The sequence below is a fragment of the Scyliorhinus torazame genome, chromosome 26 (assembly GCF_047496885.1).
Source record: "Scyliorhinus torazame isolate Kashiwa2021f chromosome 26, sScyTor2.1, whole genome shotgun sequence".
In the NCBI taxonomy this organism is placed as follows: domain Eukaryota; kingdom Metazoa; phylum Chordata; class Chondrichthyes; order Carcharhiniformes; family Scyliorhinidae; genus Scyliorhinus; species Scyliorhinus torazame.
The window spans coordinates 37,321,994-37,394,082 of record NC_092732.1 but is presented as its reverse complement, the minus strand read 5'-3'; the positions used below and the strand labels follow the sequence as shown (position 1 = coordinate 37,394,082).

General features: G+C 53.2%; 2 protein-coding genes across 4 annotated transcripts in view; one reads left to right on the top strand and one right to left on the bottom strand.

The window, feature by feature from the left end:
* ash1l (ash1 (absent, small, or homeotic)-like (Drosophila)) overlaps positions 1 to 14,441 on the bottom strand; it is a 412,201-nt gene extending 397,760 nt beyond the window's left edge. The window contains 1 exon segment of the mRNA XM_072490632.1: positions 14,367 to 14,441. The gene's annotated coding sequence lies outside the window, so the exon portion shown is untranslated.
* Positions 14,442 to 15,356: 915 nt separating this feature from the next.
* Positions 15,357 to 71,376, top strand: dap3 (death associated protein 3). 3 transcript variants are annotated; one of them, XM_072490629.1, is made up of 13 exons: positions 15,358 to 15,551; positions 24,075 to 24,118; positions 32,933 to 33,052; positions 40,584 to 40,685; positions 43,724 to 43,832; positions 46,286 to 46,378; positions 47,305 to 47,435; positions 48,721 to 48,801; positions 53,197 to 53,355; positions 58,132 to 58,191; positions 65,510 to 65,599; positions 69,073 to 69,190; positions 70,888 to 71,376. In XM_072490629.1, exons 2-13 carry the CDS (start codon positions 24,077 to 24,079, stop codon positions 70,971 to 70,973), a joined length of 1,191 nt encoding a protein of 396 aa, XP_072346730.1. In that variant the 5' UTR covers positions 15,358 to 15,551; positions 24,075 to 24,076; the 3' UTR covers positions 70,974 to 71,376. The 3 variants fall into 3 exon arrangements, with proteins under 3 accessions (XP_072346732.1, XP_072346730.1, XP_072346731.1); XM_072490630.1 differs by having other exon boundaries at positions 15,363 to 15,508; XM_072490631.1 differs by lacking the exon at positions 58,132 to 58,191 and having other exon boundaries at positions 15,357 to 15,551.
* The last annotated feature ends 713 nt before the right edge of the window (positions 71,377 to 72,089 follow it).

Below are 72,089 nucleotides of genomic sequence, written 5' to 3'. Positions count from 1 at the left end.
CCACAATATTAGCAAACCAACATATGAATTACGAGGACTATGCCATTCAGCCCCTCGAGCCTGCTCCACAATTCAACAAGATCATGATCTGTATATGGCCACAACTCCACATTCTGCTATCCCTGATATCTTTTGATAGTCAAGAATTAGTCTGCCGTAAAAATATATATGAACTGCTTCCACCACTCCCCAGGGAAGAGAGTTCTAGAAGAAACAAATTAAGAATAATCTTTGGCTTACATTAACGCTGAAATGAAGTTACTGTGAAAAGCCCCTAGTCGCCACACTCCTGCGCCTGCTCGGTACACACAGGAAGAAATCAGAATGTTCAAATTACCTAACAGCACGTCTTTCGGGACTTGTGGGAGGAAACCGGAGCAGCCGGAGGAAACACACGCAGACACGGGGAGAAATGTGCAGACTCCGCAAAGACGGGAATCGAACCAGGGTCCCTGACGCTGTGAAGCAACAGTGCTCACCACTGTGCTACCGTGCCGTCCACATTTCTTCTCATCTCTCTCTTAAATTGGAGGCCCTTTATTTTTAAACTGGCCCCCCTAGTTCTGGTCTCACCAATAAGGAGAAGCATCCTTTCAGTATCCTCCTGTCAAATCTTTCAAGAATTTGACTTTTCAAAAAGATCACCTCTCAATCTTCCAAGCTCCAATGGATACTGGTCCTACCTTCCCTCATAGCACACTTGTTCATTTTAATATGACACCTAAACAATACAGTCAGACTGTACCGCAGTTTAATGCGACACCTTCACCACAATACAGGCAGACCACACCATAGTTTAATGCGACACCTTAACCACAATACCCACAGACCATACCTCAGCTTAACGCGACACCTTCACCACAATACAGGCATACCATACCGCAGTTTAATGCAGCACCTTCACAATACAGGCAGACCATACCGACACCTTAACCACAATACCCACAGACTGTACCTCAGTTTAATGTGGCTGCTGAACCACATTACAGGAAGACCTTACTGCAGTTTGATGTGACACCTTAACCACAATACCCACAGACTGTACCTTAGTTTAATGTGACACCTTAACCACAATACAGGCAGATCATACCTCAGTTTAACGTGACAGCTTAACCACAATACAGGCAGACCATACCGCAGTTTAACACACCTTAACCACAATAGAGGCAGACCATACCGCAGTTTAATGTGACAGCTGAACCACAATACAGGCAGACCATACCGCAGTTTGTGACACCTTAACCACAATACAGGCAGACGATACCTCCATTTTATGTGACACCTTAACCACAATACCCACAGACTGTACCTCCGTTTAACACCACACCTTAACCACAATACAGGCAGACCATACCGCAGTTTAATGTGACAGCTTAACCACAAAACAGGCAGACCATACCGCAGTTTAGCACGACTCCTTAACCACAATACAGGCAGACCTTACCGCAGTTTAGCACGACACCTTAACCACAATACAGGCAGACCATACTGCAGTTTAATGTGACACCTTAACCACAATACAGACAGACAATACCTCAGTTTAATGTGACACCTTAACCACAATGCAGGCAGATCATCCCTCAGTTTAATGCGACGCCTTAACCACACTACAGGCAGACCATACCTCAGTTTAATGCAACACCTTAACCACAATACAGGCAGACCATCCCTCAGTTTAATGCGACACCTTAACCACAATACAGGCAGACCATACCGCAGTTTAATGTGACACCTTAACCACAATACCCACAGTCTGTAACTCAGTTTAATGTGACACCTTAACCACAATACAGACAGACCATACCGCAGTTTAATGCAACACCTTCACAATACAGGCACACCATACCAACACCTTAACCACAATACCCACAGACTATACCTCAGTTTAATGTGGCAGCTGAACCACAATACAGGCAGACCATACCTCAGTTTAATGTGACACCTTAACCACAATATAGGCAGACCATACCTCAGTTTAATGCGACAGCTTAACCACAATACAGGCAGACCATACCTCAGTTTAACACTACACCTTAACCACAATACAGGAAGACCATGCTGCAGTTTAATGTGACACCTTAACCACAATACAGGCAGATCATACCTCAGTTTAATGTGACAGCTTAACCACAATACAGGCAGACCATACCTTAGTTTAATGTGACAGCATAACCACAATAGAGGCAGACCATACCTCAGTTTAACACGACACCTTAACCACAATACAGGAAGACCATACTGCAGTTTAATGTGACACCTTAACCACAATACCCACAGACCATACCTCAGTTTAATGCGACACCTTAACCACAATACAGGCAGACCATACCGCAGTTTAATGTGACACCTTCACCACAATACAGGCAGACACACCTCAGTTTAATGCGACACCTTAACCACTATACCCACAGACCATACCACAGTTTAATGTGACACCTAAACCACAATACAGGCAGACCATACCTCAGTTTAATGCGACAGCTTAACCACAATACAGGCATACCATACCGCAGTTTAATGCAACACCTTCACAATACAGGCAGACCATACCGACACCTTAACCACAATACCCACAGACTGTACCTCAGTTTAATGTGACACCTTAACAACAATATAGGCAGACCATAACTCAGTTTAATGCGACAGCTTAACCACAATACAGGCAGACCATACCTCAGTTTAACACTACACCTTAACCACAATACAGGCAGGCCATAGCGCAGTTTAATGTGACAGCTTAACCACAATACAGGCAGACCATACCACAGTTTAATGTGACAGCTTAACCACAATACAGGCAGACCATACCTCAGTTTAATGTGACAGCTTAACCACAATACAGGCAGACCATCCCTCTGTTTAATGCAACACCTTAACCACAATACAGGCAGACCATACCGCAGTTTAATGTGATAGCTTAACCACAATACAGGCAGACCATACCGCAGTTCAGCACAACACCTTAACCACAATACAGGCAGACCATAGCGCAGTTTAGCACGACACCTTAACCACAATACAGGCAGACCGTACCTCAGTTTAATGTGACACCTTAACCACAGTACAAGCAGACCATACCTCTGTTTAATGTGACAGCTTAACCACAATACAGGCAGACCATACCTCAGATTAATGTGACAGCTTAACCACAATACAGGCAGACCAAAGCGCAGATTAATGTGACAGCTTAACCACAATACCCACAGACTGTACCTTAGTTTAATGTGACACCTTAACCACAATACAGGCAGATCATACCTCAGTTTAATGTGACAGCTTAACCACAATACAGGTAGACCATACCTCAGTTTAATGTGACAGCGTAACCACAATACAGGCAGACCATACCTCAGTTTAACACTACACCTTAACCACAATACAGGCAGACCATACCACAGTTTAATGTGACACCTTAACCACAATACAGGCAGACCATACCTCAGTTTAATGCGACAGCTTAACCACAATACAGGCAGACTATACCTCAGTTTAACACTACACCTTAACCACAATACAGGCATACCATACCGCAGTTTAATGCAACACCTTCACAATACAGGCAGACCATACCGACACCTTAACCACAATACCCACAGACTGTACCTCAGTTTAATGTGACACCTTAACAACAATATAGGCAGACCATAACTCAGTTTAATGCGACAGCTTAACCACAATACAGGCAGACCATACCTCAGTTTAACACTACACCTTAACCACAATACAGGCAGGCCATAGCGCAGTTTAATGTGACAGCTTAACCACAATACAGGCTGACCATACCACAGTTTAATGTGACAGCTTAACCACAATACAGGCAGACCATACCTCAGTTTAATGTGACAGCTTAACCACAATACAGGCAGACCATCCCTCTGTTTAATGCAACACCTTAACCACAATACAGGCAGACCATACCGCAGTTTAATGTGATAGCTTAACCACAATACAGGCAGACCATACCGCAGTTCAGCACAACACCTTAACCACAATACAGGCAGACCATAGCGCAGTTTAGCACGACACCTTAACCACAATACAGGCAGACCGTACCTCAGTTTAATGTGACACCTTAACCACAGTACAAGCAGACCATACCTCTGTTTAATGTGACAGCTTAACCACAATACAGGCAGACCATACCTCAGATTAATGTGACAGCTTAACCACAATACAGGCAGACCAAAGCGCAGATTAATGTGACAGCTTAACCACAATACCCACAGACTGTACCTTAGTTTAATGTGACACCTTAACCACAATACAGGCAGATCATACCTCAGTTTAATGTGACAGCTTAACCACAATACAGGTAGACCATACCTCAGTTTAATGTGACAGCGTAACCACAATACAGGCAGACCATACCTCAGTTTAACACTACACCTTAACCACAATACAGGCAGACCATACCTCAGTTTAACACACCTTAACCACAATAGAGGCAGACCATACCACAGTTTAATGTGACACCTTAACCACAATACCCACAGACTGTACCTCAGTTTAACACCACACCTTAACCACAGTACAAGCAGACCATACATCTGTTTAATGTGACAGCTTAACCACAATACAGGCAGACCATACCTCAGTTTAATGTGACACCTTAACCACAATACAGACAGACAATACCTCAGTTTAATGTGACACCTTAAGCACAAGGCAGGCAGACCATACCTCAGTTCAATGTGACACCTTAACCACAATACAGGCAGACCATCCATCCGTTTAATGCGACACCTTAACCACAATACAGACAGACCATACCGCAGTTTAATGTGACAGCTTAACCACAATACAGGCAGACCATACCGCAGTTTAGCACAACACCTTAACCACAATACAGGCAGGCCGTACCTCAGTTTAATGTGACAGTTTAACCACAATACAGGCAGACCATACCTCAGTTTAATGTGACAGCTTAACCACAATACCCACAGACTGTACCTCAGTTTAACACTACACCTTAACCACAATACAGGAAGACCATACCTCAGTTTAATGTGACAGCTTAACCACAATACAGGCAGACCATACCGCAGTTTAACACTACATCTTAACCACAATACAGGCAGACCGTACCTCAGTTTAATGTGACACCTTAACCACAATACAGACAGACAATACCTCAGTTTGTGACACAGTAAGCACAAGGCAGGCAGACCATACCTCCGTTTAATGAGACACCTTAACCACAATGCAGGCAGACCATCCCTCAGCTTAATGCGACAGCTTAACCACAATACAGGCAGACCATAGCGCAGTTTAATGTGACAGCTTAACCACAATACAGGCAGACCATACAGCAGTTTAATGCGACACCTTCACCACAATGCAGGCAGACCATACCGCAGTTTAATGTGACAGCTTAACCACAATACAGGCAGACCATACCTCAGTCTAATGTGACAACTTAACCACAATACAGGCAGACCATACCACAGTTTAATGCAACACCTTCACCACAATGCAGGCAGACCATACCACAGTTTAACACTACACCTAAACCACAATCCAGGCGGACAATACCTCATTTTAACAAGACGTTTAGCACTGCTGCGTCATGGCGCTAAGGACCCAGGTTCGATCCGGGCCCTGGGTCACTGTCTGTGTTGAGGTTGCACATTCTCCCTGTGCCCGGGTGGGTTTTTACAACCCAAAGATGTACAGGGAAGGTGGATTGGTGACACCAAAAATTGCCGCTTAATTGGGATTTATTTTGACATAATATTTATCATCACACGCAGGCTTACATTCACACTGCAATTAAGTTACTGTGAAAAGACCCTAGTCGCCACATTCAGTTGCCTGTTCGTGTCCACAGAGGGAGAATTTAGAATGTTCAAATTACCTAACAACACATCTTTCAGGACATGTGGGAGGAAACCGGAGCACCTGGAGGAAACCCACACAGACACAGGGAGAACATGCAGACTCCACACAGTGACCCAAGTCGAGAATCGAACCTGGGACCCTGGCGCTATGAAGCAAAAGTGCTTCCCATTGTGCTACCGTGATGCCCACAAGTGAACCACAACATGACACCTTAACCACAATACAGGCAGACCATACCTCAGTTCAATGTGACACCTTAACCACAATACAGGCAGACCATACCGCAGTTTAATGTGACACCTTAACCACAATACCCACAGACTGTACCTTAGTTTAATGTGACACCTTAACCACAATACAGGCAGACCATACCGCAGTTTAATGTGACACCTTAACCACAATACCCACAGACTGTACCTTAGTTTAATGTGACACCTTAACCACAATACAGGCAGACCATACCTCAGTTTAATGTGACAGCTTAACCACAATACAGGCAGACCATACCGCAGTTTAATGTGACAGCTTAACCACAATACAGGCAGACCATACCGCAGTTTAATGTGACAGCTTAACCACAATACAGGCCGACCATACCTCCATTTTATGCGACACCTGAACCGCAATACAGGCAGACCATACCTCAGTTTACTGTGACACCTTAACCACAATACAGGCAGACCATACCTCAGTTTAATGTGACACCTTGACCACATTACAGGCAGACCATACCCCAGTTTAACACTACATCTTAACCACAATACAGGCAGACCATACCTCAGTTTAACACTACATCTTAACCTCAATACAGGCAGACCATACCTCAGTTTAACACTACACCTTAACCACAATACAGGCAGACCATACCGCAATTCAACCACAATACAGGCAGACCACACCGCAATTCAATGTGCCAGCTTAACCACAATACAGGCAGACCATACCGCAGTTCAGCACGACACCTTAACCACAATACAGGCAGGCCATACCTCAGTTTAATGTGACACCTTAACCACAATACAGGCAGACCATACCTCAGTTTAATGTGACACCTTGACCACAATACAGGCAGACCATACCTCAGTTTAACACTACATCTTAACCACAATACAGGCAGACCATACCGCAGTTTAATGCGACACCTTCACCACAATACAGGCAGACCATACCGCAGTTTAATGTGACACCTTAACCACAATACCCACAGACTGTACCTCAGTTTAACACTACACCTTAACCACAATACAGGCAGACAATACCTCCGTTTAATGCGACACCTTAACCACAATACAGGCAGACCATACCTCAGTTTAATGTGACACCTTAACCACAATACAGGCAGACCATACCGCAGTTCAGCACGACACCTTAACCACAATACAGGCAGACCATACCGCAGTTTAGCACGACACCTTAACCACAATACAGGCAGACCATACCGCAGTTTAGCACGACACCTTAACCACAATACAGGCAGACCATAGCGCAGTTTAATGTGACAGCTTAACCACAATACAGGCAGACCATACCACAGTTTAACACTACACCTAAACCACAATCCAGGCGGACAATACCTCATTTTAACAAGACGTTTAGCACTGCTGCTTCATGGCGCTAAGGACCCAGGTTCGATCCGGGCCCTGGGTCACTGTCTGTGTTGAGGTTGCACATTCTCCCTGTGTCCGGGTGGGTTTCACAACCCAAAGATGTACAGGGAAGGTGGATTGGTGACACCAAAAATTGCCGCTTAATTGGGATTTTTTTTGACATAATATTTATCATCACACGCAGGCTTACATTCACACTGCAATTAAGTTACTGTGAAAAGACCCTAGTCGCCACATTCCGTTGCCTGTTCGGGTCCACAGAGGGAGAATTTAGAATGTTCAAATTACCTAACAACACATCTTTCAGGACATGTGGGAGGAAACCGGAGCACCTGGAGGAAACCCACACAGACACAGGGAGAACATGCAGACTCCACACAGACAGTGACCCAAGTCGAGAATCGAACCTGGGACCCTGGCGCTATGAAGCAAAAGTGCTTCCCATTGTGCCACCGTGATGCCCACAAGTGAACCACAACATTAGGGGCAGCACGGTAGCCTTGTGGATAGCACAATTGCTTCACAGCTCCAGGGTCCCAGGTTCGATTCCGGCTTGGGTCACTGTCTGTGCGGAGTCTGTACATCCTCCTCGTGTGTGTGGGGGTTTCCTCCGGGTGCTCCGGTTTCCTCCCACAGTCCAAAGATGTGCAGGTTAGGTGGATTGGCCATGCTAAATTGCCCTTAGTGTCCAAAATTGCCCTTAGTGTTGGGTGGGGTTACTGGGTTATGGGGATAGGGTGGCGATGCTGACCTTGGGTAGGGTGCTCTTTCCAAGAGCCGGTGCAGACTCGATGGGCCGAATGGCCTCCTTCTGCACTGTAAATTCTATGATTCTATGATTAACATGACACCTTAACCACAATACAGGCAGACTATACCTCAGTCTAATGTAACACCTTAACCGCAGTACAGGCAGACAATACCTCAGTTTAATGTGACACCTGAACCACAATACAGGCAGATAATACCTCAGTTCAATGTGACACAACCACAATACAGACAGACAATGCCTCCGTTTAATGTAACACCTTAACCGCAGTACAGGCAGACAATACCTCAGTTTAATGTGACACCTGAACCACAATACAGGCAGACCATACCTCAGTTTAACACTACACCTTCACCACAATACAGGCAGACCATACCGCAGTTTAATGTGACACCTTAACCACAATACCCACAGACTGTACCTTAGTTTAATGTGACAGCTTAACCACAATACAGGCAGACAATACCTCAGTTTAATGTGACACCTGAACCACAATACAGGCAGACCATACCTCAGTTTAACACTACACCTTCACCACAATACAGGCAGACCATACCGCAGTTTAATGTGACACCTTAACCACAATACCCACAGACTGTACCTTAGTTTAATGTGACAGCTTAACCACAATACAGGCAGACAATACCTCACAGTTTAATGCAGCACCTGTACCACAATACAGGCAGACCATACCTTTGTCTCATGTCACATGCAACCACAAACAAGACAGATAACACCAGTTTCTTGCCCCACCTGAGCCACAGTACAGGGGAACATGACAGCTGAAAGATCATTCTTCTACGAGCACACCATTGCCTAGTCCCACAAGGATATTCCATTCCCGATCAAATGCTTGCCAACCGAGATTGTCTTCAAAGATGCAAAGGAACACAGTGCCATTTGTTGCATCACAACAGTTCAAGAATATATTACTGAATGTAAAGTATTTTGGGACATCCAGAAATGCTGTAAAACCGCAAGGTTTTATGTTCTGCTCACACACCCTAGCAACAGGAGATAGAATGTACGGGTTCTCAAAATGTACAGGCCAACATGCCAGACAAGAGGATTATCTGCCAGGTAATCACTTCGTCAGCCAACAGACCTTTGGCGTATGTGCCATTGGAGATTCATCAATTATTCAATGGCCAATACTTTTAAGAATGCTCCGCATTTCACCTTACACCTTTTCCTCAGGACCTTTTATTTTAATAGAATTAAGCTTGCCTTTACTTCAAAGGTCGGTGAAACTTTTGAATAGTTCTGCGAACAGGTAAAATGTGTTCTTTACAGCGAACGCGCAGCCAGGCGGGGTGGCTCTCTCTCACCTTCCTACACTATTTAACTTTAAAAAAGATCACGGGTCAACTATTTCACGGCCATCGGTGCCTGAGGTAATGCCACTGAAGAGTGTAAGTACTTGAAATTTGAACGGATAGCCTTCCCTGCGTTGAACAGTCAGGATATTAACCGTACTGTGTTACATTAACACTGCTCCACTAATATCTGGAAAATTAAACATGTCTCGGGTGAGTAAAACATCGCATTGAAACCGAGCTTTCAGGGATGGCTGCTGCACAGCAGATTAAAAATCACAATCCATGTATCATTTTATCTTCACTCGAACCTCAATTCTTCACTTCGAACATATTTCAGGCATGGTCATGGATAATATTAGCACACGAGACATTAGCGCTCCGCTTTCATGAAGTCTGGTTGACATTTGCCACCAGAGTTTTTTTGGGGACTGCGAACAGGTAGCTGGATACTGGCTTGGAAACCCCATTCATCAGTCGACTTAATACAAATCTACAAGAGCGGTTGACAATTCTGGTCGCTCCTTCTGGGAAAAATGAAAATCGCTTATTGCCACAAGTAGGCTTCAAATGACGTTACTGTGAAAAGCCCCTAGTCGCCACATTCCGGCGCCTGTTCGGGGAGGCTGGTACGGGAATTGAACCGTGCTGCTGGCCTGCCTTGGTCTGCTTTCAAAGCCAGCGATTTAGCACTGTGCTAAACCAGTCCCTTATCATAAGTATTATCACACACGTACATGGATGCAGCCCAAGCGAGTGGCACCTCCCCAATTATTAATTGTGGCTTTTCCAATAATGACCACTACAGCCACTAATGTACACGTGAAGCACACACAGCGACAGGGTTCACTCGATGTTAAATTAGGCATGTCCTGATAGCTCAAACGTGGCTTCCGCTCAGCTGGGACGCGGGGTCCCAGGACACACATTTTAAATTCTCACTACTTTCCCAAGTACTTTGATGCGAGATCTGCGCAGAATGATTTCACAAGAGTCTGTGCACCGTCAGAAGGGCAAGCAGCTGAAGGTTTTCACAATACTCCTGGCTAGTTTTGAAGGGGGGGCCTCGGGAGGTATTTTTGGGTTAATTGATTCACACTTCTGTGCATTTTGAGCTGCCTGAAGCCTCCGGAAAAGATAGGTTTCCAAAAAAAAAAAAAGGTCCCTCACTTCCTCGCACTTTTAGAAAATGGTCTGAAAAAGCACAACTTCCATTTCACCTCCCAGATTAGGAAAGCGCGCTGATCCAAAATGAAAAGGCTTCATCCCACCAACAGCTGGCTTTGTGAATTTTTTAAGTTATGCCTCGCCTTGGCTAACTTGCTGTCAAATCATTTTCGGCTTCAAAAGACAAAATAAGACCAGGCTTTTAGAGATTCAACTCGTCTTCCCTTTCTCGAGTTGGATTAGTATCTTCCAGAATTAAGTCCGTTACTCCTTCCTTTGACAGTGATGCACACCCGCATCAACCCCCAAATTACCGTATTCTGAGAAACAATTTGTCCACACGTTGGACAAGAACGTTAAAAGAAATGTCAAGCTGTTAATAATCCTTAATCACCGGCGGAATCAGCAAATTATAGACAAGTCTTTCAATTAAAAGCTCAAATCGACAAGAGGAAGAAAATGCTCGACCAAGTTGGTCGAAGAATCCACACTGAAAAAAAAGGTGTCATTCCCAAAAGATACGTGCAGACTAGAGAGAACACCACAAACTGGAGGGGGGACGGACCCCTATAGCAGAGGAGCAAGTGAAGGTTTAAAAAGCACAATAAAGGCTCGCCTTTTAACCTGCTCTTCATCCCCTTCCTCTCACACAAACTGATAAGTGTCAGGGAATAGTCAACGCAGGGCATTTTAAAACCCGAACCATGCTTTGAACACGTGCACTGGCAACAACCAAATATAATATCACCCCCCCCTCCCCCACAAACACAAAAAAGCAGCAATGACACCTTTAAACCTCGCTACTCATCGGTTGTAAACCGCATTTATTGTCTTTTCTTACCCCCACCCCCCAGCACAACCACCATCTCCAACAGTCCTGACAGGCTTTCCCCTCCACCACCCCCCACCGTCACATACCACAACCTGTCAAACAGACCTCACATCCACCCACACCCCTCCAACGCACTTCAGGACCCCCATACCCACTTTGCGACCGCCCCATACTCGCCAAACACATTTCATGACCCTTCACACTCCCCAAACCCATTTTACGATCCCTCCACACCCTCCCTAAACACACGGAACTCTAGCCCCCAAACACACTTCACGACCCTCCCCACCCCCCAAACACACTTCACAATCCCCTATACCATCCCAAACACACTTCACAATCCCCTATACCATCCCAAACACACTTCACAATCCCCTATACCATCCCAAACACACTTCACAATCCCCTATACCATCCCAAACACACTTCACAATCCCCGATACCATCCCAAACACACTTCACAATCCCCTATACCATCCCAAACACACTTCACAATCCCCTATACCATCCCAAACACACTTCACAATCCCCTATACCATCCCAATCACACTTCACAATCCCCTATACCATCCCAAACACACTTCACAATCCCCTATACCATCCCAAACACACTTCACAATCCCCTATACCATCCCAAACACACTTCACAATCCCCGATACCATCCCAAACACACTTCACAATCCCCGATACCTACCCAAACACACTTCACAATCCCCTATACCATCCCAAACACACTTCACAATCCCCTATACCATCCCAAACACACTTCACAATCCCCGATACCATCCCAAACACACTTCACAATCCCCGATACCATCCCAAACACACTTCACAATCCCCGATACCATCCCAAACACACTTCACAATCCCCGATACCATCCCAAACACACTTCACAATCCCCGATACCATCCCAAACACACTTCACAATCCCCTATACCATCCCAAACACACTTCACAATCCCCGATACCATCCCAAACACACTTCACAATCCCCTATACCATCCCAAACACACTTCACAATCCCCGATACCATCCCAAACACACTTCACAATCCCCTATACCATCCCAAACACACTTCACAATCCCCGATACCATCCCAAACACACTTCACAATCCCCTATACCATCCCAATCACACTTCACAATCCCCGATACCATCCCAAACACACTTCACAATCCCCGATACCATCCCAAACACACTTCACAATCCCCGATACCATCCCAAACACACTTCACAATCCCCGATACCATCCCAAACACACTTCACAATCCCCTATACCATCCCAAACACACTTCACAATCCCCTATACCATCCCAAACACACTTCACAATCCCCGATACCATCCCAAACACACTTCACAATCCCCTATACCATCCCAGACACACTTCACAATCCCCGATACCCTCCCAAACACACTTCACAATCCCCTATACCATCCCAAACACACTTCACAATCCCCTATACCATCCCAATCACACTTCACAATCCCCTATACCATCCCAATCACACTTCACAATCCCCCACACCCTCCTCAAACACACTTCACAATCCCCTATACCATCCCAAACACACTTCACAATCCCCCACACCCTCCTCAAACACACTTCACTACCCCCACACCCTCCTCAAACACACGTCACGACCCCCACACCCTCCTCAAACACACTTCACGACCCCCACACCCTCCCCATCAAATACACTTCAGGACCCCTTCACATCCCCAAAACAGTTAACCCTCCCCCACAGCCCCGCAAACACTAAACAACCATCCCCCCCCCAAAAAAAAATATGCTTGACGACCCCATCCTCACATACACTTCCTAAACAAACTTAACCCCCCCAAACACACAATCAACCCCCCACCCCCAAAACACCCTTAACAACCCCCTTACCCCCAAACACCTTTAACAACCCCCCCCTTCACCCCCAAACACCTTTAACAACCCCCCCCTTACCCCCAAACACCTTTAACAACCCCCCCCTTCACCCCCAAAGCACCTTTAATAACCCCCCCTGGTCCCCAAAACAACTTTTAACAACCCCCCTTGCCCCCAAAACACCTTTAACACCCCCTTCACCCCAAAACACCTTTAACAACCCCTTCACCCCAACACCTTTAACGCCCCCAAAACATCTTTAACAACCCCCCTCACCCCGAAACACCTTTAACACCCCCTTCACCCCAAAACACCTTTAACACCCCCTTCACCCCAAAACACCTTTAACACCCCCTTCACCCCAACATCTTTAACCCCTTCACCCCAACATCTTTAACCCCCCCTCCCCCAAAACACCTTTTAATAACCCCCCTCACCCCAAAACACCTTTAACAGCCCCTCACCGCCCAAAACACCTTTAACAGCCCCTCACCCCCGCAAAACATCATTAACAACCCCCCTCACCCCCAAAACACCTTTTAATAACCCCCCTCTCACCTACAAAACACCTTTAACAACCCCCCTGATCCCCAAAACACCTTTAACAACCCTGTCACCCCCCAAACACCTTTAACAATCCCCTCGCCACCATTAACCACCCCTCACTCCCCAAACACCTTTTAATAACCCCCTCCCCTCACTCCCCAAACACCTTTAACCCCCTCACCCCCTCCAAACACCTTTAACAACCACCCCTCACCCCCCCCCCCCAAAAACACCTTTTAATAACGCCCCCCCCCCACCCCCCAAAACACCTTTAACGACAACCCCTCCCACCCACCCCCTTCACAACAACCCTCCCACAAGAAAGAAGCAACCTCCCCCACCCCCCTTCCTCCTCCTGAGGGGGGGGGGGGGGGTGGGGGAGGAAAGAGTGGGGGGGGAGGTGGGCATTTACCGGAACGGCGAGCGTCCTGTCCCTCTCTGGCATTATCCGTTCCACAGTCGGCCATGGCACATGAGTGGTGGTTGGGGGGGGGGGGGGGGGGGGTGGGGGGGGGAGGGGAGGGGATGACACTGAGGTGGGGGGGGGGGGGGGAGGGAGAGGAGGGCCCGGGGATGGATGGGGGGGGGGGGGGGAAGCTGGACAAAAACAAGCGCCGCCTCACAAAGCCATGATTGGGGGGGGGGGGGGGGGGTATTTATTATTTTGTACGGTGTGTGTGTTGCGGGGGGGGGGGGGGGGGGGGGGGGGGGTTGTCGTCCTCCCCTCACGGATTTCGATGACACACACACACACAGCAACCCCCCCCACACACGGCAACCCCCACACTCACACCGCGGCCGATGACAAAGGGAGAGAGGGGGGGGGGGGGGGGCAAGCGGACGCTCGGTTTGTCGATGAGCGGGGTCGGCGAGCGGGAAGGGGTGATGTGTGCGTGCGCGCCGAGGGAGGGGGGGGGGGCGGGGGTTGGGGTTTTTTTGTTGTTGTTGTTGTGGTTTTAAACGGCAGCCGCCAGCGCTCGGCGCCCAAAGTGCGCCATTGGAGAGATAAACACAAAATGGCGGCCGGGCGGACAGGCAAGGGGGGGGGGAGGGGCAAGAGGACGGGGAGGTGGATAACCAACCCGCCTCCAAAATACCTCCCGCCCTGCCCGCCGCGCCCCTCTCCCCCTCGCCAACCCCACACGACCCCCCCAAACCGAAAACTGAAACCCCCTTCTTAATCCCCTGTTTTAAAAGCAGGCCCCCACCATGCACCGCGCGCGGGCCGACCGTCCAGCTTTAATTTTTTTTTAAATTATTAAACCGATTCCTTTTTTTTCCTCCCCCCCCCACCGGTCTCCCTCTGACTTTAGGTGAGGGCGGAGGGAGCGGGAAATTAAAAATGGGCTGGGGATTTTTATTCGCTCAAGGCCCCGCGGGGGGGGGGGGGGGCTGATTTCCCGCCGTGCTCTGCGCGTGCGGCCTCCTCCGCCGCCGCCCGCGTTTATTTGTGGCTGATTCACGAGACGCCGGACGCCCGATGCAAGCCCCCAGGGCCCGCAGGGGATAGATTGCAAGGGGGCGCATCGGAAGGCGGGATGCAACTTTATTGAGGTGCCCACCCCGGGCGGGCGCTTGACATTTGTTTGGAGCCGAGGTAAATCCTCCTCCTCCCGCCCCGCCCTCTCTGGTGTTGGCTTGGCGCCCGCGGCGGCGGGAGGTTGGTTTCTCCTCCCGGTTGTTGTCGATCGGAAATCCTCCCGTTCCCGCGGGGGAGGGAGCAGATCCGGGCGACGAGATGAGGCCCTTAGCAACGGCTCAGCAAGATGGCGGCGCCCAGGGCGCCCTCATTACACCTTATCTCTGTAACCTCCTCCACCCCCTCCCTCTCTCTGTAACCTCCTCCACCCCCTCCCTCTCTCTGTAACCTCCTCCACCCCCTCCCTCTCTCTGTAACCTCCGCCACCCCCTCCCTCTCTCTGTAACCTCCGCCACCCCCTCCCTCTCTCTGTAACCTCCTCCACCCCCTCCCTCTCTCTGTAACCTCCTCCACCCCCTCCCTGTCTCTGTAACCTCCTCCAGCCCCCACACCCCCTCCCTATCTCTGTAACCTCCTCCAGCTCCTCCACCCCCTCCCTCTCTCTGTAACCTCCTCCACCCCCTCCCTCTCTCTGTAACCTCCTCCACCCCCTCCCTCTCTCTGTAACCTCCTCCACCCCCTCCCTATCTTTGTAACCTCCTCCACCCCCTCCCTCTCTCTGTAACCTCCTCCACCTCCTCCCTATCTCTGTAACCTCCTCCATTCCCTACACCCCCTCCCTATCTCTGTAACCTCCTCCAGCCCCTACACCCCCTCCCTATCTCTGTAACCTCCAGCCCCTACACCCCCTCCCTATCTCTGTAACCTCCTCCAGCCCCTACACCCCCTCCCTATCTCTGTAACCTCCTCCAGCCCCTACACCCCCTCCCTATCTCTAACCTCCTCAAGCCCCTACACCCCCCTCCCTATCTCTGTAACCTCCTCCAGCCCCCACACCCCCTCCCTCTCTCTGTAACCTCCTCCACCTCCTCCCTCTCTCTGTAACCTCCTCCACCCCCTCCCTCTCTCTGTAACCTCCTCCACCCCCTCCCTATCTCTGTAACCTCCTCCACCCCCTCCCTCTCTCTGTAACCTCCTCCACCTCCTCCCTATCTCTGTAACCTCCTCCATTCCCTACACCCCCTCCCTATCTCTGTAACCTCCTCCAGCCCCTACACCCCCTCCCTATCTCTGTAACCTCCTCCAGCCCCTACACCCCCTCCCTATCTCTAACCTCCTCAAGCCCCTACACCCCCCTCCCTATCTCTGTAACCTCCTCCAGCCCCCACACCCCCTCCCTATCTCTGTAACCTCCTCCAGCTCCTACACCACCTCCCTATCTCTGTCACCTCCTCCAGCCCCTACACCCCCTCCCTATCTCTGTAACCTCCTCCAGCCCCTACACCCCCCTCCCTATCTCTGTAACCTCCTCCAGCTCCTACACCACCTCCCTATCTCTGTCACCTCCTCCAGCCCCTACACCCCCTCCCTATCTCTGTAACCTCCTCCAGCCCCTACACCCCCCTCCCTATCTCTGTAACCTCCTCCAGCCCCCACACCCCCTCCCTATCTCTGTAACCTCCTCCAGCTCCTACACCACCTCCCTATCTCTGTCACCTCCTCCAGCCCCTACACCCCCTCCCTATCTCTGTAACCTCCTCCAGCCCCTACACCCCCCTCCCTATCTCTGTAACCTCCTCCAGCCCCCACACCCCCTCCCTCTCTCTGTAACCTCCTCCACCCCCTCCCTCTCTCTGTAACCTCCTCCACCCCCTCCCTCTCTCTGTAACCTCCTCCACCCCCTCCCTCTCTCTGTAACCTCCTCCACCCCCTCCCTCTCTCTGTAACCTCCTCCACCCCCTCCCTCTCTCTGTAACCTCCTCCACCCCCTCCCTCTCTCTGTAACCTCCTCCACCCCCTCCCTCTCTCTGTAACCTCCTCCACCCCCTCCCTCTCTCTGTAACCTCCTCCACCCCCTCCCTCTCTCTGTAACCTCCTCCACCCCCTCCCTCTCTCTGTAACCTCCTCCACCCCCTCCCTATCTTTGTAACCTCCTCCACCCCCTCCCTCTCTCTGTAACCTCCTCCACCTCCTCCCTATCTCTGTAACCTCCTCCATTCCCTACACCCCCTCCCTATCTCTGTAACCTCCTCCAGCCCCTACACCCCCTCCCTATCTCTGTAACCTCCTCCAGCCCCTACACCCCCTCCCTATCTCTGTAACCTCCTCCAGCCCCTACACCCCCTCCCTATCTCTGTAACCTCCTCCAGCCCCTACACCCCCTCCCTATCTCTAACCTCCTCAAGCCCCTACACCCCCCTCCCTATCTCTGTAACCTCCTCCAGCCCCCACACCCCCTCCCTATCTCTGTAACCTCCTCCAGCTCCTACACCACCTCCCTATCTCTGTCACCTCCTCCAGCCCCTACACCCCCTCCCTATCTCTGTAACCTCCTCCAGCCCCTACACCCCCCTCCCTATCTCTGTAACCTCCTCCAGCCCCCACACCCCCTCCCTATCTCTGTAACCTCCAGCCCCCACACCCCCTCCCTATCTCTGTAACCTCCTCCAGCCCATACACCCCCTCCCTATCTCTGTAACCTCCTCCAGCCCCTACACCCCCCTCCCTATCTCTGTAACCTCCTCCAGCCCCCACACCCCCTCCCTATCTCTGTAACCTCCTCCAGCCCCCACACCCCCTCCCTATCTCTGTAACCTCCTCCAGCCCCCACACCCCCTCCCTATCTCTGTAACCTCCTCCAGCCCCCACACCCCCTCCCTATCTCTGTAACCTCCTCCAGTCCCTACACCCCCTCCCTATCTCTGTAACCTCCTACACCCCCGCCCTATCTCTCTAACCTCCTCCAGCCCCTACACCCCCGCCCTATCTCGGTAACCTCCTCCTGCCGCTACACCCCCTCCCTATCTCTGTAACCCCTCCCCCTGCCCCTACACCCCCTCCCTATCTCTGTAATGTAACCTGCACCCCCTCCCTATCTCTAACCCCCTACACCCCCTCCCTATCTCTAACCTTCTCCAGCCCCTACAACCCTTCCCGCCCCTACACCCCGTCCCTCCCACCCCTACACCCCCTCCCTCCCCTCCCTCCCCTACACCCCCTCCCTCCCCTACACCCCCTCCCTCCCCTACACCCCCTCCCTATCTCTGTAATGTAACCTGCACCCCCTCCCTATCTCTAACCTCCTCCAGCCCCTACACCCCCTCCCTATCTCTAACCTCCTCCAGCCCCTACACCCCCGCCCTATCTCGGTAACCTCCTCCTGCCGCTACACCCCCTCCCTATCTCTGTAACCCCTGCCCCTACACCCCCTCCCTATCTCTGTAATGTAACCTGCTACCCCTCCCTATCTCTAACCTCCTCCAGCCCCTACACCCCCTCCCTATCTCTGTAACCTCCTCCAGCCCCTACACCCCCTCCCTATCTCTGTAACCTCCTCCAGCCCCTACACCCCCTCCCTATCTCTGTAACCTCCTCCAGCCCCTACACCCCCTCCCTATCTCTGTAACCTCCTCCAGACCCTACACCCCCTACCCGACTCCAGATTTCCATTGTACCACCGGGTCTTCATATCTTTGGACTGTGGGAGGAAACCGGAGGAAACCCGCGCAGGCACGGGGAGGAAGAGCAAACTCCCCACGGACTCCCGAGGCCGGAGTCGAACCCGGGACCCCGGAACCACGAAGCAGCAGTGCCAACCACTGTGCCACCCGTGGAAGAAACTTAAGCAAGGGGTCAGGAGGGCAAATAGGGGTTACAAAAATTCATTGGCAAACAGAATTAAGGAGAATTCCAAGGCATTTTATACGTCTATAAAGAGCAAGAGGGTAGGCAAGGTAAGGGTTGGCCCACTCGAGGACAGGGGAGGGAATCTATGTGTGGAGCCTGAGGAAATGGACGAGGTACAAAATGAGTACTTAGCATAAGTATTCACCAGAGAGAAGGACTTTGTGGATGATGAGTCTGGGAAGTATGTGTAGATATTCTGTGTCATGTCGATATTGGGGCTAAGGGGATCAAGGTATATGGGGGAATGCGTGATCAGGGTATTGAACCTGATGATCAGCTATTTTAATGAATGGCCTCCTCCTGCTTCTATGACATCAAAAAGGAGGGAAGAGTTGGTCGTCTGAAAAAGCATTAAGGATTTAGAAATCTATCAATCTCCGCTTTAACCATTCTCCATGACCGAGCACTCAGACCCTCTGGGATACAGAATTCCAAAGATTTACAACCCTCCGTGTGATGAAATCTCTCCTCATCTCGAAAAGTCATTGGCAAATAGGGTTGAGGAAAATCCCAAAGCTTTTTGCACGTACATAAAAAGCAAGAGGGTAGCCATGGAAAGGGTTGGCCCACTGAAGGACAGGCAAGGGAATCTTATGTGTGGAGCCAGAGGAAATGGGTGAGGTACTAAATGAATACTTTGCATCAATATTCACCAAAGAAGGAATTGGTAGATGTTGAGTCTGGAGAAGGGTGTGTAGATAGCCTGGGTCACATTGAGATCCAAAAAGATGAGGTGTTGGGCGTCTTGAAAAATATTATGGTAGATAAGTCCCCAGGGCCTGATGGGATCTACCCTAGAATACTGAAGGAGGCTGGAGAGGAAATTGCTGAGGCCTTGACAGAAGTTACTGGAGAGAATTCTTCGAGACAGGATCTACTCCCATTTGGAAGCAAATGGACGTATTAGCGAGAGGCAGTTTTGTGAAGGGGAGGTAGAGTTTTTCGGAGAGGTCACCAAGATGATTGATGCAGGTCGGGCAGTGGACATTGTCTATATGGACTTCAGTAAGGCCTTTGACAAGGTCCCTCATGGCAGACTGGTACAAAAGGTGAAGTCACACGGGATCAGGGGTGAGCTGGCAAGGTGGATACAGAACTGGCTAGGTCATAGAAGGCAGAGAGTAGCAATGGAAGGATGCTTTTCTGATTGGGGGGCTGTGACTAGTGGTGTTCCGCAGGGATCAGTGCTGGGACTTTTGCTGTTTGTAGTATATATAAATGATTTGGAGAATAATGTAACTGGTCTGATTAGTAAGTTTGCAGACAACACAAAGGTTGGTGGAATTGTGGATAGCGATGAGGACTGTCAGAGGATAGAGCAGGATTTAGATTGTTTGGCGACTTGAGCGGAGAAATGGCAGATGGAGTTTAATCCGGACAAATGTGAGGTAATGCATTTTGGAAGGTCTAATGCAGGTAGGGAATATACAGTGAATGGTAGAACCCTCAAGAGTATTGAAAGTCAGAGAGATCTAGGAGTACAGGTCCACAGGTCATTGAAAGGGGCGACACAGGTGGAGAAGGTAGTCAAGAAGGCCTACGGCATGCTTGCCTTCATTGGCTGGGGCATTGAGTATAAGAATTGGCAAGTCATGTTGCAGCTGTATAGAACCTTAGTTAGGCCACACTTGGAGTATAGTGTTCAATTCTGGTTGCCACACTACCAGAAGGATGTGGAGGCTTTAGAGAGGGTGCAGAAGAGATTTACCAGGATGTTGCCTGGTATGGAGGGCATTAGCTATGAGGAGCGGTTGAAGAAACTCAGTTTGTTCTCACTGGAATGACGGAGATGGAGGGGCGACCTGATAGAGGTATACAAAATTATGAGGGGCATAGACCGAGTGGATAGTCAGAGGCTTTTCCCCAGGGTGGAGGGGTCAATTACTGGGGGGGCATAGGTTTGAGGTGAGAGGGGCAAGGTTTAGAGGAGATGTATGAGACAAGTTTTTTTTTTTATACAGAGGGTAGTGGGTGCCTGGAACTCGCTGCCGGAGGAGGTAGTGGAAGCAGGGACGATAGTGACATTTAAGGGGCATCTTGACAAATACATGAATCGGATGGGAATAGAGGGATACGGACCCAGGAAGTGTAGAAAATTTTAGTTTAGACGGGCAGCATGGTCGGCACAGACCTGGAGGGCCGAAGGGCCTGTCCCTGTGCTGTACTTTTCTTTGTTCTTATCTCGTTCCTCAGTGTCTTGCCTCAAAACTGTGTCCCCTGGTTCTAGACTCTCCAACCAGAATGAAATATCTCACCTGTGGCTACCCTGTCTATTTCTTGTGAGTATTTTGTTGGTTTCATTCATCGAAACCCTGGAGAATGCGGGCACAGTTTCCCCAATCTCTCTTCATAAGAGCCTTGCCACCCTGGAACAAGTCTGGCGCACCTTCGTGGCACTCCCTCCGTGGCAATAATAACTGCAAACACTATTCCAGGTGCAACCGGACCAAGGTTCTGGACGACTGAAGCAGGACTTCACCGCTCCTGTACCCAAACCCTCCTGCGATGAAGGCCACTGTGCCGTCCGCCCTCCCAATTGTCCGCTGCACCCGGCCCGTTGCCCTTCGTGCCGGCTCGGCCAACCAGTCGGGGGCTCCAGCACGTGCCGCTGGGCAGTTCCCGGTTAAATTGTCCCGTGGAAGGCTGGAAAATGCTCCGCAGGACTGGCGGCATCCGCGGAGCGGGGAAAACCGTCTCGGTTTCCGACTGGCAGCATTTCATCTGAACCAGATCGACCCTAACTATGTTTCCCTTTCTCCGCTGCTACCGCCTGCGCACTCAGTATTTCCAACATTTTCGCTTTTTATTTGAGATTTGCAGCAAGGTGCAGGGGTGATTTGATCAACGGCCAAATGGGGAAAGACAAAGATGGGGTGGATGCAGAGAAAATATTTTCTCCAGGACGCATGGGTTAAAAGAATCTGAGTCGGAACACTTTTTTTGTTTCTTCTTTTTTTAATAAATTTAGAGTACCCAATTCATTTCTCCAATTAAGGGGCAGTTTAGCGCGGCCAATCCACCTCCCCTGCACATCTTTTGGGTTGTGGGGGGTGAAACCCACGCAGACACGGGGAGAATGTGCAAACTCCACACGGACAGTGGCCCAGGGCCGGGATCGAACCCGGGACCTCGGCGCCGTGAGGCAGCAGTGCTAACCACTGCGCCGCCGTGCTGCCCGAATCGGACTACTTGAGGCAATGGGTGGAGCTCCCCCCCCCCCCCACACACACAAACAATAAATTATGCCACGTCCATCGTTCATTTTCAATCTTGAGATTGATAGATTTTTCTCGGGGGCAAAGGTGGGGGCGTGGAGCTGGACTGCGCATCAGCAGTGATCTCACCCAGTCGAGAGGGCTAGAATTCAAGACCAGGGCTGTACCTCTGAGGCTGTGTAAGGCTCTGGTCAGGCCCCATTTGGAGTATTGTGAGCAGTTTGGGGCCCTGTATCTCAGGAAGGATGTGCTGGCCTTGGAAAGGGTCCAGAGGAGGTTCACAAGAACGATCCCTGGAATGATGAGCTTGTCGTGCGAGGAACGGTTGAGGACTCCAGGTCTGTACTCGTCGGAGTTTAGAAGGATGAGGGGGGATCTTATTGAAACTTACAGGATACTGCGAGGCCTGAATAGAGTGGACGTGGAGAGGATGTTTCCACTTGTAGGAAAAACTAGAACCAGAGGACACCATCTCAGGCTAAAGGGACGATCCTTTAAAACCGAGATGAGGAGGAATTTCTTCAGCCAGAGGATGGTGTATCTGTGGAACTCTTTGCCGCAGAAGGCTGTGGAGGCCAAATCACTGAGTGTCTTTAAGACAGAGACCGATACAGACACGCACGAACAGACTCGGTCCAGAGGCTGTTTAGCACAGGGCTAAATCGCTGGCTTTGAAAGCAGGCCAGCAGCACGGTTCAATTCCCGTACCAGCCTCCCCGAACAGGCGCCGGAATGTGGCGACTAGGGGCTTTTCACAGTAACTTCATTTGAAGCCTACTTGTGACAATAAGCGATTTTCATTTCATTTTTTCATTTCAAAAACAGCTTCTTCCCCGCTGTTACCAGACTCCTAAACGACCCTCTTATGGACTGACCTCATTAACACTACACCCTGTATGCTTCACCCGATGGCCTGTGTTATGTAGTTACATTGTGTATCTTGTGTTGCCCTATTATTTTCTTCCCATGTACTTAATGATCTGTTGAGCTGCTCGCAGAAAAATACTTTTCACTGTACCTCGGTACACGTGACAATAAACAAATCCAATCCGATCCAATCCGATAGGCTCTTGATTAATCAGGACTGATGGGGAGAAGGCAGGAGAATGGGGATGTGAAAAATATCAGCCATGATTGAAAGGTGGAGCAGACTCGATGGGCCGAGTGGACTAATTCCACTCCTGTGTCTTACGGTCTCACAGCCCCAGGGACCCGGGTTCCAATCCGGCCTCGGGTGACAGTCTGTGCGGAGTCTGCACATTCTCCCCACGTCTGCCTGGGTTTCCTCCGGATGCTCCGGTTTCCCCCCACAGTCCAAAGATGCGCATCTGAGGTGGATTGCCTTGGTGTCCAACGATGTGCAGGTTATGGGGATAGGTAGGGGGCTCTTCCAACCGGTGCAGGCTCAATGGGCCGAATAGCCTCCTGGCGCTGTACGGATTCTGCGCCCGGGAACAGGGGGTCACTGGTTCTATGCAGGGCGGCAAGGAATGTGTGCAAGTGTACGGGGATCATCGACAAGTGTGTTAATTACCCCAACTACATGTGACGTAATGAAATTTCTTCACTCTCTCCACAGGAATGTTGCTGAATCGGCGGCTGTTTGCCGCATCCAGCCGACTGGTGAGTCCTTGAAGGCATTAGAAATGAATAATCAGTGTTTGCAGCACAGCGTGAAACTACTCAGCAGCCCCGGTCCATGATGGTGCCGATATGCCAAATGAACCTCCCCATCAGGCCCACTGACATAGCTGTCAATTCCTGTCTCCTTCAATGTGTTTATCCAACCCCCCACCTTCAATCTATCTCTGCCCTTCACTGTGAGCACTAACCGTGGGAGCGAGTCCCACATTCTGCCCCGCTCCCCGTGGGAGCAAGTCCCACATTCTCCCCCACTCCCCGTGGGAGCAAGTCCCACATTCTCCCCCACTCCCCGTGGGAGCGAGTCCCACATTCTCCCCCACTCCCCGGGGGAGCGAGTTCCACATTCTCCCCCGCTCCCCATGGGAGCAAGTCCCACATTCTCCCCACTCCCCGTGGGAGCGAGTCCCACATTCTCCCCCACTCCCCGTGGGAGCGAGTTCCACATTCTCCCCCGCTCCCCGTGGGAGCGAGTCCCATATTCTCCCCACACCCGTGGGAGCGAGTCCCATATTCTCCCCCACTCACCATGGGAGCGAGTCCCACATTCTCCCCCACTCCCCGTGGGAGCGAGTTCCACATTCTCCCCCGCTCCCCGTGGGAGCGAGTCCCATATTCTCCCCACACCCGTGGGAGCGAGTCCCATATTCTCCCCCACTCCCCGTGGGAGCGAGTCCCACATTCTCCCCCACTCACCATGGGAGCAAGTCCCACATTCTCCCCACTCCCCGTGGGAGCGAGTCCCACATTCTCCCCACTCCCTGTGGGAGCGAGTCCCACATTCTCCCCCACTCCCCGTGGGAGCGAGTCCCACATTCTCCCCACTCTCTGTGGGAGCGAGTCCCACATTCTCCCCCGCTCCCCGTGGGAGCGAGTCCCACATTCTCCCCCGCTCCCCGTGGGAGCGAGCCCCCCATTCTCCCCCGCTCCCCGTGGGAGCGAGCCCCACATTCTCCCCCACTCGCCGTGGGAGCGAGTCCCACATTCTCCCCACTCCCCGTGGGAGCGAGTCCCACACTCTTCCCCACTCCCCGTGGGAGCGAGTCCCACATTCTCCCCACTCCCCGTGGGAGTGAGTCCCACACTCTTCCCCACTCCACGTGGGATCGAGTTCCACATTCTCCCCCGCTCCCCGTGGGAGTGAGTCCCATATGCTCCCCGTGGGAACGAGTCCCACACTCTTGCCCCACTCCCCGTGGGAGCGAGTCCCATATTCTCCCCCACTCCCCGTGGGAGAGAGTCCCATATTCTCCCCCACTCCCCGTGGGAGCGAGTCCCAAACTCTCCCCCGCTCCCACTGGGAGTGAGTCCCACACTCTTCCCCCGCTCTCTGTGGGAGCGAGTCCCACACTCTTCCACCGCTCTCTGTGGGAGCGAGTCCCGCACTCTTCCCCCGCTCTCTGTGGGACCGAGTCCCGCACTCCCCTCCTCCCCCCGTCCTACTCTCTGGGAGCCAGTCCCACACTCTTTACCCGCTCTCTGTGGGAGTGAGTCCCACACTCTCCCCCGCTCCCCCTGGGAGTGAGTCCCTCACTCTTCCCCCGCTCTCTGTGGGAGCGAGTCCCTCACTCTTCCCCCGGTCTCTGTGGAAGCGAGTCCCTCACTCTTCCCCCGCTCTCTGTGGAAGCGAGTCCCTCACTCTTCCCCCGCTCTCTGTGGAAGCGAGTCCCGCACTCTTCCCCCGCTCTCTGTGGGAGTGAGTCCCGCACTCTTCCCCCGCTCTCTGTGGGAGCGAATCCCACACTCTTTCCCCCGCTCACTGTGGGAGTGAGTCCCGCATTCTTCCCCCGCTCTCTCTGGGAGTGAGTCCCGCACTCTTCCCCCGCTCTCTGTGGGAGTGAGTCCCGCACTCTTCCCCCGCTCTCTGGGCGAGTGAGTCCCGCACTCTTCCCCCACTCTCTGTGGGAGTGAGTCCCGCACTCTTCCCCCGCTCACTGTGGAAGTGAGTCCCGCATTCTTCCCCCGCTCTCTGTGGGAGTGAGTCCCGCACTCTTCCCCCGCTCTCTGTGGGAGTGAGTCCCGCACTCTTCCCCCGCTCTCTGTGGGAGCGAGTCCCGCACTCTTCCCCCGCTCTCTGTGGGAGCGAGTCCCACATTCTCCCCCACTCCCTGTGGGAGCGAGTCCCGCACTCTTCCTCCGCTCTCTGTGGGAGCGAGTCCCGCACTCTTCCTCCGCTCTCTGTGGGAGTGAGTCCCGCACTCTTCCCCCACTCTCTGTGGGAGTGTGTCCCGCACTCTTCCCCCGCTCTCTGTGGGAGTGAGTCCTACACTCCTCCCCCACTCTCTGTGGGAACGAGTCCCGCACTCTTCCCCCACTCTCTGTGGGAGTGAGTCCCGCTCTCTTCCCCCGCTCTCTGGGCGAGTGAGTCCCGCACTCTTCCCCCACTCTCTGTGGGCGTGAGTCCCGCACTCTTCCCCCGCTCACTGTGGGAGTGAGTCCCGCATTCTTCCTCCGCTCTCTGTGGGAGTGAGTCCCGCACTCTTCCCCCACTCTCTGTGGGAGTGAGTCCCGCACTCTTCCCCCGCTCTCTGTGGGAGTGAGTCCCGCACTCTTCCCCCACTCTCTGTTTGGAGTGAGTCCCGCACTCTTCCCCCGCTCTCTGGGCGAGTGAGTCCCGCACTCTTCCCCCGCTCTCTGTGGGAGCCTGTCCCACATTCTCCCCCACTCCCTGTGGGAGTGTGTCCCGCACTCTTCCCCCGCTCTCTGTGGGAGCGAGCCCCACATTCTCCCCCACTCTCTGTGGGAGTGAATCCCGCACTCTTCCCCCACTCCCCGTGGGAGCGAGTCCCGCACTCTTCCTCCGCTCTCTGTGGGAGTGAGTCCCGCACTCTTCCCCCGCTCTCTGTGGGAGTGAGTCCCGCACTCTTCCCCCGCTCTCTGTGGGAGCGAGTCCCACATTCTCCCCCACTCCCTGTGGGAGCGAGTCCCGCTTTCTTCCTCCGCTCTCTGTGGGAGCGAGTCCCGCACTCTTCCTCCGCTCTCTGTGGGAGTGAGTCCCGCACTCTTTCCCCCACTCTCTGTGGGAGTGTGTCCCGCACTCTTCCCCCGCTCTCTGTGGGAGTGAGTCCCGCACTCTTCCCCCACTCTCTGTGGGAGTGAGTCCTACACTCCTCCCCCACTCTCTGTGGGAACGAGTCCCGCACTCTTCCCCTACTCTCTGTGGGAGCGAGTCCCGCACTCTTCGTCCGCTCTCTGTACGAGTGAGTCCCGCACTCTTCCCCCACTCTCTGTGGGAGTGAGTCCCGCACTCTTCCCCCACTCTCTGTGGGAGTGAGTCCCGCACTCTTCCCCCGCTCTCTGGGCGAGTGAGTCCCGCACTCTTCCCCCGCTCTCTGTGGGAGCCAGTCCCACATTCTCCCCCACTCCCTGTGGGAGTGAGTCCCGCACTCTTCCCCCGCTCTCTGTGGGAGCGAGTCCCACACTCTTCCCCCACTCCTTGTGGGAGCGAGTCCCGCACTCTTCCTCCGCTCTCTGTGGGAGTGAGTCCCGCACTCTTCCTCCGCTCTCTGTATGAGTGAGTCCCGCACTCTTCCCCCACTCTCTGTGGGAGTGAGTCCCACACTCTTCCTCCGCTCTCTGTATGAATGAGTCCCGCACTCTTCCCCCACTCTCTGTGGGAGTGAGTCCCACACTCTTCCCCCGCTCTCTGTGGGAGTGAGTCCCACACTCTTCCCCCACTCTCTGTGGGAATGAGTCCCACACTCTTCCCCCGCTCCCTACACTCTTCCCCCCTCTCCCTGTGGCTAGTGGGTCCCGCACTCTTCCCCCACTCTCTGTGGGAGTGAGTCCCGCACTCTTCCCCCGCTCTCTGGGCGAGTGAGTCCCGCGCTCTTCCCCCGCTCTCTGTGGGAGCGTGTCCCACATTCTCCCCCACTCACTGTGGGAGTGAGTCCCGCACTCTTCCCCCACTGTCTGTGGGAGTGAGTCCCACACTCTTCCCCCGCTCTCTGTGGGAGTGAGTCCCACACTCTTCCCCCGTTCTCTGTGGGAGTGAGTCCCACACTCTTCCCCCACTCTCTGAGGGAATGAGTCCCACACTCTTCCCCCGCTCCCTACACTCTTCCCCCCCGCTCCCTGTGGCTAGTGGGTCCCGCACTCTTCCCCCACTCTCTGTGGGAGTGAGTCCCACACTCTTCCCCCGCTCTCTGTGGGAGTGAGTCCCGCACTCTTCCCCCACTCTCTGTGGGAGTGAGTCCCACACTCTTCCCCCACTCTCTGTGGGAGTGAGTCCCACACTCTTCCCCCGCTCTCTGTGGGAGTGAGTCCCACACTTCCCCCACTCTCTGTGGGAGTGAGTCCCACACTCTTACCCCGCTCTCTGTGGGAGTGAGTCCCACACTCTTCCCCCGCTCCCTACACTCTTCCCCCCACTCTCTGTGGGAGTGAGTCCCACACACTTTCCCCCGCTCTCTGTGGGAGTGAGTCCCACACTCTTCCCCCGCTCCCTACACTCTTCCCCCCGCTCTCTGTGGGATTGAGTCCCGCACTCTTCCCCCACTCTCTGTGGGAGTGAGTCCCACACTCTTCCCCCGCTCTCTGTGGGAGTGAGTCCCGCACTCTTCCCCCGCTCCTACACTCTTCCCCCCGCTCCCTGTGGCTAGTGGGTCCCGCACTCTTCCCCCACTCTCTCTGGGAGTGAGTCCCGCACTCTGGGCGAGTGAGTCCCGCGCTCTTCCCCCGCTCTCTGTGGGAGCGTGTCCCACATTCTCCCCCACTCACTGTGGGAGTGAGTCCCACACTCTTCCCCCGCTCTCTGTGGGAGTGAGTCCCACACTCTTCCCCCGCTCTCTGTGGGAGTGAGTCCCACACTCTTCCCCCGCTCCCTACACTCTACCCCCCGCTCTCTGTGGGAGTGAGTCCCGCACTCTTCCCCCACTCTCTGTGGGAGTGAGTCCCACACTCTTCCCCCACTCTCTGTGGGAGTGAGTCCCACACTCTTCCCCCACTCTCTGTGGGAGTGAGTCCCACACTCTTCCCCCGCTCTCTGTGGGAGTGAGTCCCACACTCTTCCCCCGCTCCCTACACTCTTCCCCCCACTCTCTGTGGGAGTGAGTCCCGCACTCTTACCCCGCTCTCTGTGGGAGTGAGTCCCACACTCTTCCCCCGCTCCCTAAACTCTTCCCCCCCACTCTCTGTGGGAGTGAGTCCCACACTCTTTCCCCGCTCTCTGTGGGAGTGAGTCCCACACTCTTCCCCCGCTCCCTACACTCTTCCCCCCGCTCTCTGTGGGAGTGAGTCCTGCACTCTTCCCCCACTCTCTGTGGGAGTGAGTCCCGCACTCTTCCCCCGCTCTCTGTATGAGCGAATCCCGCACTCTTCCCCCGCTCCCTACACTCTACCCCCCGCTCTCTGTGGGAGTGAGTCCCGCACTCTTCCCCCGCTCTCTGTGTGAGCGAATCCCGCACTCTTCCCCCGCTCTCTGTGGGAATGAGTCCCGCACTCTTCCCCCGCTCCTACACTCTTACCCCCGCTCCCTGTGGCTAGCAGGTCCCGCACTCTTCCCCCCGCTCCCTGTGGCTAGCGGGTCCCGCACTCTTCCCCCCGCTCCCTGTGGCTAGCGGGTCCCCCATTCTGCCCGGTTCGCGAGATGTCTGAAGAATTCCCTGCAGGATTTATTATATCAACCCTCGGCCAAACTCTTCTCCAATGCTCTTCATCCTCCCCACTCCGCTGCTACCTCGCTCTCCCTCCGTGGAGTTCTTGGTAACGTGCTTCCTCTGCAGCGCTGGAGGTCCAATCCCCCCCCCGCACCCCTCCCTGCTTCCTGTGCATCGCCTGCAGCTGCGATTGTAAATCTCTTCTTGTCTATTGCAGTTATTCTGAGTTTCGCGTCTCTGGATCCTCCTGTCGGCAAGTTGAAAATTAAAGCGGGGGGGGGGGGGTGCGTGCTGGTGTGAGTTTCTACCAGCCAGAGGGATATTGTGATGTCGCACAGGGGTAGGGTGCCTCCTAGTGGCTGCGCAGCTGCATTGTTCCCCATTGGGAATGAATTGCAGCGCTCAAAATTCAGGAACACAGCCTGACGATTATTGCGCTGCTATTGCCAAATTCCTTGAGGGTCTTGGCCAGTTTTTTTTATTTTTTATAAACGCTGCCCCGCGGGCGAGTGTCAAAGTTCCATTGCTCCCTCCAGGGAACGCGGTAACGTTCAACGTTAGGCGCCGCGTGACAAATTCAGGCACCGTTCGCTTGGCAGTATGGCAATCTCCTCATGAAGTGCGGGCAGATGGAGGAATCGCTGCTGGTGCCGTGCCCAGCAAGGGGGGGATCAGTCCAAGCAATGTCTGAGACCCGTGTGTCCATTGGAAGCGAGGCAGCAACACTGCTGCACTTGACACAGAAGGGAAAGTATAGATTCTTGAACACGGGAGCGTATAACGTACTTCCTTGTAGAGGGATCGGGGTGCCCTGAATCTCAGAGTACTAGTCTGCAGGTGCAGCACGTGAATGAGGCAAACGGGAGTTTTGGCATTCATTCCTAACGGACTAGACCAGTCTTTTTCAAACTTTTTTTACGGGGACCCATTTTTTACCAACTGGCCAACCGCAGCGACCCACGGCGGCCGAACGCGGCGACCCACGGCGGCCGAACGCGGCGACCCACGCCAGCCGACCGCGGCGGCCGAACGCGGCGGCCAGCGGCCGCGACCCACGCCAGCCGACCGCGGCGACCCACGCCGGCCGACCGCAGCGACCCACGCCAGCCGACCGCGGCGACCCACGGCGGCCAGCATCCGCAACCCACGCCGGCCGACCGCGGCGACCCACCATTTTTTCTTATCTTGTTTGTTGCTAACAAAAATGGAGGAAATAGTTTTCAGTCCCTTTAGACCCCCGAACTTGTTAAAAAAAAAGGCTGCGACCTTTTATTGTGTAAAAGGCAGCCGCACTGCGTATGCGTGCCCGGTCATCGGTGCGCATGCGCAGTGCGACCAAATTTTAAAAGTATGTTCGCGGCCATTTTGAAGGCTGCTTCCAGCCGGCAGAGTTAAAGGCCGGCTGTTGCGCGATCGGGAGCGCCGCAAAGGACGGCTCCACGACCCTCCCGGCTCCCGCCCGAGGGCAGTGGACACCGGGACACTGAACAAGTTTGAGATAGATAAGTTTTTAATTAGTAGCAGGATGAAGGTTGAAGGGGAGCGGACAAGGTGGTGGAGGCGAGGCCGAGATGCGATCAGCCATGATCATATCGAATGGCGGAGCGGGCTCGAGGGCTGAACTGCTGAATCTAATCGAGGGGTTCGGGGTGGTTTATATATAGAATAACAGATACCCGGGAGTGAGTTACAGACAGGAATCTAATCGAGGGGTTCGGGGTGGTTTATATATAGAATAACAGATACCCAGGAGTGAGTTACAGACTGGAATCTAATCGAGGGGTTCGGGGTGGTTTATATATAGAATAACAGATACCCGGGAGTGAGTTACAGACTGGAATCTAATCGAGGGGTTCAGGGTGGTTTATATATAGAATGACAGATACCCAGGAGTGAGTTACAGACTGGAATCTAATCGAGGGGTTCGGGGTGGTTTATATATAGAATAACAGATACCCGGGAGTGAGTTACAGACTGGAATCTAATCGAGGGGTTCGGGGTGGATTATATATAGAATAACAGATACCCGGGAGTGAGTTACAGACTGGAATCTAATCGAGGGGTTCGGGGTGGTTTATATATAGAATAACAGATACCCGGGAGTGAGTTAGAGACTGGAATCTAATCGAGGGGTTCAGGGTGGTTTATGTAGAGAATAACAGATACCCGGGAGTGAGTTACAGACTGGAATCTAATCGAGGGGTACAGGGTGGTTTATATATAGAATAACAGATACCCGGGAGTGAGTTACAGACTGGAATCTAATCGAGGGGTTCGGGGTGGATTATATATAGAATAACAGATACCCGATAGTGAGTTACAGACTGGAATCTAATCGAGGGGTTCGGGTGGTTTATATATAGAATAACAGATACCCGTGAGTGAGTTACAGACTGGAATCTAATCGAGGGGTTCGGGGTGGTTTATATATAGAATAACAGATACCCGGGAGTGAGTTACAGACTGGAATCTGATCGAGGGGTTCAGGGTGGTTTATATATAGAATAACAGATACCAAGGAGTGAGTTACAGACTGGAATCTAATCGAGGGGTTCGGGGTGGTTTATATATAGAATAACAGATACACGGGAGTGAGTTACAGACTGGAATCTAATCGAGGTGTTCGGGGTGGTTTATATATAGAATAACAGATACCCGGGAGTGAGTTACAGACTGGAATCTAATCGAGGGTTCGGGGTGGTTTATATATAGAATAACAGATACCCGGCAGTGAGTTACAGACTGGAATCTAATCGAGGGGTTCGGGGTGGTTTATATATAGAATAACAGATACCTGGGAGTGAGTTACAGACTGGAATCTAATCGAGGTGTTCGGGGTGGTTTATATATAGAATAACAGATACCCGGGAGTGAGTTACAGACTGGAATCTAATCGAGGGTTCGGGGTGGTTTATATATAGAATAACAGATACCCGGGAGTGAGTTACAGACTGGAATCTAATCGAGGGTTCGGGGTGGTTTATATATAGAATAACAGATACCCGGGAGTGAGTTACAGACTGGAATCTAATCGAGGGGTTCGGGATGGTTTATATATAGAATAACAGATACCCGGGAGTGAGTTACAGACTGGAATCTAATCGAGCGGTTTGGGGAGCATTTGTTCCTTTGCTGTGCCTCGTGTTGATGGTCAGAGAGGCTTTAACCATCCTGTTTGTTTGAATGTTCCTTCCTTTAGGCTAATGCTGGCCGTCCCTTTCATCGAGCCGCTGGAGTGTGGGAGGCGTGCGCTGTCGCAGAGCCTGTCCCGGCGACTCCGAGAGCCCCCGCTGTTTTCAGGACGAGTGAAATGGACCCTGTAAGTGTTATGCTTTGCAATTCCCTCACTCAGCCGGGGCGCAGGAGCCGCTTTCCCCTCATTCATAGAACCACAGAAAGATTACGGTGCAGGAAAGGACCATTCGGCCCCCGTATCGGCGGCGCCCAACAACGAGAAAGCAGAAACTAACCACTTCATTGTAATCCCGCTCTCCAGCACCTGGGCCAAAGTCCCACCGCTTCCAGCACTTCAGATACGGGTCCGGGTATCTGTTCAAATGAGTTGTATGTTTCCGTCTCATCCACCAACTTAGGTAGTGAATTACAGACACCCACCACCCTCGCCCGGTCCCCGCGACCCTCGCCCGGTCCCCGCGACCCTCGCCCGGTCCCCGCGACCCTCGCCCGGTCCCCGCGACCCTCGCCCGGTCCCCGCGACCCTCGCCCGGTCCCCGCGACCCTCGCCCGGTCCCCGCGACCCTCGCCCGGTCCCCGCGACCCTCGCCCGGCCCCCGCGACCCTCGCCCGGCCTTGCTGTTGAAATGCTGACGTTCACACGGATTGCTTTAAGCAGACCGCTCCCCTAAACCCCCGTCCATCCCTCCCCTGCACAGACCCCTGACTTGGGCCGGCTGCACTTCCATCGGTGTGTTTGCTCAAACTGCGTGTGTGGGTAGCAGGGCGCAGTCTCGCCCGACACCGTGGAGCCGCTAGCTTCCTGAATCCGTGCTCCGTGTCTTGTCATATCCCTCAATGAAACCAGGGGTGGAGAGTGGAAAATGAGCTGGAGGTTTCTCTGTATGAAAAGCGGGTGTGGGCAGCACCTGTGAAGAGAGACGCAGAGTTACCGTTTCAGGCCTGTCACCTTGTTCTCAGGTATGGGTGCATTGCTGCCCCGCAGGTGCAGTCATGCCCAACACTGGTGGCTTCAACAGTGGATGGTTTCTGTCGAAACCTCTGATTACGGCACTGTAGTTAGCGTCAGGAAACCCGGAATCGATTCCCGGCTTGGGTCACTGCCTGTGCGGAGTCTGCACACTCCTCCCCCCCCCCCCCCCCCCCCCCCCCATGTCTCAGCGGGTTTCCTCCGGGCGCTCCGGTTTCCTCCCACAGTCCAACGATGTGCGGGTTAGGTGGGCCTTGGGGATAGGGCGGGGGAGTGAGCCTCGGTTGAGTGCTCAGTCGGAGGGTCGGTGCAGACTCGGTGGGCCGAATGGCCTTAATCTGCACTGGAGGGATCTATTTCTACCCCCCTCCCCCTCTCTGTCTTCTGGGCAGCATGTTAGCACAGTGGTTAGCACTGTCGCTTCACAGCGCCAGGGTCCCGGGTTCGATTCCCGGCTTGGGTCACTGTCTGTGCGGAGTCTGCACGTTCTCCCCGTGTCCGCGCGGGTTTCCTCTGGGCGCTCCGGTTTCCTCCCACAAGTCCCGAAAGACCTGCTTGTCGGGTGAATTGGACATTCTGAATTCTCCCTCTGTGTACCCGAACAGGCGCCGGAATGTGGCGACTAGGGGGCTTTTCACAGTAACTTCACTGCAGTGTGAATGTAAGCCTACTCGTGACAATAAAGATGATGATCTTTCGGGGCTGAAAGGGGCTGGTTTAGCACAGTGGGCTAAACAGCTGGCTTGTAATTCAGAACTAGGCCAGCAGCGCGGGTTCAATTCCCGTACCGGCCTCCCCGAACAGGCGCCGGAATGTGGCGACTAGGGGCTTTTCACAGTAACTTCACTGAAGCCTACTTCTGACAATAAGCAATTATTATTATTATTATTACTACTACTCTTTTTTTTTTTAAATAATATTTTATTGAAAATTTTTGGTCAACCAACACAGTACATTGTGCATCCTTTACACAACATTATAACAATACAGATAATAATGACCTTTTTTATTTAAACAAGAACAAAAGAAAACAACAACAAATAAATAAATATTAAATAACAAAAATAAAAAAAACTAGCCCTAATTGGCAACTGCCTTGTCTCAGGCCACACCCCCCCCCCCCCCACCCACCCCCACACCCCACACCCCAAGTTCTGGGCTGCTGCTGCTGCCTTCTTTGTTCTCCCCTATCTATCTTTCCGCAAGATATTCGACGAACGGTTGCCACCGCCTTGTAAACCCTTGAGCCGACCCCCTTAGGACGAACTTAATCCGCTCTAACTTTATGAACCCCGCCATATCATTTATCCAGGTCTCCACCCCCGGGGGCTTGGCTTCTTTCCACATTAGCAATATTCTGCGCCGGGCTACTAGGGACGCAAAGGCCAAAACATCGGCCTCTTTCGCCTCCTGCACTCCCGGCTCTTGTGCAACCCCAAATATAGCCAACCCCCAGCTTGGTTCGACCCGGACTCCTACTACTTTCGAAAGCACCTTTGTCACCCCCATCCAAAACCCCTGTAGTGCCGGGCATGACCAAAACATATGGGTATGATTCGCTGGGCTTCTCGAGCACCTCGCACACCTATCCTCCACCCCAAAAAATTTACTGAGCCGTGTTCCAGTCATATGTGCCCTGTGTAATACCTTAAACTGAATCAGGCTTAGCCTGGCGCACGAGGACGACGAGTTTACCCTGTTTAGGGCATCTGCCCACATCCCCTCCTCAATCTCCTCCCCTAGCTCTTCTTCCCATTTCCCTTTTAGTTCGTCCATCATAGTCTCCCCTTCGTCTCTCATTTCCCTATATATATCCGACACCTTACCGTCCCCCACCCATTTCTTTGAGATGACTCTGTCCTGCACCTCTTGTGTCGGGAGCTGCGGGAATTCCCTCACCTGCTGCCTCGCAAAAGCCCTCAATTGCATGTACCTGAATGCATTCCCTTGGGGCAACCCATATTTCTCGGTCAGCGCTCCCAGACTCGCAAACTTCCCATCCACAAATAGATCTTTCAATTGCGTTATACCTGCTCTTTGCCACATTCCATATCCCCCATCCATTCCCCCCGGGGCAAACCTATGGTTGTTTCTTATCGGGGACCCCCCCAGTGCTCCGGTCTTTCCCCTATGTCGTCTCCACTGTCCCCAAATCTTCAGTGTAGCTACCACCACCGGACTCGTGGTATAGTTCCTTGGTGAGAACGGCAATGGGGCTGTCACCATAGCCTGCAGGCTGGTCCCCCTACAGGACGCCCTCTCTAATCTCTTCCACGCCGCTCCTTCCTCCTCTCCCATCCACTTACTCACCATTGAAATATTAGCGGCCCAATAATACTCACTTAGGCTCGGTAGTGCCAGCCCCCCCCTATCCCTACTACGCTGTAAGAATCCCTTCCTCACTCTCGGAGTCTTCCCGGCCCAAACAAAACCCATAATACTCTTTTCTATCCTTTTGAAAAAAGCCTTCGTGATCACCACCGGGAGACACTGAAACACAAAAAGGAATCTCGGGAGGACCACCATCTTAACTGCCTGCACCCTCCCTGCCATTGACAATGCTACCATGTCCCATCTCTTGAAATCTTCCTCCATCTGTTCCACCAACCGCGTCAAATTTAGCCTGTGCAATGTGCCCCAATTCTTAGCTATCTGGATCCCCAGGTAACGAAAGTCTCTTGTTACCTTCCTCAACGGTAGGTCTTCTATTTCTCTACTCTGCTCCCCTGGATGCACCACAAACAGCTCACTCTTTCCCATGTTCAATTTATACCCTGAAAAATCCCCAAACTCCCCAAGTATCCGCATTATTTCTGGCATCCCCTCCGCTGGATCCGCCACATATAGTAGCAGATCATCCGCATATAAAGATACCCGGTGTTCTTCTCCTCCCCTAAGTATTCCCCTCCATCCCTTGGAACCTCTCAGCGCTATCGCCAGGGGCTCAATCGCCAGTGCAAACAGTAATGGGGACAGAGGACATCCCTGCCTTGTCCCTCTGTGGAGCCGAAAATATGCCGATCCCCGTCCATTCGTGACCACACTCGCCACTGGGGCCCTATACAACAGCTGCACCCATCTAACATACCCCTCTCCGAACCCAAATCTCCTCAACACCTCCCACAGATAATCCCACTCCACTCTATCAAATGCTTTCTCGGCATCCATCGCCACTACTATCTCCGTTTCACCCTCTGGTGGGGCCATCATCATTACGCCTAACAACCTCCGTATGTTCGTGTTCAGCTGTCTCCCCTTCACAAACCCAGTTTGGTCCTCATGAACCACCCCCGGGACACATTCCTCTATTCTCATTGCCATTACCTTGGCCAAGACCTTGGCATCTACATTGAGGAGGGAGATTGGTCTGTAGGACCCGCATTGTAGCGGATCCTTTTCCTTCTTTAAAAGAAGCGATATCGTTGCTTCTGACATAGTCGGGGGCAGTTGTCCCCTTTCCTTTGCCTCGTTGAAGGTCCTCGTCAGTAGCGGGGCGAGCAAGTCCAAATATTTTCTGTAAAATTCAACTGGGAATCCGTCCGGTCCCGGGGCCTTTCCCGTCTGCATGTTCCGAATTCCTTTCACCACTTCTTCTACCGTGATCTGTGCTCCCAATCCCATCCTTTCCTGCTCTTCCACCTTGGGAATTTCCAGCCGATCCAAAAACTCCATCATTCTCTCCCTCCCATCCGGGGGTTGAGCTTCATACAATTTTTTATAAAATGTCTTGAACACTTCATTCACTCTCTCCGCTCCCCGCTCCGTCTCTCCATCTTCGTCTCTCACCCCCCCTATTTCCCTCGCTGCTCCCCTTTTCCTCAATTGGTGTGCCAGCAATCTGCTCGCCTTCTCTCCATATTCATACTGTACACCCTGCGCCTTCCTCCATTGTGCCTCTGCAGTGCCTGTGGTCAGCAAGTCAAATTCCACATGCAGCCTTTGCCTTTCCCTATACAGTCCCTCCTCCGGTGCTTCCGCATACTGTCTGTCCACCCTCAAAAGTTCTTGCAACAACCGCTCCCGTTCCTTACTCTCCTGCTTCCCTTTATGTGTCCTTATTGATATCAGCTCCCCCCTAACCACCGCCTTCAACGCCTCCCAGACCACTCCCACCTGAACCTCCCCATTGTCATTGAGTTCCAAGTACTTTTCAATGCATCCCCTCACCCTTAAGCACACCCCCTCATCCGCCATTAGTCCCATATCCATTCTCCAGGGTGGACGCCCTCTTGTTTCCTCCCCTATCTCCAAGTCTACCCAGTGTGGGGCATGATCCGAAATGGCTATAGCCGTATATTCCGTTCCCCTCACCCTCGGGATCAATGCCCTACCCAACACAAAAAAGTCTATGCGTGAATAGACTTTATGGACATAGGAGAAAAACGAGAACTCCTTACTCCTAGGTCTACTGAATCTCCACGGGTCCACCCCTCCCATCTGCTCCATAAAATCCTTAAGCACCTTGGCTGCTGCCGGCCTCCTACCAGTCCTGGACTTCGACCTATCCAGCCTTGGTTCCAACACCGTGTTAAAGTCTCCCCCCATTATCAGCTTTCCGGTCTCTAGGTCTGGATGCGTCCTAGCATTCGCCTCATAAAATTGGCATCGTCCCAATTCGGGGCATACACGTTTACCAACACCACCATCTCTCCCTGTAATTTGCCACTCACCATCACGTATCTGCCCCCGTTATCCGCCACTATAGTCTTTGCCTCGAACATTACCCGCTTCCCCACTAATATAGCCACCCCCCTGTTTTTCGCATCCAGCCCCGAATGGAACACCTGCCCTACCCATCCTTTGCGCAACCTAACCTGATCTATCAGTTTCAGGTGCGTTTCCTGTAACATGACCACATCTGCTTTAAGTTTCTTAAGGTGTGCGAGTACTCGTGCCCTCTTTATCGGCCCGTTAAGCCCCCTCACGTTCCACGTGATCAGCCGAGTTGGGGGGCTTCCCACCCCCCCCCCCTTGCCGGTTAGCCATCATCTTTTTCCAGCTTCTCGCCCAGTTCCCACGCGGCTGTATTTCTCCCAGACGGTGCCCCCCCGCCCATCCTTTCCCGCACCCACTCCCCCCTTTCCCCAGCAGCAGCAACCCAGTAATTCCCCCCTCCCCCCCCCCCCCCCCCCCCGCTAGACCCCCCGCTAGCGTAATTACTCCCCCCATGTTGCTCCCAGAAGTCAGCAAACTCTGGCTGACCTCGGCTTCCCCCCGTGATCACGGCTCGCCCCGTGCGGTGCCCCCTCCTTCCTGCTTCTCTATTCCCGCCATAATTATCATAGCGCGGGAACCAAGCCCGCGCCTCTCCCTCGGCCCCGCCTCCCATGGCCAACGCCCCATCTCCTCTCCCTCCCCACCTCCCCCCATCACCACCTGTGGGAGAAAGAAAAGTTACCATACCGCAGGATTAATCATACAATCCCTCTTCGCCCCCCCCCCCCCCCCACTCGTCCCACCACTTTGTCCAAACGTTCATTTTCGTAGTCCAATCATTCCAATTTTTCTTCTACAATAAAAGTCCACGCTTCATCCGCCGTCTCAAAGTAGTGGTGCCTCCCTCGATATGTGACCCACAGTCTTGCCGGTTGCAGCATTCCAAACTTTATCTTTTTTTTGTGAAGTACCGCTTTGGCCCGATTAAAGCTCGCCCTCCTTCTCGCCACCTCCGCACTCCAATCTTGATAGACGCGGATCACCGCGTTCTCCCATTTACTACACCGAGTTTTCTTCGCCCATCTAAGGACCATTTCTCTATCCTTAAAACGGAGAAATCTCACCACTATGGCTCTGGGAGCTTCTCCTGCTCTCGGTCCTCGCACCATAACTCGGTATGCTCCCTCCACCTCCAACGGACCCGTCGGGGCCTCCACTCCCATTAACGAGTGCAGCATCGTGCTCACATATGCCCCGACGTCCGCCCCCTCCACACCTTCAGGAAGGCCAAGAATCCTCAAGTTGTTCCTCCTTGCGTTATTTTCCAGTGCCTCCAACCTCTCCACAGATCGTTTCTGGTGTGCCTCCTGTATCTCCGACTTCACCACCAGGCCCTGTATGTCGTTTTCATTCTCTGCTGCTTTCGCCTTCACGACCCGAAGCTCCTGCTCCTGGGTCTTTTGTTCCTCTTTCAGCCCTTCAATCGCCTGTAATATCGGGGCCAACAACTCTTTCTTCATTTCCTTTTTTATCTCCTCCACGCAGCGTTTCAAAAACTCTTGTTGTTCAGGGCCCCATATGAAACTGCCACCTTCCGACGCCATCTTGGTTTCTGCTTGCCTTCCTTGCCGTTGTTCCAAAGGATCCGCTGCAATCCGGCCACTCTCTCCTCCTTTTTCCATCCGTGTCCAGGGGGAACACCCTTCTGGTTTACCGCACGGTGTTTTCAGCCGTTAAAATTGCCGTTGGGGCTCCTATCAAGAGCCCAAAAGTCCGTTTCACAGGGAGCTGCCGAAACGTGCGACTCAGCTGGTCATCGCCGCACCCGGAAGTCATTACTACTACTCTTAACCCCCCCCCATCCCAAAACCCTTTTGAACACCCTCCTGCTCTTTCTGACAAGCTCTGTGGCTGAAGTCGGCTCTTTCCAAGAGCCGGTGCAGACCCAATGGGCTGAACGACCTCCTTATGCACTGTAAATTCTACGTCTGAGGGCAAACGCACCCGAATTTGGTTTGTTTTCCTACAGGGACAACACAGCGAGCAACACGAGGGGCTCCACTACAGCATCTCTGGCAGTGACCTGAAAACCATCTTCCCCCACGGCTTCACTCGTCGCTTCCAGCAGCAGGTAAGTGACTGCCCTTCCTCTGGAGCGGCGAGGGGGGAAAGGCTGGCGGTATTTGCACGTTGGGTCCCCGTCGGGAGAGAGATTCCCTCCCCCCTCCGCCGCATTACCTCCGAGAGACTCCCCAAGGGATTTGGAGAGGCCGAAGGGAGTGGGCAAACGCGTGGCAGGTGGAAGACCATATGGAGAGATGTTTCTTAAATGGTGGTGGGGGGGGGGCACGGTGGTTCGCACCACTGCCTCACCGCGCAGGGATTCCGGTTCGATTCCAGCCTCGGGTGACTGTCTGTGTGGAGTTTGCACCTTCTCCCCGTGTGGGTTTCCTCCGGGTGCTCCGGATTCCTCCCACAATCCAAAGATGTGCAGGTTAGGTGGATTGGCCGCGCTAAATTGCCCCTTTGCGTGTCCAACAGTTACGTGGGGTGAGGGGGATAGTGTGGGGGTGGGGGCCTAAGTAGGCTGCTCTTTCGGAGGGTCAGTACTGATGTGTTGGGTGTTCTGGATCACACACAGGTCACCAACACTTGAAGTAGTGCAACACTATTTTATTAAAAGGTTAACTATTTAAACATACTTGAACTGTGGGTAAATACGACACCAGCTTTAACTGAAGACCTTTGCCTTGTCCTAACCAGTCGATGCACTCAGCACATGGTGAATGTCTGTGTTGCAGGCTGTGAGCTCTGTCCTCCTAGCTAGCTGCTACTCGAATGAGCGGGAACTCTGACGCCCCCTGTCTTTATAGTGCGTGTGCTCTCACTGGTGATTGGCTGCGGTGTTGTGTATGTTGATTGGTCCCACTGTGTGTTCATCAGTGTGTGTCTGCACCATGATATACTGGTGTATATTATGACAGTACAGGCTCAAATGTGAGGTGGATTAGCCACGCTAATTTGCCCCTTAGTGCCCAACGGCAAGGTGGGGTTACAGGGATAGGGTGGGGGGGGTGGCCCGAGGTCGGGTGCTCTTTTGGAGTTTCGGTGCCAATCCGAATGGGCTGAATGGCCTCCTTCTGCACTGGAGGGGCGGCAGGGTAGCACAGTGGCTAGCACTGTTGCTTCACAGCTCCAGAGTCCCAGGTTCGATTCCCGGCTTGGGTCACTGTCTGTGTGGAGTCTGCACGTTCTCCCCCGTGTCTGCGTGGGTTTCCTCCGGGTGCTCCGGCTTCCTCCCACAGTCCAAAGACGTGCCGGTTAAAGAGTGGGCTAAACAGCTGGCTTGTAAAGCAGAACAAGGCCAGCAGCACGGTTCAATTCCCGTACCGGCCTCCCCGAACAGGTGCCGGAATTTGGCGACTAGGGGCTTTTCACAGTAACGTCATTGAAGCCGACTTGTGACAATAAGCGATTATTATTATTAGGGGCTGGTTTAGCTCACTGGCCAGGGGCTGGTTTAGCACTGGGCTAAATCGCTGGCTTTTACAGCAGACCAAGGCAGGCCAGCAGCACGGTTCAATTCCCGTACCAGCCTCCCCGAACAGGCGCCGGAATGTGGCGACTAGGGGCTTTTCCCAGTAACTTCATTTGAAGCCTACTTGTGACAATAAGCGATTTTCATTTCATTTCATTCATTTTCAACGGTTAAGGTGGGGTTGCGGGGATAGGGCGGAGGTGTGGGCTTGGGTAGGGCGCTCTTTCCAAGTGCCGACTCGATGGGCCGAATGGCCTCCTCCTGCACTGTAAATTCGATGATTCTTTTAAGCGTTGCACCTTCAAAAGGGTGTGTTCGTTCATCAGTCGCTGAAAGCTCACTTGCAGAGGGATATTGGTATGCTGTCCTTCACTGGAAGAGGATTTGAGTACGGGAGCAAAAGACTTCTTACAGCGATTACAGAGGCCACACCCGGAGTATCGTGTGCAGATTTGGCCACCTTAACGAAGTGAAGATATACTTCACTTCGAGGGATTGCAGCAAAGGTTCATGAAATTCATTGCTGGGGTGGCGGGATTGTCTTAGGAGGGAAGATGATACGGACCGGGCCTCCATCCTCTGGAGTGTAGAAGAGAGGGAGGCGATCTCATTCAACGTGGGACATTCTTGCAGGGCTCGGCAGGATAGAGGCAGAAGGTATTCTCTCCGGCTGGGGAGGGCAGTGCGAGCAGGAGCGCCGAGAGCCAGGCGACGCATTCTCAACCCCAGAGGGCGGGGGAAACTCAAATCACCGAGAATGTTGAAGATGAAGAGCTTTCTACACGTTCGAAGCATCGAGGGAGACAGATGGCGACGGCGCAGGAAGACGGTGGAGTGTCGAAATCTTGAACATCCGCGTAAGACTTTTAGACTCAAAGAAGCGTAACAAATAACAACACAGCTAAAGGTTAAACGATTTTACTTGCAACAAGGAAAAAGGCCGCTGGAATCGAGGGTCGCAGCAGGCACACTCTCGAGAACATGAGGAACATCGAGATCTTTATACACAAAGAACCCGCCCCCCCCCTGTCATGTGGGCCCTATGCACCACTTTATATTGGGTGAGATTGATAATTGCTGAGAATTTTAGTTGGCTCACACAGACACGGGTACCATTCCAATACAAAGGGGGGTGATCAGATGACGCCCATGCCTACTGCAGTAGTGAGATGAATGTACATTAGCGATACAAAGACCGTGCTAATCGACTGACGTCACTGGCTCCGATGGTACTGTTTAAGCAATTGTGTGTGTGTGTGTGTGTGTGTGTGTGTGTGTGTGTGTGTGTGTGTGTGGAATTGATCTCGTCAGGAGATCAAGTAAACTCGATGTAATCAATTTACAAGGGGCCATCTGTCTGCTAACTGAATTAATGAGGTCCAGAAAGCAATTTAAAATGAGACTCTTTCAGACTTCATGTCATGTATCCCATGATGCTTCAGATGGTCAAGTTTAGGTTTCCACCGGTGCCAGCTGAGGGGCCGAATGATCCACTCCTACTTATCACGTTCTTACCGCAGCCATGGTGGGTTCCTGCGTACGTCCGCCGCCGCGCCCCCCCCCCGGCCTACTGTACGTCTCTGCAGCTGCCCCTGCCTCTTACCCAGTGCTCTTTACTCTTTGCGTTTCAGATTAAGACTTTCAACGAGACGTGTGTGATGGTCCGGAAGCCAGCACTGGAACTGCTGTCTTATCTAAAATCGGCAAATTACTCGCACCCGGCCATACGTTACGTCGTCTGTATCCTTTGTAACTGGTTAAAAAAAATCGCAACAGCGAGAATGTTAACTCTGCTCAGAGGGGGATTTAAAAAAAAAAAAAATTTTATTCAAGGCTTTTTACATAAATACACAAAATAACAGAAGAACTCCCCAAACATCGCCACCTCCAGACCCGGCACGATCCCTACACCCAGGACCTTGGGCATAAGCTTTGCCCCAACTCCCTCAGTCTTCAGCACGCCCAGGATGCGTGGACGTGATTCGCGGACCCCCCCCCCCCCCCCCCCCGTGCACCGCCCATCTATCCCCCACCCCCGCAAAGATCCTGCTCACCCTCGCCACGTGGGCCCTCTTCACCACTTTAAACTGGGTGAGACTTAACCTCGCTCACAAGGAGGACGCGTTCGCACACCTCCCCCACCGTGTGCTCCATGAACCCCCCCCTCCCCTCAACTCTCTCTCGCCACCGCCAACACCCTCAACGACTTCGAACTCAATCGGGCCAGACTCGGGGCCAGGGCCGCACGGAAATCACTCCCCCCATCATTAGCTGATGCGAGTCCAGGTCTGGGATCTTGCCCAACACCCGCCTCATAAAGTCCATGCCATCCCGATTCGGGGCATAAGCATTCACCAGGACTACCGTCACCCCCTCCAACTTCCCACTGACCGTCACATACCTACCCCAGGGATCAGCCACAATGCCCCCCACCTCAACAGATCGGCCATATCCCCTTTTAAGCCGGCCCGCGTCACGGTGTTGTGCCGACCATTTATCCTAACCCGAGATCAACCTAACCTTTTTGTTTTAATAAATTTAGAGTACCCAATTCATTTTTTCCAATTAAGGGGGCAATTTAGCGCGGCCAATCCACCTAGCCTGCATATCTTTGGGTTGTGGGGGCGAAACCCACGCAGACACGGGGAGAATGTGCAAACTCCACACGGACAGTGACCCAGAGCCGGGATCGAACCTGGGACCTCGGCGCCGTGAGGCAGCTGTGCTAACCACTGCGCCGCCGTGCCGCCCTGACAAAAACCTTCCTTCAAGGGACATACCCATGACAATAGTTCCGGGTCGGGGTGGCGTGCGGCTCGAAGGGGAACTTGCAGGTGGTGGTACCCATGTGTCTGCTGCCCCCTTGTCCTTCTAGATCAGTGTTCTTCAAACTATTTTTCCGGGGACCCATTTTTACCAACTGGCCGACCTTGGCGGCCCACGCCGGCCGACCTTCGCGACCCACGCCGGCCGACCTTCGCGACCCACGCCGGCCGACCTACGCGACCCACGCCGGCCGACCTGCGCGAACCACCATTTTCTCTTGCCTTGTTTGCTGTTGACAAAAATGGAGGAAGTGGTTTGGGGTCCCTTTGGCCCTCGTACCCGCTCCTCCAATGGAACCTGTTGGATGAAGGTGAAGCCTTCCGGTGTGGGAAAGTATGGAGTCTCCATCTGTCCAAAGTTCCGCATTTAATCAAATAAAACCCCCTTGTAAACTTGTAAAAAAAATAAAATGAATATAAACCACAGCAGAACTTGTAAAACAAAAAGCTGCGACCATTTTTAAAAATAGCGGCCGCACGGCGATGCGCACCGATCAGCGCATGCGCAATGCGGGGGATTTTTTTTAAAAAAACCTTCGCGGCCGCTTGCAGCCGACGTTATGAAAAGCAGGCTGCTGCGCGGGGATTTGCGCGATCGGGAGCGCCGCGGACAACGGCTCCGCGACCCTCCCGACACCGACCGCCGACTTTGAAGAACGCTGTCCTCGATGGTCGAGGTGGCGGGTTTGGAAGGTGCTGTCGAGCCCCTGCTCTGCTTCTTGTACATGTGACACAGTCATTGGGGGGGGGGGGGTTGAATGTTAAAGATTTGTTTGATTTGGGTCGGGGGGGGGGGGGCGGTTATCGGATGGGCTGCTTTATTTGAAACGTCGTCAAGCTCATTTCCACGGAGGGCAGCACGGCGGCGCAGTGGTTAGCACTGCAGTCTCTCGGCGCCGAGGTCCCGGGTTCGATCCCGGCTCCGGGTCACTGTCCGTGTGGAGTTTGCACATTCTCCCCTTGTTTGCGTGGGTTTCGCCCCCCACAACCCAAAGATGTGCCGAATAGGTGGATTGGCCACGCTAAATTGCCCCTTAATTGGGAAAAAATGAATTGGGTACTCTTTTTAAAAAAAAAAAAAAAAAAAAAAAAATGTTTTAAGCTCATTTCCACGGGAAAATATGCTGACGTTCGAGACTCGGCGACGATTGGATGGACGTGGCATACCTGCGGGCATGTTGCAGTTCAGCAAGGGACAGAGTCCAGATGAGGAGGGGCTGCACTTCCGCAGTCAGTGAATTTCCCTCCACAGGATTGATGCTGTCGTCTTGCACACGAGGAGCGGTGGGGTTTACCCCCAGGCCCTTGTTCGTGTTAACAAGCACGGTGCGTTAATCCAGTTCTTTCTTTGACACGGTGCGCTTCCAGACGGTCAGAGAGGATGTGGGAAAACCCTCACCTTGTGCAACGCGCTGCATTACTGCGCCAGGCAGGACTGGCTAATACTGCACATCCCAGACGGTACGTACTCATTTCCACACGCTACCAGACAGTCGGGTTCAATTGAAAATTGGGTGCGTGACTGGGTTTCGAAAAGAAAAAGAGACTGGGGGGGGGGGGGGGGCGGATTTAGAGAGGAACTGAATTGGGGGGGCATGGGAGAAGGTTGGAGTGACGGGGTGGGGTGGAGAAGGGGATTGGTGGGGGTGATGGGTGTTAAGTAATGGGTTAAGAGACATTGCAATTAGTTGTCTCATTTATGTTAAGTATCCATTAATTGACACTGATATGTAAAGGGGCTTCAGGTGGCCTGTCGGGTGGTGTGTTGTTAAGAGTTTTGTGCAGAGGCTGTGGAAGTGAAATAAATGGTGTTTGGTGAAAAGGAACAAGAACTTTAGACTCTTCATTTCACAGTAACTAAAACGTCTAACACTGGGGGGGGAGACGATTGGGGTGGGGGGGGGGGTGAGGGAGAAGGGCATTGGTTCGGATCAGAGACACTGCGCTTCCAGACGGTCAGAGAGGATGTGGGAAAACTGGATGAGACACTAGGCAGAGAGGTCTGCCTTTGTGTGGCTCGTTCCTCTCCCAGGCATCACATCGCATTCAGGTGGCATTGACTATGTGCGACCAGCGAGGCCCTGGAATTGGCACAGTGAGGCTTTGAAAGAAAGCTGCAGGTTTTATTTAAAAAGATAAGTGCGTCGGGCAGCGCGGCGGCGCAGTGGGTTAGCCCTGCTGCCTCACGGCGCCGAGGACCCGGGTTCGATCCCGGCTCTGGGTCACAGTCCGTGTGGGGTTTGCACATTCTCCCCCGTGCCTGCGCGGGTTTCGCCCCCACAACCCAAAAAAAAGCTCCATGTTCGTTTGCTTCTGAAGGAAAGCTAGGTGTTCCGAGGTTGTGAAATGTCTCTCTATCTCTCTCTCTCTCTCTCTCTCAATCACAGCTTATCTGTGGGTGAAGCAATGTAAAGAGCTGATGTCATCATCCTATAACAAGGCTCGCTTTGACCAGCCCTTGGAGGCCTCGGTGTGGCTCAAAAACTTCAAGATCACCAATGAGAGGTTCTTAAAGCAGGTAACGAGCCCACTGCTGTCCTAACCCCAGTGATGTAGTCAGAGAGGATCGAAGCCAGGGGCCGTATTGTCACGTGAGAGTACCTTTAAGAAATGGGTGTTTAATAGAGAGCTGCAGTGATGTCAGAGAGTGGGTGGAGCTGGGCTGTCTGCCTGCTTTACTTTCATTTTAGGCTGTTTGCTACAGGGTGTTGTGGTGATGTGCATCAATGTAAATGCATGTAGGCTAGCTAGACACTAGAGGGAGCACCAAAGACATCACACACACTCAACCAATAGATCAGGTAGATAGGACACGGCCAACGGACATTCACGATACACACAGAGGTGACACAACCACGGGGGGCATTACACCAACCCACATATAAGGGACACCACACACATGATCTGCCTCTTTCCAGTGGAGACAGTCAGTGGGAACAGACACCGGGTTGATTCAATATTATACCCACCACGTGGATTGCAGCAACTGGTTAGTCAGGCTGGGGAGCTATAGGAGGATTAGCAGTAGTGTCGAACCCGAGTAACAGGTAAATAGTTTAATCAACGTGTTGAAGTTATCTCCACGTCTGAACCTTCCTTTGTCAAGTGCACCACAAGGAAGCCGCTTATGTTACACCTACACCCTAACAAATCGGGTGTGGTTGGTTTCGTTTTGAGAGCTGGTTAGCTGCAGGCAAAGCGAGGAGCTGTATAACGATCTCTCTCTGCAAACTATCGACTGCCTCCAAATCAATTGGGCGATTTCAAAGTGCTGACTGCTCTCAATAGTGAATTTAAACCTGATCTCTGTGTTTAAAAAGGGTCTTTTGTTTTCCGGATGCTGTTTGGGAATTTATTAAGGGTTATCTATAGAGTACTGTATTCTTTGGGGACTTATTGGTGTTGCTAGTTGTTGAGATGTTTACTGTGAGTTTATGAAGTGTTAACAGGTTTCATCACTAAACATTGTTTTAATTTAAAAGTATTGTAAAGCTCTGTTGCATCACACCTATATGGTAGGCCCGTGTGCTCCCCATACCACAATCTATTAAACGTTGTGCGTCAGGTGAACTCCCATGATACACTTTGGGGTTCTCTTAACAGTATTGCTGCCCTCGGGGAGGGCCGGCCCAAGGAGGTTGGCGGTGCTGGAAGTCGGACATTTTGTGTATTTATGCCGCGGGCGCTCTGGGCTGATCTGCGCGCGGGGGGGGGAACGAGGGCAGGGGCGGGGACTTGCTGTTGTCGCTGTGAACTGTGCGGCCGGGCCACGCTAACCGGGGCTTCGATTTTCTTGGAAACAGGTGAAAACGCAGCGGAAGTACATCTGGAATAAGCGAGAGGCGACCGAGGAGGGGAGGCCTTTGGCTGAAGTGGTGGAGCAGGTGAGACGCTGAAACGTGTGGCGGTTAATCCTCCTCTTCCGCCGCCACCCGGTGACCGCGCTGCCAAAAAAATAAAACCCACTCCCTTAAACCTCCCCGTTTGGCTCAGGAACCGGTTAGCTCAGTTGGGGGGGGTCGGCTGTTTCGTTCCAGGCTGCAGAGGGATCTGGGTGTCCGAGCGCATGCATCGCAGAAGGCTGGTATACAGCAAGTAATGAGGGAAAGGAATAGAATGATATCATTTATTGTGTCATGGGAATGTCACTTTAAGAAATGGTAACTGCTAAAGTTACTGGTGTGATGTCAGAGTGGGTGGAGCTGAGCTCTGGCTCTGCTTTTTAGTTTCACTTTGAGGAAAAGCTTGGGTGTGTCTGTGTTTTTTTGGTTTCGTTTCCGTGTTGGAGCTGCAGCCAGCCAAAGAAGGTGTAATGTTGATCCCTCTGCCATGTAAAGACTATCTCTTGATCATTTGGTGAATTCAGTGATAACTGCTCTCAGCAGAGAATTTAAACCTGATGTGCATGAAGGTTTTTTTTAAAAAAAGTCTTATGGATGTTAAAAGGAAAGTAAGGATTACTTAGCGTTGTATTCTTTGGGGGTTGTATTTGAATTAATGGTTGCTAAGATGTTCGCTGTATGCTTTAAAAAGGTTAACTTGAGTTCATAGAATAAACTTTGTTTTGCTTTAAAAACCCGAGCCGGGAATCGAACCTGGGACCTTGGAGCTATGAAGCAACTGTGCTAATCACTCTTCTACCGTGCTGTACTTATTAAAGGCTGTGAGGCTTCCTGCCTCTACTGCCCTCCTGGGTGCTGTATTCTGTTACGGTACCTGGAGCAGACCCCAATTTCTGTTGGGGAACTCTACAAGAAACCCCAGCAATTTTGCAATTTGTATACTGTGGACCCCCCCCCCCCCCGGACAAATCGGGATCTTTTATATTAAAACAAACTACTGTTAACACAGGATTAACCACGTTAACGTCACGGAAAATAGCTTTTCAATGAACAGTCAAACAATTCTTAATGTCAAAGGGAACACTTGAACTACTAACTTATACCTTCTCCAGCTTCAATTCACCCAGGCCTCTGCAGGTCAAAAGCCATTTATAAATAAATTAAGTCAGCAAAGATGGGGTTGCTTGTTGTACTCTGGGAAAGACTGCTTCGAGCGGGAGAGACCGCTTCAGGAGCAGCCTGAAAATCCTTCTATCTTTGTCAGACTAAAAGATCCCACAGTCAAAACTGCTGGCTACAGACCTGGCTCCTCCCATTAATTGCATCCTCTCTATCCCGTTAACTGCCCCATGGCCATCTTAACTAAGTGTTGCGGGAAAAATCAACCACTTCAAGAGTCAGACTTACTGTGTTCAAATAAGTGCAGTTTTATTGTTACACGAAGCTTCGGGAGAAAGCGTACGTACCCCGCGGTACGGTAGCCAGCCTTTCTCCCGGTTTGAATGGCAGTCATTCATTTTATGCTTTGGGTTCACAATGAGCCCAGATACAAAACAATTATCACCTTGTTATTTTTAAACATTTTATAGATTGTACATCGCTATCACAATGAGCCCAGATACAAAACAATTATCACCTTGTCATCTTTAAACATTTTATAGATTGTACATCGCTATTTGTAAGCGTTTTGCCATTTACACATGGCCACAGTCAAAGAGGTTTTACAGGTTACAGGCAGCAGCAGGAAAGCAGTATCAATTGTCCCTTTGTTTTAGGAAATGGCCCAAGACATTCGTATTAGCATCTCATTGTGTACACCTTGGCTGAAGTCCGCTTTATTCAAGTGGTGTCCCGCATTTATGTATTTCTTAATCTTCCTGTCTGGCTCCCTTTGTCCTGGCTTTGTCCTGGATCTGTTCCTATCTGTCCCACTGGCACCCCGCTGGACTCCAGGCATCAGTTATGTCTGCTTTATTCTCTGTGTCTCCATCTTGTGTGTCAGGCAGCCATCTTCTGTGCCAAGTGCTCTTTTGAACCATTTCTCACTTCAGTAAGGATGAACCTTTAGTTATGTACACCCCAGGGAACCTTTTTTTTCATAAACAAAATTCCATTAACTCCCAGGTAGGTAAACAAGTACATAGTTGGATTGAATGATCATCTCACTTTTTACAGCATCTTAATTGCATCCTTGGCAGGCACAGAGTCTGGCTATCTTAACCAAGGTCCTTTAATGAAATGAAATGAAATTCGCTTATTGTCACATGTAGGCTTCAAATAAAGTTAGTGTGAACATAAGAACTAGGAGCAGGAGTAGGCCATCTGGCCCCTCGAGCCTGCTCCACCAGTCAATGAGATCATGGCTGATCTTTTGTGGACTCAGCTCCACTTTCCCGCCCGAACACCATAACCCTTAATCCCTTTATTCTTCAAAACACTATCTATCTTTATCTTCAAAACATTTAATGAAGGAGCCTCAACTGCTTCACTGGGCAAGGAATTCCATAGATTCACAACTCTTTGGGTGAAGAAGTTCCTCCTAAACTCAGTCCTAAATCTACTTCCCCTTTTGAGGCTATGCCCCCTAGTTCTGCTTTCACCCGCCAGTGGAAACAACCTGCCCGTATCTATCCTATCTATTCCCTTCATAATCTTGTATGTTTCTATAAGACCCCCCCTCATCCTTCTAAATTCCAACGAGTACAGTCCCAGTCTACTCAACCTCTCCTCGTAATCCAACCCCTTCAGCTCTGGGATTAACCTAGTGAATCTCCTCTGCACACCCTCCAGTGCCAGTACATCCTTTCTCAAGTCAGGAGACCAAAACTGAACACAATACTCCAGGTGTGGCCTCACTAACACCTTATACAATTGCAGCAGAACCTCCCTAGTCTTAAACTCCATCCCTCTAGCAATGAAGGACAAAATTCCATTTGCCTTCTTAATCACCTGTTGCACCTGTAAACCAACTTTTTGTGACTCATGCACTAGCACACCCAGGTCTCTCTACACAGCAGCATGTTTTAATATTTTATCATTTAAATAATAATCCCTTTTGCTGTTATTCCTACCAAAATGGATAACCTCACATTTGTCAACATTGTATTCCATCCCGTGTGGGACTGGCTGGTGAATAACACCAGCTGTTCGACTCTGGAGGTTCTCACAGCTGTCACCGCTCCCCTCCTGGCCTTGCCAATGGTTAGGGATCAGGAGAGACATACAAGATTGGGATAGGACGGGAAAGTGGAGTTGGGGATTATCAATATCAGATCAGGCGTTGAAAGGCAGAGCAGACTCGATGGGCTGAATGGCATCCTTACGGTCTTTGGAGAGCGAGATGACTACCTTTCCCTTATCCTTCTCATTGGAACGGCCCGACTGATGCCCTGGCGACTGTTACCAAGCCTCCCTCGGTGTGCGCAACTCAGCGCTGATGTTCAATCAGCCTAAGTGGCAATGGGCGCGTCAAGAGGTCTTGTCGATGGACACTGACTCCTGTTGGCTGTTTGGGGGTGCCTGATGAAGAGACGATGGATCACAGTTGAGATATCCATCACCTGTAGAGGACAAGCTGACAAGACGCACTGGTAAACAATAGGCAAGATGCAGGAGCCTGTGGATCACCTTGTCACCTCAACTCGGGGAGCTTGCGCCCCTCCATTGAGGACAGAGACGGGGGAACAAGGGGTTGACGTCCCGCTGGAGAGGGCAGAGTCGGGGAACAAGGGAGAGTTGACGTCCCTCCAGAGGGGAGAGAATCGGGGGAACAAGGGGGAGTTGACGTCCCGCTGGAGGGGGCAGAGTCGGGGAACAAGGGGGGTTGACGCCTGGTGGAGAGGACGGAATGAGGGAACAAGGGGGGAGTTGACGTCCCACAGGAGAGGACTGAATCGGGGAACAAGGGGGGTTGACGCCTGGTGGAGAGGACAGAATCAGGGAACAAGGGGGGAGTTGACGTCCCACAAGAGAGGGCAGAGTCTGGGAACAAGGGGGGTTGACGCCTGGTGGAGAGGACGGAGTCGGGGAACAGGGGGGAGTTGACGTCCCACAGGAGAGGACTGAGTCGGGAACAAGGGGGAGTTGACATCCCGCTGGAGAGGGGAGAGTCCGGGGAACAAGGGGGAGTTGACATCCCGCTGGAGAGGGGAGAGTCCAGGGAACAAAGGGGGAGTTGACGTCCGGTGGAGAGGGGAGAGTCCAGGGAACAAAGGGGGAGTTGACGTCCGGTGGAAAGGGGAGAGTCCGGGGAACAAGGGGGAGTTGACGTCCGGTGGAGAGGGGAGAGTCCAGGGAACAAGGGGGAGTTGACATCCCGCTGGAGAGGGGAGAGTCCGGGGAACAAGGGGGAGGTGACGTCCGGTGGAGAGGACGGAATTGGGGAACAAGGGAAAACGAGTGCTGCAAGTGACCAAGTTGTCTGTAATCCTTCCCCAGGGTTTAACACGAGTGAAAAATGCCAGTGATGCGGTGGGCATCCTGTTTAAAGAGCTGAAGGCACAGTGTCGCCCTGACACCTATCGAATGCTGGTGGCGATCGATGGGGTCAACGCTCTCTGGGGTCCCACCACCATGAAGAAAGAGGACAGAAGTCAGGTATCCCATTCCACTGGTACAAATCAAGGTTTAGCTGTTTGTCACGCAGTGCGAGAGTTATTTCTATGTATAGATGACCTGGTTGTGAATGCTTGTGTGTGAAGCTCTGCCCTTCAAACCTGTTCTTCTCCCGTCAAATGGTTCAAGTACACTGTCCTCCAAACCGAAGGCAGTTCAGGTTGAATTACTGAATCATACTGGATCGGATGCCATCCCATTCACTCCACATGGATCAAACCCCTTCCCGTTCACTCCCATTGTCCACAATCCCAATGGATCAAACCCCTTCCCGTTCACTCCCATTGTACACAATCCCAATGGATCAAACCCCTTCCCGTTCACTCCCATTGTACACAATCTCAATGGACCCAAACCCCTTCCCATTCACTCCCATTGTACACAATCCCAATGGACCCCAACCCCTTCCCGTTCACTCCCATTGTACACAATCCCAATGGATCAAACCCCTTCCCGTTCACTCCCATTGTACACAATCTCAATGGATCAAACCCCTTCCCATTCACTCCCATTGTAGACAATCCCAATGGATCAAACCCCTTCCCATTCACTCCCATTGTACAGAATCCCAATGGACCCAATCCCCTTCCCATTCACTCCCATTGTACACAATCCCAATGGACCCCAACCCCTTCCCGTTCACTCCCATTGTACACAATCCCAATGGATCAAACCCCTTCCCGTTCACTCCCATTGTACACAATCTCAATGGATCAAACCCCTTCCCATTCACTCCCATTGTAGACAATCCCAATGGATCAAACCCCTTCCCATTCACTCCCATTGTACAGAATCCCAATGGACCCAATCCCCTTCCCGTTCACTCCCATTGTACACAATCTCAATGGATCAAACCCCTTCCTATTCACTCCCATTGTAGACAATCCCAATGGATCAAACCCCTTCCCATTCACTCCCATTGTACAGAATCCCAATGGACCCAAACCCCTTCCCATTCACTCCCATTGTACACAATCCCAATGGATCAAACCCCTTCCCGTTCACTCCCACTGTACACAATCCCAATGGACCCAAACCCCTTCCCATTCACTCCCATTGTACACAATCCCAATGGACCCCAACCCCTTCCCGTTCACTCCCATTGTCCACAATCCCAATGGATCAAACCCCTTCCCGTTCACTCCCATTGTACACAATCCCAATGGATCAAACCCCTTCCCATTCACTCCCATTGTACACAATCCCAATGGACCCCAACCCCTTCCCGTTCACTCCCATTGTACACAATCCCAATGGATCAAACCCCTTCCCGTTCACTCCCATTGTACACAATCTCAATGGATCAAACCCCTTCCCATTCACTCCCATTGTAGACAATCCCAATGGATCAAACCCCTTCCCATTCACTCCCATTGTACAGAATCCCAATGGACCCAATCCCCTTCCCATTCACTCCCATTGTACACAATCCCAATGGACCCCAACCCCTTCCCGTTCACTCCCATTGTACACAATCCCAATGGATCAAACCCCTTCCCGTTCACTCCCATTGTACACAATCTCAATGGATCAAACCCCTTCCCATTCACTCCCATTGTAGACAATCCCAATGGATCAAACCCCTTCCCATTCACTCCCATTGTACAGAATCCCAATGGACCCAATCCCCTTCCCGTTCACTCCCATTGTACACAATCTCAATGGATCAAACCCCTTCCTATTCACTCCCATTGTAGACAATCCCAATGGATCAAACCCCTTCCCATTCACTCCCATTGTACAGAATCCCAATGGACCCAAACCCCTTCCCATTCACTCCCATTGTACACAATCCCAATGGATCAAACCCCTTCCCGTTCACTCCCACTGTACACAATCCCAATGGACCCAAACCCCTTCCCATTCACTCCCATTGTACACAATCCCAATGGACCCCAACCCCTTCCCGTTCACTCCCATTGTACACAATCCCAATGGATCAAACCCCTTCCCGTTCACTCCCATTGTACACAATCCCAATGGATCAAACCCCTTCCCGTTCACTCCCACTGTACACAATCCCAATGGACCCAAACCCCTTCCCATTCACTCCCATTGTACACAATCCAATGGATCAAATCCCTTCCCATTCACTGTACACAATCCCAATGGATCAAACCACTTCCCATTCACTCCCACTGTACACAATCCCAATGGATCAGACCCCATCCCGTTCACTCCCATTGTACACAATCCCAATGGATCAAACCCCATCCCGTTCACCCCCATTGTACACAATCCCAATGGATCAAACCCCTTCCCGTTCACTCCCACTGTACACAATCCCAATGGACCCCAAACCCCTTCCCGTTCACTCCCATTGTACACAATCCCAATGGATCAAACCCCTTCCCGTTCACTCCAATTGTACACAATCCCAATGGACCCCAACCCCTTCCCGTTCACTCCCATTGTACACAATCCCAATGGATCAAACCCCTTCCCATTCACTCCCATTGTACACAATCCCAATGGATCAAACCCCTTCCCGTTCACTCCCATTGTACACAATCCCAATGGATCAAACCCCTTCCCGTTCACTCCCATTGTACACAATCCCAATGGACCCAAACCCCTTCCCGTTCACTCCCATTGTACACAATCCCAATGGATCAAACCCCTTCCCGTTCACTCCCATTGTACACAATCCCAATGGACCCAAACCCCTTCCCGTTCACTCCCATTGTACACAATCCCAATGGACCCAAACCCCTTCCCATTCACTCCCATTGTACACAATCTCAATGGATCAAACCCCTTCCCATTCACTCCCATTGTAGACAATCCCAATGGATCAAACCCCTTCCCGTTCACCCCCATTGTACACAATCCCAATGGATCAAACCCCTTCCCGTTCACTCCCATTGTACACAATCCCAATGGACGCAAACCCCTTCCCGTTCACTCCCATTGTACACAATCCCAATGGATCAAACCCCTTCCCGTTCACTCCCACTGTACACAATCCCAATGGACCCCAAACCCCTTCCCGTTCACTCCCATTGTACACAATCCCAATGGACCCCAACCTCTTCCCGTTCACTCCCATTGTACACAATCCCAATGGATCAAACCCCTTCCCATTCACCCCCATTGTACACAATCCCAATGGATCAAACCTCTTCCCGTTCACTCCCATTGTACACAATCCCAATGGATCAAACCCCTTCCCATTCACTCCCATTGTACACAATCCCAATGGATCAAAACACCTTCCCGTTCACTCCCACTGTGCACAATCCCAATGGACCCCAACCTCTTCCCGTTCACTCCCATTGTACACAATCCAAATGGATCAAACCCCTTCCCGTTCACTCCCATTGTACACAATCCCAATGGACCCCAACCTCTTCCCGTTCACTCCCATTGTACACAATCCCAATGGATCAAACCCCTTCCCATTCATTCCCATTGTACACAATCCCAATGGACCCAAACCCCTTCCCGTTCACTCCCACTGTACACAATCCCAATGGATCCAAACCCCTTCCCATTCACTCCCATTGTAGACAATCCCAATGGATCAAACCCCTTCCCGTTCACCCCCATTGTACACAATCCCAATGGATCAAACCCCTTCCCGTTCACTCCCATTGTACACAATCCCAATGGATCAAACCCCTTCCCGTTCACTCCCATTGTACACAATCCCAATGGACGCAAACCCCTTCCCGTTCACTCCCATTGTACACAATCCCAATGGATCAAACCCCTTCCCGTTCACTCCCACTGTACACAATCCCAATGGACCCCAAACCCCTTCCCGTTCACTCCCACTGTACACAATCCCAATGGACCCCAAACCCCTTCCCGTTCACTCCCATTGTACACAATCCCAATGGACCCCAACCCCTTCCCGTTCACTCCCATTGTACACAATCCCAATGGATCAAACCCCTTCCCATTCACCCCCATTGTACACAATCCCAATGGATCAAACCTCTTCCCGTTCACTCCCATTGTACACAATCCCAATGGATCAAACCCCTTCCCGTTCACTCCCATTGTCCACAATCCCAATGGATCAAAACACCTTCCCGTTCACTCCCACTGTGCACAATCCCAATGGACCCCAACCTCTTCCCGTTCACTCCCATTGTACACAATCCCAATGGATCAAAACACCTTCCCGTTCACTCCCACTGTGCACAATCCCAATGGACCCCAACCTCTTCCTGTTCACTCCCATTGTACACAATCCCAATGGATCAAACCCCTTCCCGTTCACTCCCATTGTACACAATCCCAATGGACCCAAACCCCTTCCCATTCACTCCCATTGTACACAATCCCAATGGACCCCAACCTCTTCCCGTTCACTCCCACTGTACACAATCCCAATGGACCCCAAACCCCTTCCCGTTCACTCCCACTGTACACAATCCCAATGGACCCCAAACCCCTTCCCGTTCACTCCCACTGTACACAATCCCAATGGACCCCAAACCCCTTCCCGTTCACTCCCATTGTACACAATCCCAATGGACCCCAACCCCTTCCCGTTCACTCCCATTGTCCACAATCCCAATGGACCCCAAACCCCTTCCCGTTCACTCCCATTGTCCACAATCCCAATGGATCAAACCCCTTCCCATTCACTCCCATTGTACACAATCCCAATGGATCAAACCCCTTCCCATTCGCTCACATTGTACACAATCCCAATGGACCCCAAACCCTGCTGTTTGTGATGCTGATCACCCCGTCTATCAGCCTGTTGATCCAAGCCACTTGCTGATTCGTCTGCCTCTCTTGTAGGTGCTGGCGGCCGAGCTCACACTGGTCCACAACTTGAGGAAGCTGGTGAATAATGACTGGGTGAGGGGCCTCCTCCGGCCGATGGTACCGGGTTGCAAAGCGTTGGCGGAACGTCTTCGGGGTTGAGCTCTTTCTCGGGGCCCAGGTGCTGGCTGCCGGGGCTTGCCTTGGCCTGACTGTCCGGGCACGACGCCGGCCAGGCCCCTGGGCCTCAGCCCTCTCCAACCTTCCAGCTTCCCCTCCCGAGGGAGAGGGCGGTTTCAGCAGACCTTCGTTCGTTGGAGCGAGGCATTGCTTGGCGAGAATTAGGAGCCGGAGATGACCATTCGGACCCTCGAGCCTGCTGTGTCCGACAATCGGGCCTGATCCCAGTATGGTTTCAACTCCACCTTCCGCACCTCGGTGATGGGCAAAAATCCATCCACCTCTGTCTTGAAAGTATTCAATGACCCTGCCTCACCACCCCGCAGGAACAATAATTCCAAAGACTCACGATCCCCTGAGAACAAATTGAGGGAGTGCCGCACTGTGGGAGGGTCAGTACTGAGGGAGCGCCGCACTGTGGGAGGGTCAGTACTGAGGGAGCGCCGCACTGTCAGAGGGTCAGTACTGAGGGAGTGCCGCACTGTGGGAGGGTCAGTACTGAGGGAGTGCCGCACTGTGAGAGGGTCAGTACTGAGGGAGCGCCGCACTGTCAGAGGGTCAGTACTGAGGGAGTGCCGCACTGTGGGAGGGTCAGTACTGAGGGAGCGCCGCACTGTGGGAGGGTCAGTACTGAGGGAGCACCGCACTGTCAGACGGTCAGTACTGAGGGAGTGCCGCACTGTGGGAGGGTCAGTGCTGAGGGAGCACTGCAGTGTGGGAGGGTCAGTACTGAGGGAGTGCCGCACTGTGGGAGGGTCAGTACTGAGGGAGCGCCGCACTGTGGGAGGGTCAGTACTGAGGGAGTGCCGTACTGTGGGAGGGTCAGTACTGAGGGAGCTCTGCACTGTCAGAGGGTCAGTACTGAGCGAACGCCGCACTGTCAGAGGGTCAGTACTGAGGGAGTGCCGCACTGTGGGAGGGTCAGCACTGAGGGAGCGCCGCACTGTGGGAGGGTCAGTACTGAGGGAGCGCCGCACTGTCAGAGGGTCAGGACTGAGGGAGCACCGCACTGTCAGAGGGTCAGTACTGAGGGAGCACTGCACTGTCAGAGGGTCAGTACTGAGGGAGCGCCGCACTGTGGGAGGGTCAGTGCTGAGGGAGCACTGCAGTGTGGGAGGGTCAGTACTGAGGGAGTGCCGCACTGTGGGAGGGTCAGTACTGAGGGAGCGCCGCACTGTCAGAGGGTCAGTACTGAGGGAGTGCCGCACTGTCAGAGGGTCAGTACTGAGGGAGTGCAGCACTGTGGGAGGGTCAGTACTGAGGGAGCTCTGCACTGTCAGAGGGTCAGTACTGAGGGAGTGCCGCACTGTCAGAGGGTCAGTACTGAGGGAGTGCCGCACTGTCAGAGGGTCAGTACTGAGCGAACGCCGCACTGTGGGAGGGTCAGTACTGAGGGAGTGCCGCATTGTCGGAGGGTCAGTACTGAGGGAGCGCCGCATTGTCGGAGGGTCAGTACTGAGGGAGTGCCGCACTGTCAGAGGGTCAGTACTGAGGGAGCGCCGCACTGTGGGAGGGTCAGGACTGAGGGAGTGCTGCACTGTCAGAGGGTCAGTACTGAGGGAACGCCGCACTGTGGGAGGGTCAGCGCTGAGGGAGTGCCGCACTGTTGGAGGGTCATTACTGAGGGAGCGCCGCATTGTCGGGGGGTCAGTACTGAGGGAGTGCCGCACGTTGGGAGGGTCAGTACTGAGGGAGCTCTACACTGTCAGAGGGTCAGTACTGAGGGAGTGCCGCACTGTCAGAGGGTCAGTACTGAGGGAGTGCCGCACTGTTGAAGGGTCAGTACTGAGGGAGCACCGCATTGTCGGAGGGTCAGTACTGAGGGAGTGCTGCACTGTTGGAGGGTCAGTGCTGAGGGAGTGCCGCACTGTTGGAGGGTCAGTACTGAGGGAGTGCCGCACTGTTGGAGGATCAGTTCTCAGGGAGCGCCGCATTGTCGGAGGGTCAGTACGGAGGGAGTGCCGCACTGTTGAAGGGTCAGTACTGAGGGAGCACCACATTGTCGGAGGGTCAGTACTGAGGGAGTGCCGCACGTTGGGAGGGTCAGGACTGAGGGAGCTCTACACTGTCGGAGGGTCAGTACTGAGGGAGTGCCGCACTGTCAGAGGGTCAGTACTGAGGGAGTGCCGCACTGTTGGAGGGTCAGTGCTGAGGGAGTGCCGCACTGTTGGAGGGTCAGTTCTCGGGGAGCGCGCACTGTGGGAGGGTCAGTACTGAGGGAGCTCTGCACTGTGGGAGGGTCAGTACTGAGGGTGCTCTGCACTGTCAGAGGGTCAGTACTGAGGGTGTGCCGCACTGTCAGAGGGTCAGTACTGAGGGAGCGCCGCACTGTTGGAGGATCAGTTCTCGGAGTGCCGCATTGTCGGAGGGTCAGTACTGAGTGAGTGCCGCACTGTGGGAGGGTCAGTACTGAGGGAGCTCTGCACTGTCAGAGGGTCAGTACTGAGGGAGCGCCACACTGTCGGAGGTTCAGTACTGAGGGAGTGCCGCACTGTCAGAGGGTCAGTATTGAGGGAGTGCCGCACTGTTGGAGGGTCAGTTCTCAGGGTGTGCTGCATTGTCGGAGGGTCAGTACTGAGGGAGTGCCACACTGTCAGAGGGTCAGTACTGAGGGAGTGCCGCACTGTTGGAGGGTCAGTTCTCAGGGAGCGCCGCATTGTCGGAGGGTCAGTACTGAGGGAGTGCCGCACTGTGGGAGGGTCAGTACTGAGGGAGCTCTGCACTGTCAGAGGGTCAATACTGAGGGAGCGCCACACTGTCGGAGGGTCAGTGCTGAGGGAGTTCCTCACTGTGGGAGGTCAGTACTGAGGGAGCTCCGCCCTGTCGGAGGGTCAGTACTGAGGGAGCGCGCCCTGTCGGAGGGTCAGTACTGAGGGAGCGCCGCACTGTCAGAGGGTCAGTGCTGAGGGAGTGCCACACTGGCGGAGGGTCAGTACTGAGGGAGCGCCGCACTGTCAGAGGGTCAGTACTGAGGGAGTGCCGCACTGTGGGAGGGTCAGTACTGGGGGAAGGCCGCACTGTCAGAGGGTCAGTACTGAGGGAGCGCTGCACTGTCAGAGGGTCAGTACTGAGGGAGTGCCGCACTGTCGGAGGGTCAGTACTGAGGGAGTGCCACACTGTCAGAGGGTCAGTACTGAGGGAGTGCCGCACTGTCAGAGGGTCAGCACTGTGGGAGTGCCGCACTGTCAGAGGGTCAGTACTGAGGGAGTGCCGCACTGTGGGAGGGTCAGTACTGAGGGAGTGCTGCACTGTCAGAGGGTCAGTACTGAGGGAGAGTCGCACTGTCAGAGGGTCAGTACTGAGGGAGTGCCTCACTGTCGGAGGGTCAGTACTGAGCGAGTTCCGCACTGTCAGAGGGTCAGTACTGAGGGAGTGCCACACTGTCAGAGGGTCAGTACTGAGGGAGCGCCGCACTGTGGGAGGGTCAGTACTGAGGGAGTGCCGCACTGTCAGAGGGTCAGTACTGAGGGAGAGCCACACTGTCAGAGGGTCAGGACTGAGGGAGCGCCGCACTGTCAGAGGGTCAGTACTGAGGGCGTGCCACACTGTCAGAGGGTCAGTACTGAGGGAGCGCCGCACTGTCGGAGGGTCAGTACTGAGGGAGTGCCACACTGTCAGAGGGTCAGTACTGAGGGAAAGCCACACTGTCAGAGGGTCAGTACTGAGGGAGTGCCGCACTGTCGGAGGGTCAGTACTGAGGGAGTGCCACACTGTCAGAGGGTCAGTACTGAGGGAAAGCCACACTGTCAGAGGGTCAGTACTGAGGGACTGCCGCACTGTCAGAGGGTCAGCACTGTGGGAGTGCCGCACTGTCAGAGGGTCAGTACTGAGGGAGTGCCGCACTGTGGGAGGGTCAGTACTGAGGGAGTGCTGCACTGTCAGAGGGTCAGTACTGAGGGAGAGTCGCACTGTCAGAGGGTCAGTACTGAGGGAGTGCCTCACTGTCGGAGGGTCAGTACTGAGCGAGTTCCGCACTGTCAGAGGGTCAGTACTGAGGGAGTGCCACACTGTCAGAGGGTCAGTACTGAGGGAGTGCCGCACTGTCAGAGGGTCAGTACTGAGGGAGAGCCACACTGTCAGAGGGTCAGGACTGAGGGAGCGCCGCACTGTCAGAGGATCACTACTGAGGGCGTGCCACACTGTCAGAGGGTCAGTACTGAGGGAGCGCCGCACTGTCAGAGGGTCAGTACTGAGGGAGTGCCGCACTGTCAGAGGGTCAGTACTGAGGGAGTGCCACACTGTCAGAGGGTCAGTACTGAGGGAGTGCCGCACTGTCAGAGGGTCAGTGCTTAGGGAGCTCAGCACTGTGGGAGGGCCAGTACTGAGGGAGCGCCGCACTGTGGGAGGGTCAGTACTGGGGGAGTGCCGCACTGTCAGAGGGTCAGTACTGTGGGAAAGCTGCACTGTCGGAGGGTCAGTACTGAGGGAGTGCCACACTGTCAGAGGGTCAGTACTGAGGGAGTGCCACACTGTCAGAGGGTCAGTACTGAGGGAGCTCTGCACTGTCAGAGGGTCAGTACTGAGGGAGTGCCGCACTGTCAGAGGGTCAGTACTGAGGGAGCGCCGCACTGTCAGAGGGTCAGTACTGAGGGAGCGCCGCACTGTCAGAGGGTCAGTCCTGAGGGAGCGCCGCACTGTCAGAGGGTCAGTCCTGTGGGAGCGCCGCACTGTCAGAGGGTCAGTACTGAGGGAGCGCCGCACTGTCAGAGGGTCAGTACTGAGGGTGTGCCGCACTGTCAGAGGGTCAGTACTGAGGGAGCGCCGCACTGTCGGAGGGTCAGTACTGAGCGAACGCCGCACTGTCGGAGGGTCAGTACTGAGGGAGCGCCGCACTGTCGGAGGGTCAGTACTGAGGGAGTGCCGCACTGTCAGAGGGTCAGTACTGAGCGAACGCGGCACTGTGGGAGGGTCAGTATTGAGGGAGCGCCGCACTGTGGGAGGGTCAGTACTGAGGGAGCGCCGCACTGTCAGAGGGTCAGTACTGAGGGAGTGCCGCACTGTGGGAGGGTCAGTGCTGAGGGAGCACTGCAGTGTGGGAGAGTCAGTACTGAGGGAGTGCCGCACTGTGGGAGGGTCAGTACTGAGGGAGCGCCGCACTGTCAGCGGGTCAGGACTGAGGGAGCACCGCACTGTGGGAGGGTCAGTACTGAGGGAGTGCCGCACTGTCAGAGGGTCAGTACTGAGGGAGTGCAGCACTGTGGGAGGGTCAGTACTGAGGGAGCTCTGCACTGTCAGAGGGTCAGTACTGAGGGAGTGCCGCACTGTCAGAGGGTCAGTACTGAGGGAGCGCCGCGCTGTCAGAGGGTCAGTACTGAGCGAACGCCACACTGTCAGAGGGTCAGTGCTGAGGGAGCGCCGCACTGTCGGAGGGTCAGTACTGAGGGAGTGCCGCATTGTCGGAGGGTCAGTACTGAGGGAGCGCCGCATTGTCGGAGGGTCAGTACTGAGGGAGTGCCGCACTGTCAGAGGGTCAGGACTGAGGGAGTGCTGCACTGTCAGAGGGTCAGTACTGAGGGAACGCCGCACTGTGGGAGGGTCAGCGCTGAGGGAGTGCCGCACTGTTGAAGGGTCAGTACTGAGGGAGTGCCGCACTGTTGGAGGGTCAGTACGGAGGGAGTGCCGCACTGTTGAAGGGTCAGTACTGAGGGAGCACCGCATTGTCGGAGGGTCAGTACTGAGGGAGTGCTGCACTGTTGGAGGGTCAGTGCTGAGGGAGTGCCGCACTGTTGGAGGGTCAGTTCTCAGGGAGCGCCGCATTGTCGGAGGGTCAGTACTGAGGGAGTGCCGCACTGTGGGAGGGTCAGTACTGAGGGAGCTCTGCACTGTCAGAGGGTCAGTACTGAGGGAGGGCCGTACTGTTGGAGGATCAGTTCTCAGGGAGCGCCGCATTGTCGGAGGGTCAGTACTGAGGGAGTGCCGCACTGTGGGAGGGTCAGGACTGAGGGAGCGCCGCATTGTCGGAGGGTCAGTACTGAGGGAGTGCCGCACGTTGGGAGGGTCAGTACTGAGGGAGCTCTACACTGTCAGAGGGTCAGTACTGAGGGAGTGCCGCACTGTCAGAGGGTCAGTACTGAGGGAGTGCCGCACTGTTGGAGAGTCAGTACGGAGGGAGTGCCGCACTGTTGAAGGGTCAGTACTGAAGGAGAGCCGCACTGTTGGAGGGTCAGTGCTGAGGGAGTGCCGCACTGTTGGAGGGTCAGTTCTCGGGGAGCGCGCACTGTGGGAGGGTCAGTACTGAGGGAGTGCCGCACGTTGGGAGGGTCAGTACTGAGGGAGCGCCGCGCTGTCAGAGGTTCAGTACTGAGGGAGTGCCGCACTGTCAGAGGGTCAGTATTGAGGGAGTGCCGCACTGTTGGAGGGTCAGTTCTCAGGGTGTGCCGCATTGTCGGAGGGTCAGTACTGAGGGAGTGCCGCACTGTCAGAGGGTCAGGACTGAGGGAGTGCCACACTGTCAGAGGGTCAGTACTGAGGGAGTGCCGCACTGTTGGAGGGTCAGTTCTCAGGGAGCGCCGCATTGTCGGAGGGTCAGTACTGAGGGAGTGCCGCACTGTTGGAGGGTCAGTTCTCAGGGAGCGCCGCATTGTCGGAGGGTCAGTACTGAGGGAGCGCCGCACTGTGAGAGGGTCAGTACTGAGGGAGTGCCGCACTGTCGGAGGGTCAGTACTGAGGGAGCGCCGCACTGTCAGAGGGTCAGTACTGAGGGAGCGCCGCACTGTCAGAGGGTCAGTACTGAGGGAGCGCCGCACTGTCGGAGGGTCAGTACTGAGGGAGCGCCGCACTGTAGGAGGGTCAGTACTGAGGGACTGCCGCACTGTCGGAGGGTCAGTACTGAGGGAGCGCCGCAGTGTGGGAGGATCAGTACTGAGGGAGTGTCGCACTGTCGGGGATTCTGTTTTTCTCTCAGATATTCTCTCAGCTGAACGAAAATGTCCCCTGGCCATTATCTGAAGACAGAGTGAGGGAATGATCTCGGGTGTCCCGGGCTCGAAATGTATCCCTGAACCACCATCGTGGTGATGCGTGTGATTGTCGTGTTGCTGTTTGTGGGATCCTGCTGTGCAAGAAAACTAAAATAAAATTGGCAGTGACGTTGCAACAGGGACGGCATGTCCGTAAGCTGCTGTTGGCTGTGACGCGGCACTCGCTAAGTGCAGGTCAGTTTTATTCTGCGATGTCAGCTGAGGACCTGCCGCTCGTGACTCCCTGTTCATCGCGGATCTCTCTCCCGTTACAGGCTGGTGGAGCAGTGCTCACGACGCTAACCCAGACCGGAGCGCTGGGCAGCGCAAACATGTCCTACTTGCCCCACCATCTGCTGCGCAAGGTGAGCAATCTACCCGAGGAGCCCTGCCCGCGCGGGTACAGCCGCTGCACAGGGAGCCCCTCCGCGATCTGTCACTGGCACGTGCCTCGAGGGGGGGGGGGGGGGGGGGGGGGCTGTTCCCTGGTGCGATGCCTGATTTCACCCTCCAGCGACGGGGGTCAGTGTTCCTGACACACTGAGAAGCGGTCTCTCTCACACTGGGAATATGGAGGTCGCAGGCAATGTTCCTCATATTGAAATCTCGCAACGGGAACAGTACTGGTGGGGACGGGTCTGTCACTGTATAACACTGCGGTACAGTACTGGTGGGGACGGGTCTGTCACTATAACACTGGGGTACAGTACTGGTGGGGACAGGTCTGTCACTGTATAACACTGGGGTATAGTACTGGTGGGGACGGGTCTGTCACTGTATAACACTGGGATACAGTACTGGTGGGGACGGGTCTGTCACTGTATAACACTGGGGTACAGTACTGGTGGGGACGGGTCTGTCACTGTATAACACTGGGGTACAGTACTGGTGGGGACGGGTCTGTCACTGTATAACACTGGGGTACAGTACTGGTGGGGACGGGTCTGTCCCTGTATAACAGTGGGGTACAGTACTGGTGGGGATGGGTCTGTCACTGTATAACACTGGGTTACAGTACTGGTGGGGACGGGCCTGTCACTGTATAACACTGGGGTACAGCACTGGTGGGGACGGGTCTGTCACTGTATAACACAGGGGTACAGTACTGGTGGGGACGGGTCTGTCGCTGTATAACACTGGGGTACAGCACTGGTGGGGACGGGTCTGTCGCTGTGTAACACTGGGTACAGTACTGGTGGGGACGGGCCTGTCACTGTATAACACTGGGGTACAGTACTGGTGGGGACGGGTCTGTCACTGTATAACACTGGGGTACAGTACTGGTGGGGACGGGTCTGTCACTGTATAACACTGGGGTATAGTACTGGTGGGGACGGGTCTGTCACTGTATAACACTGGGATACAGTACTGGTGGGGACGGGTCTGTCACTGTATAACACTGGGGTACAGTACTGGTGGGGACGGGTCTGTCACTGTATAACACTGGGGTACAGTACTGGTGGGGACGGGCCTGTCACTGTATAACACTGGGGTACAGTACTGGTGGGGACGGGTCTGTCACTGTATAACACTGGGGTACAGTACTGGTGGGGACGGGTCTGTCACTGTATAATACTGGGGTACAGTACTGGTGGGGACGGGTCTGTCACTGTATAACACTGGGGTACAGCACTGGTGGGGACGGGTCTGTCACTGTATAACACAGAGGTACAGTACTGGTGGGGACGGGTCTGTCGCTGTATAACACTGGGGTACAGCACTGGTGGGGACGGGTCTGTCGCTGTATAACACTGCGGTACAGTACTGGTGGGGACGGGCCTGTCACTGTATAACACTGGGGTACAGCACTGGTGGGGACGGGTCTGTCACTGTATAACACAGGGGTACAGTACTGGTGGGGACGGGTCTGTCGCTGTATAACACTGGGGTACAGCACTGGTGGGGACGGGTCTGTCGCTGTATAACACTGCGGTACAGTACTGATGGGGACGGGTCTGTCACTGTATAACACTGGGGTACAGTACTGGTGGGGAGGGGTCTGTCACTGTATAACACTGGGGTACAGTACTGGTGGGGACGGGTCTGTCACTGTAAAGCACTGGGGTACAGTACTGGTGGGGACGGGTCTGTCACTGTATAACACTGGGGTACAGTACTGGTGGGGACGGGTCTGTCACAGTATAACACTGGGGTACAGTACTGGTGGGGACGGGTCTGTCACTGTATAACACTGGGGTACAGTACTGGTGGGGACGGGTCTGTCACTATATAACATTGGGGTACAGTACTGGTGGGGACGGGTCTGTCACTGTATAACACTGGGGTACAGTACTGGTGGGGACGGGTCTGTCACTGTATAACACTGGGGTACAGTACTGGTGGGGACGGGTCTATCACTATATAACATTGGGGTACAGTACTGGTGGGGACGGGTCTGTCGCTGTATAACACTGGGATACAGTACTGGTGGGGACGGGTCTGTCACTGTATAACACTGGGGTACAGTACTGGTGGGGACGGGTCTGTCACTGTATAACACTGGGGTTCAGTACTGGTGGGGACGGGTCTGTCACTGTATTACACTGGGGTACAGTACTGGTGGGGACGGGCCTGTCACTCTATAACACTGGGGTACAGTACTGGTGGGGACGGGTCTGTCACTGTATAACACTGGGGTACTGTACTGGTGTGGACGGGTCTGTCACTGTATAACACTGGGGTACAGTACTGGTGGGGACGGGTCTGTCGCTCTATAACACTGGGGTACAGTACAGGTGGGGACGGGTCTGTCACTAATACACTGGGGTACAGTACTGGTGGGGACGGGACTGTCACTGTGTAACACTGGGGTACAGTACTGGTGGGGACGGGTCTGTCACTGTATAACACTGGGGTACAGTACTGGTGGGGAAGGGTCTGTCGCTGTATAACACTGGGGTACAGTACTGGTGGGGATGGGTCTGTCGCTGTATAACACTGGGGTACAGTACTGGTGGGGACGGGTCTGTCGCTGTATAACACTGGGGTACAGTACTGGTGAGGACGGGTCTGTCACTGTATAACACTGGGGTACAGTACTGGTGGGGATGGGTCTGTCACTGTATAACACTGGGGTACAGTACTGGTGGGGACGGGTCTGTCACTGTATAACACTGGGGTACAGTACTGGTGGGGACGGGTCTGTCACTGTATAACACTGGGGTACAGTACTGGTGGGGACGGGTCTGTCACTGTATAACACTGGGGTTCAGTACTGGTGGGGACGGGTCTGTCACTGTATTACACTGGGGTACAGTACTGGTGGGGACGGGCCTGTCACTCTATAACACTGGGGTACAGTACTGGTGGGGACGGGTCTGTCACTGTATAACACTGGGGTACTGTACTGGTGTGGACGGGTCTGTCACTGTATAACACTGGGGTACAGTACTGGTGGGGACGGGTCTGTCGCTCTATAACACTGGGGTACAGTACAGGTGGGGACGGGTCTGTCACTAATACACTGGGGTACAGTACTGGTGGGGACGGGACTGTCACTGTGTAACACTGGGGTACAGTACTGGTGGGGACGGGTCTGTCACTGTATAACACTGGGGTACAGTACTGGTGGGGAAGGGTCTGTCACTGTATAACACTGGGGTACAGTACTGGTGGGGATGGGTCTGTCGCTGTATAACACTGGGGTACAGTACTGGTGGGGACGGGTCTGTCGCTGTATAACACTGGGGTACAGTACTGGTGGGGACGGGTGTGTCACTGTATAACACTGGGGTACAGTACTGGTGGGGACGGGTCTTTGAATTTTCCGTCATGCTGTTCAGGCACAGAGCCGTGTTATAAATTCATCCCCAGCTGTCTCTGTTCTCCCCTCCCCCAGGATGGTTTTGATGCGATGGACCCGTTTGTCCCAGTTCGAGTGATGGATTACAGTGCGAAGGAGTTTGATAGCTGCTATCATTATTACATCGACCGCAAGTGGATCCAGCACAAGAAAGGTATGGGAGGGCCTGTGTCTCCCATTCTGATCCGGGGACATTAGCAGTGCTGTTTACAGAAGATAATGAGGGGCTCTCTTCACTGCGTTCGCACCCGTAGTGGCCCTGGCTGCTGTTCCCTCTCCCCAGGATAAAACCCCTGAAGGAAAAGCAGTCACGGGGGTCCCGTGTGACGTGGCTCCGAGCTAAGTTGCCGACTCGCCCTGATCTCTGTCCGGTTGGAGCTGGTCCAAAGGAGGATTATTAGATTAACACCTGGAGTCAGCGGGTTGTCGTGTGAGGGACGGTTGGACAGGTGGTGCCTCTCCCCGCTGGAGTCTCGTAGAGAGAGGTGGGGCGGCTTGGTGGCGCAAAGGTTAACATTGCTGCCTCACGGCGCCGAGGACCCGGCCCCGGGTCACAGTCCGGGTGGAGTTTGGACCTTCTCCCAGTGTCTGCGTGGCTCTCACCCCCACAACCCAGAGATGTGCAGGGCAGGTGGATTGACCACGCTAAGTTGCCCCTTAATTGGGAAAGGAGAATTGGGTACGCTAAATTTATTTAAGGAAAAAGAGCGAGGGGCACTTAGATTAAAATTTATAAGACCGGTTTCGACAAGGTGTACGTGGAAAGGATGTCTCCTCTCGAGGGTGAGTCCGGGACTGGGGGAAGCCACTGTTTTAAAATCAGGGGTCACCCTTTTGGGGCGGGGGGCGAGGGAGAGTTTTTTTTAACTTTCAGAGAGTTGTGCGACTTTGGAGTCTGTGCGTCAGCAGGCGGTGGAGATCGCGGGGGTCACTCAGCACCTTTGAGGCAGTGGGTAGATAGATAAAATCAGATCACCGCGGATGCTGGAGTCTGAAAGATATTAAAATGCCGGACAATCTCAGCATCTGCGGGGAGAGAGATGGGAGCTAACAATCCGAGTCTGGGTGACTCCTAATCTTTCTTCGTGTCGCAAGTAGGCTCACATTAACAATGCAGTGAAGTTACTGTGAAAATCCCCTCGTCGCCACATTCCGCCGCCTGTTCGGGTACACAGAGGGAGAATTCAGAATGTCCAATTCACCTAACAAGCTCGTCTTTCGGGACTTGTGGGAGGAAACCGGAGCGCCCGGAGGAAACCCACGCCGACACGGGGGGGTGGGGGGGGGGGGGGGGGAGAGAATGTGCAGACCCCGCACAGACCGTGACCCAAGCCGGGAATCGAACCCGGGACCCTGGCGCTGTGAAGCAACAGTGCTAACCGCTGTGCTACTGTGCTGCCCGTTTTCTCCACGCTGGAGAGAACTGGAAATATACACTGTTGTTCGGGGGGGGGGGGTGAGCAGTGGAGCCGGATAGGGGGCCAGTGATAGGGTGGGGGGGGGTGAGCAGTGGAGCCGGATAGGGGGCCAGTGATAGGGTGGGGGGGGGTGAGCAGTGGAGCCGGATAGGGGGCCAGTGATAGGTGGAGATCGGCAAAGATGTTGTGGACAGAGAGACAAAGGGAATGCAAATTGGGGGTGGTTGTGGCTGAAGGAGGGTGCAGATAGATAGATTCCTGTCGGGTGAGGGAATCAAAGGAGGGTGGGAATTCGAAACCCGATCCTATTGGATTGCAGGCTCGAGGGGCCGAGTGGCCTCGTCCTGCCACGAGTGAGTTCACACGCGGGCAGGTTGCTCTGCCTGCGGTGACGTGGCCGCGTCAGTTCTCTAATCACTTTCTCTCCGTGCAGCTCTTACAGAAGAGGGAATGAAGGAGTTGATCTTCCTCTGCAACTATAACCCAGGGATATTCAACAGAACCTGCAACCCCCTTTGAGCATCGGTGTCTCGGAAGCTGCCTGAGGGCCCGTCTGAAGGTGCTGCCTCTTTTCTTGACCAGGGAAAGACTCTGAAGTAACATCCCTCAAAGCGCGCGCGCAAGCGACGTGTCCAAAGCTTGGCAGCGCTGTCCTGCGAGCCCTTCCCTCGTTTGACCCTCCGGCACTGATTCAGCCCGCCACTCCGTCTCTGATTCGTGGGGAGTGGGGAAAGAGCGTTGGAAATGCGGGGCCTGTGGTATGAAAATGCAACTCGATACACAAGCGGGGAAGCTCTTGTACAAACCATTTGGAACGCAGCCGGCAGTTTCTTCAGTCTGCTGTCACTGCATGTTCGTCCTGAGATCTCTACTCGCAGATATTTGATTTACGATACGATTAAAGCAGCTGGGTGTGTTTAAATGCCTGGATTCTGTGTCTTTGTGGGTGGAACTTGAGGGGGGTCAGTCGATCCAACACATCCCTTGGACCAAGTTTAATCCCCTTGTGTTGGCGAAAGAGGTGTACAAACCGAGGCAAGGTGCCTGCTGCTCATCACGGGCAAGTGGTATGATGGGCTTGTTGCGAGTTTCAGCTACCCCGTGGGGTGACGTACCATGACTCTAGCTGGTGTTGTGGGTCAGGGTTTAGAGAACCCCAAAGTGTATCATGGAGTTCACCTGACCCACAACTTTTACTCGATTGTGGGATGGGGAGCGCACGGCCCACTCTACAGGTGTGGGACAGCAGAAATGGAAAAGTATTTTTAAAGCAAAACAATGTTTATTCTATGAACTCAAGTTAACCTTTTTAAAACATACAGTGAACATCTTAGCGACCATCAATTCAAATACAACCCCCAAAGACTACAACACTAAGTAATTCTCAATAACTTCCCAAACAACATCCGGAAGACAGAAGAAACACCTTTAACAGAAGCACATCAGGTTAAAGTCACTACTGAGAACATTTAGAATTCTGAATTCACCAAATGATCAAGAGATAGTCTTTTCATGGCAGAGAGATCCACAGTACACCCGCTCTGTCTGGCTTCAGCTCCAACACTGAAAACGAAACTAAAAGGCACCCTGCAGCAAACAGCCTAAAACGAAAGTAAAAAAGCTGACAGACAGCCC

What these genes read in the sequence shown, in the direction of transcription:
- dap3 (XM_072490629.1), top strand. Translation starts at nt 24,077, where the DNA reads ATGTTGCTGAATCGGCGGCTGTTTGCCGCATCCAGCCGACTG. An exon ending in TTGCCGCATCCAGCCGACTG is followed by an intron (nt 24,119 to 32,932) that starts GTGAGTCCTTGA and finishes TCCTTCCTTTAG; the next exon opens with GCTAATGCTGGCCGTCCCTT. An exon ending in AGAAAGAGGACAGAAGTCAG is followed by an intron (nt 53,356 to 58,131) that starts GTATCCCATTCC and finishes CCTCTCTTGTAG; the next exon opens with GTGCTGGCGGCCGAGCTCAC.